This window comes from Lipophrys pholis, assembly GCF_963383615.2.
Source record: "Lipophrys pholis genome assembly, chromosome: 20".
NCBI classification, from domain to species: Eukaryota; Metazoa; Chordata; class Actinopteri; order Blenniiformes; family Blenniidae; genus Lipophrys; species Lipophrys pholis.
In genome coordinates, this window is record NC_137648.1 from 23794284 (window position 1) to 23866372 (window position 72089).

The 72089-nt window shown below is 45.1% G+C and overlaps 1 protein-coding gene across 2 annotated transcripts; it reads left to right on the forward strand.

Annotated features, from left to right (window-relative positions):
* The first annotated feature begins 10375 nt into the window (after positions 1-10375).
* snx7 (sorting nexin 7) lies at positions 10376-57930 on the forward strand. 2 transcript variants are annotated; one of them, XM_080489769.1, is made up of 9 exons: positions 10376-10591; positions 18581-18769; positions 19329-19439; positions 28727-28885; positions 29183-29381; positions 32682-32881; positions 36533-36619; positions 41152-41304; positions 56583-57930. In XM_080489769.1, exons 1-9 carry the CDS (start codon positions 10508-10510, stop codon positions 56661-56663), a joined length of 1263 nt encoding a protein of 420 aa, XP_080345895.1. In that variant the 5' UTR covers positions 10376-10507; the 3' UTR covers positions 56664-57930. The 2 variants fall into 2 exon arrangements, 1 of the variants encoding a protein (XP_080345895.1); XR_013936398.1 differs by having other exon boundaries at positions 10398-10591; positions 41152-41421.
* The last annotated feature ends 14159 nt before the right edge of the window (positions 57931-72089 follow it).

Consider the following 72089-nt stretch of genomic DNA (forward strand, 5'->3'; position numbering starts at 1 on the left):
GTCCAGGTTCTGTCCTCATGGTCACAGAGAGGATCGGTGGTGTGTCCGTCCAATCAGGTTCACCTGGACAGATGAGCGCTCTATCACAAGACAAACACACACCATTCTGCCTGGAACACGTGTTTGTTGATTGTTGTATAAAAGCAAAGCAGAACAGCAGCACAGCTGGAAAACAACAACTCCAGACAGAAAAGCCCTGCTTGGACTCAAACACACTTCACTGTGATCCCGACTGGCTCCGAGGCTCTGTGATGTTGAGTGTCTGATTTACATGAGGTGAATTCTGTTCTTCATTACAAAGGGATGTATTCACTACTGGAATAGCAACCATGAAGCCAGAATACAGATTTCTATGAGACAAGCTCTGCTTCACTATGAAATGTGAATGTTGAGAATCAGCTGAAGGAGAGAGACGCACCGATACCAAAATCAGGATCGGGTTTGGGTCCGATACTGCACAGAGTACTCGTTCTCTGGCAAATATCCCAGATACAACCTAGTGCGATCATGCACCAGCAATACATAGATAAGAGAACACGAGAAATGTCCACAGTTTGTAGACAGACTGTAAATGATGTTCTGATCAAATATGAAGAGGAGGAGGAAGATAGTTGGTAAAACACCAGCAACATCATCACCAGAGACATTTGGACCAGCAGAGTTTGACTTGTATGAATTAGGCTTTTTGGCTTTTATTAAGTGCTGGTATTGGTAGTCAGTATGCATGAGTAACTAAAGGTTAGTACTTGTACTTTTAGTAGTATCCCTAAACAACAGTTTTTTCTTCAAATTTGACGCAGTATGGAAAGTTCAGACGCTCAGATATGACTTCCTGCAGCTCCTCTGGTTCGACCCTGGCACTGAGAGGGAAAGTGTCTGGACCCACGTCTGGACCCACGTCTGGACCCACGTCTGGACCCACGTCTGGACCCATGTCTGGACCCACGTCTAGACCCACGTCTAGACCCACGTCTGGACCCACGTCTGGACCCACGTCTGGACCAACGTCTAGACCCACGTCTGGACCCACGTCTGGACCCACGTCTGGACCAACGTCTAGACCAACGTTCGCCGCCGTGTGTGGTTTCTCACAGGGGATTGTTCGCCATCAGTGGAACACGGGTCGGCACGGGGAACATCTTAATCTGGATATGCGCAAGTGCAGAACTACCTCCATGTCAAAAAGGCACATCTAATTACCGTATTGTTTCCAATAGACACGCACCCCAAGGCGTGCACTGTGCGTCTATGGAAAGCAGTACGGTATTTATTTTACGACAATCAGACCTTTAAGCCCTCGCCATTTGGCCCGCCTGCCTTGAGTTTGACACATGTGGTCTAGACCAACGTCTGGACCAACATCAAGATCAACATCTAGACCAACGTCTGGACCAACATCAAGATCAACATCTAGACCAACGTCTGGACCAACATCAAGATCAACATCTAGACCAACGTCTGGACCAACATCAAGATCAACATCTAGACCAACGTCTGGACAAACATCTAGACCAACGTCTGGACCAACATCAAGATCAACATCTAGACCAACGTCTGGACTAACATCTAGACCAATGTCTAGACCAACATCTGGACCAACGTCTGGACCAACGTCTGGACCTCCTGCAGACTGAAGAGGCTTCCTGATCAGATGAAGCAGCTCAGTGGCTCCTGTCACGACGTCTTATTGTAGATAAAATGTTCTCAGTCTTCCTCAGTGGGCATGAAAAGAAACTGTTGTCATTATATTGATCATATTTTGAGGAACACATGACTCCACTCCAATATCATCACTGTGAAGATATGTGATCAACAAGTGAAGATGCAAATGATTCATCCACTCACAATGAGCTGACAGCCAACACCTTGACTGCTGTGGACATTAGTGGGATGGATGATGAAGATGGGATGATGAAGAGCACCAACACACACCAGCACAATCTGCACACACTGTAGGCAAAAGGTCGGAGTTACTGACCACCAGTGTTGCCACAGTTACCTTATAAAAAATCTGATTATTGATTACTCTTTTAAAATGTAACTTAGATACTTTACTGATTACTTGTTTTTAAAAGTAACTACGTTAGATTTCAAGTTACTTCTTTTAATTAATTTCAGCAGCTGCCGACAACACCCCCCATAGTCTCAACATGAACATAATGAAAACTCTGCTTTTCACTGCCTCCTGCACCAGATTTATAACATATTTAACCTTTGACCTTCATTCTTTGTTGTATTTCTATCTGACTCATGGTTTTCTTGTTTACTACTACTGGTATTTATTTACCCTGTGATGGAGTTGAAGTCTGTTGTTGCACTTTTTATCTATTTATTTATTTGCACTACCTGCTGTAAGCTACCGTTTAATTGCCCCCTGGGGACAAATTAAGTATTTGATTGATTGATTGATTGATTGATTGATTGATTGATTGATTGATTGACGTCCAGCCAATATATCTTTAAACTCAGGAAAATTACTAAAATAGTGTAACATCTCTGCAGTTGTGTTCTTGTTTCAATGTTAAGGTTTATTGATGATGTTTGTGAGTTCTGATTCTCTTGTGTCGCCTGAACGCACCGTTGGAGCGAATTGACCTGTGATTGGCTGAGAGCGGAGAAGGGGGCGGGTCAGGTGAGTTTGCGGAGCACGGTAGGGAAACTGCCTGTGTGTGTGTGTGTGTGTGTGTGTGTGTGTGTGTGTGTGTGTGTGTGTGTGTGTGTGTGTGTGTGTGTGTGTGTGTGTGTGTGTGTGTGCGTGTGTGTGTGTGTTTGGAGGAGAACAAGGCGGCTGGTTCAGTTTAATAATAAAGCGTCTTTACAGAGAAGAAACTGGTCCTGCTGGACGCTGTAACAGAAAAGCTCAGTGACTTGGAGAAGTAACTTTAATCCGATTACTGGTTCAGAAATAGTAACGCGTTGGATTACTCGTCACTGAAAAAAGTGGTTAATGAGAGTAACGTGTTACTAAATATTACCGGCATCACTGCTGACCACATGTTTCTGAGGATTTCATTAAAATAACATGTTTTTGTTGCTTCTAATAAAATATTCAATCTGATATGTGTGTTCATAAACGTGTATCCAGCCACGCTATTTTAGAGTACTATACATACGGAGGATTCCTGTACTGACAGAATTAAATTACCATTCCAAAGCTGATGGATTAGCTGTGATGTTTTTCCCAATATTTCTCTTTGTACGCACCTCTATGCACCGACAATGGTTTGCTGTACATGTGTTTATTCATGCCCGTTTTTCCGTTCTCCACAAGGAATCATCTCAATAATTGCTGTGTGTTGTGATACTTGTTGCAGCCTCACATTGTGTCAAAAGAACGTGAAAAGGTAAAAACATTCACGTCTCACAAAGACACTGTTGTGAAGACATACGCAGGAATATGTGTGAGTGGAGCACAGCGAGGCGGTGCAGTGGATGGAGGTCCACCATGCGTCTGTCAGCTCCGTCACACACATGCCTTGTACAACAGTGACATCTTTTGGCTGCTGCTCGTCTGCTGAGGCGTCTCCGTGCAGCTGCAGGCTGAGCCTCACCACAGTAAATAAAGATTATGATCGCATTATGCAGATGACTGCTCCGTCGGTACACGGCTCCCTCGTGTCAGTCCGCGCTGGCGCTTTGTGCTCTGACACTGGAGTCGTGGAGGCGACAGACAGTTTGACTGTGCAGCCGCGTGTTGACAAGCTGACGGTGATACCAAGCGTTGCTGCAGGACTTCAGTCAGGATAGTTTCAGGTGCCGGGTGGTGGCTGAGCAAGAACTGCAGCAGCACAGTCACGCCGGGACACGTACAGATTCCTTTATTTTTACTACACATGTGAACGCATGTTTTCTCATTAATGAACACATACAAATAGGAACAGTTGTCGTTTTATGAAGAACTGCTGTGACTTTGTGGGATGGGCGGAGCTTGTCCTGGATGGTGTTCTGCTCTCTGTTTCCCCTTTGTCTTAATATATTTATATTGAAAGGACTTATTTAGAAAAGGATGAATGTATCCTCCTCCCACAGTGAGCACTGCTCCCTCAGCAGCAGTGTTGCCACAGTTACCATGAAAATGTAATCTGATTACTGATTACTAGTTACTCTTTACAAAAGTAACTTCGATACTTGACTAATTACTTGTTTAGAGTTAGATTAGAAGTTTTTTTTTTTTTTTTTGTTAATTTCAGCAGCTGCTGACAACACCCCCATCGTCTCAACATGAAAATGAAAAATCTTTGACCTTCATTCTTTGTTGTATTTCTATCTGACTCATGGTTTTATTGTTTACTACTACTGGTATTTATTTACCCTGTGATGGAGTTGAAGTCTGTTGTTGCACTTTTTATCTATTTGCACTTCCTGCTGTAAGCTACCATTTAATTGCCCCCTGGGGACAAATTAATTATTTCATTGATTGATTGAGTGATTGATTGATTGAGTGATTGATTGATTGAGTGATTGATTGAGTGATTGATTGATTGAGTGATTGAACAAACGGGGGACGTCCAGCCAATATATCTTTATACTCAGGAAAATTACTAAAATAGTGTAACATCTCTGCAGTTGTGTTCTTGTTTCAATGTTAAGGTTTATTGATGATGTTTGTGAGTTCTGATTCTCTTGTGTCGCCTGAACGCACCGTTAGAGCGAATTGACCTGTGATTGGCTGACAGCGGAGAAGGGGGCGGGTCAGGTGAGTTTGCGGAGCACGGTGGGGAAACTGCCTGTGTGTGTGTGTGTGTGTGTGTGTGTGTGTGTGTGTGTGTGTGTGTGTGTTTGGAGGAGAACAAGGCGGCTGGTTCAGTTTAATAATAAAGCGTCAGGCAGGGCGGAGCCAGACGGGGCAGGGTGGAGCCGGGCAGGGCGGAGAAGGGAAGACCCAACTCTTTCGTGCGTACATAAGATAAGATTTAAGACTATTTAAAGTTTAAACATGATACGGTTCCAGTTGAATTGGATTTGGTGGAAACTGACAAACATGTCTATTTTTGGTGAAAGTGATCCTAGACCCCTGCCCAAATAGAATTTCTCCCACCCTCTGGTGAAGATATCCAGAGGTGAGCAGTAGAATTCTATTCCTTACATGGTTCATAACATGAGTGATAACAGGTCAAAGAGTCTCCTACCATTCAGAGCTTCAGGTCCACAGTTCTGACAGTTCAGACTGAAGCTCCTCCAAAGCTCTGATTATTGCATGAAAGTGTAGGTCTTATCATCTTTCATCCCATTTCCCTGTTTAACAGTGTGAAACCTGCGGCTGCTCGACAGGAAGAAGAAAAACCCTGATTGGTCATTTAAAAGTCACCGTGTGCAGCTCCTCAGCCACAAACTGACTTCATTGAAGGTGATGAGACAAGAAGGCAAGAAAAGAGCGTTCACACACACACACACACACACACACACACACACACACACACACAGAATCTCTCTCACACACACACACACACACACACGCACACACACACACACACACACACACACACACACACACACACACACACACACACACACACACACACACACACACACACACACAGAATCTCTCTCACACACACACACACACACTCTCTCACACACACACACGCACACACACACACACTCTCTCACACATACACGCACGCACACACACACACACACACACACACACACACACAGAATCTCTCTCACACACACACACACACACACTCTCTCACACACACACACGCACACACACACACACTCTCTCACACATACACACACGCACACACACACACACACGCGAACACACGCACACACACACACACACACACACACACACACACTCTCTCACACATACACACACGCACACACACACACACACATGCAAACACAAACACACACACACACACACACACACACACACACACACACACACACACACACACACACACACACACACACACACACACACACACACACACACACACACACACACACACACACACAGTAGGGATTCTTACCTCATAATAATCACTTGCTACCATTCATGTTGTGTTTTGGCAGTTTGGTTATCAATAATGATTAATATTGATCAAAGACAGTTATTTATTATTTTATTGAAAATGTAATCTGATCTGTATCAGATACCTCGGGAGCACCACCTGGTTAACAGGAAATGATAGCCAGTTCAGTTCCATCAGTCTCATAAGATTTACTAAACAGTTCATTTGGAATTTGAATTAATAATTAAATTAATTACAGTCACCAGAATTAACAGTAAAGCTTGAAGGAATTTGGAGTTCTGGACACAGAAGAGTCGACATTTCATTCACCTTTGTGCAAATTAATAGAACAGCAAGTATGATTCAAAAAATTATGTTCATTTACAATGAAAACTAATAAACACAGATTCTAACTGCCTGTATACAGCGTGGTGTGTGTGTGTGTGTGTGTGTGTGTGTGTGTGTGTGTGTGTGTGTGTGTGTGTGTGTGTGTGTGTGTGTGTGTGTGTGTGTGTGTGTGTGTGTGTGCGTGTGTGTGTGTGTGTGTGTGTGTGGGGCCATTTTCCAGTTCTTAGAGCACCAGTGTGTACTCGCATACATCATGAGTACACTTGCAGGGCGTCCTCAGAAGTGCTGATCTCCTCTGGGATCTCTTGCCAAATGCATTATGGGTAATTTGCCTTCCCAGGCCTACACAGGTCTGTGTCGATGCGTCCTCGATAAAGTGGGCGGAGCGAGGACACATCCGGGTACTCCATGTGTGAGAAACGGCCTCAGAATTGGGTCAGTACTTGGTCTCCCACTGATGACGTTTCACCGGTACACGAGTACACGGGTACACGGGTATGGACAGTATGGGTACTGGAGAACGGCCTGTGTGTGACCTGGGACGGAACTACAAGACAAGATGGCGGATCACAATAAACTCCATTCAGAATGGAGGTTACCAGAGAGGCTGTCCTCGGTCTCCACCAGGTGATGGAGAACAACAGAACATGTCTTTAGCCTCCACTTCCTGTGTGTCTCTGTTAAAGGAACATTTCTAACATGAGTTGATGTGAAGGTGATTTACAAGATTAGCATGCAGGTCCTGTGTGTGTGTGTGGCAGAGCTAAGGTTGGTTTACAGGTTGATAACTACTAATATCATTACCAATAGAACTCAGTTACTCGTACTAGAACTAACACAGTTAAAAGTTAAGCAGGTGTGTGCAGAGCATCATGTTTAACTAACTGTCATGCCCAGTTGTTGCCACGTTCTTTATGTAATGAAGGAGTTTGGTTGGTGGAAGCTGCTGGCCTCTGTGGCAGTGAGCACCTCCGCCAGGTCATCTGCAGTCGTCCCCTGTTCCACTTACCTCCACGACGACTCCACCTCATCTGGGTGCTGGCTGGCCGGCGTTCTGGGAGGCGCAGGATGTCACCTGCCAGAGAAAGCCTCCCTGATGATAGTTCCTATCAGTGGCAGCTGGCCAGTAGAGGGCGCCAGGGCGCCACCCTCCCTGGACCCACAAGGAGAGAAACAAAATATGAAATGAGTTGATAAACTGTAATAATGTCCAAAGTGCCGATGCCAACAAACGAGAGATGGGCCCTCGAGTGTATTCGCTTCATTTTCTACAGATAATCTTCAATAAAAGAGGATTTCTTCATTCCTCTCTTGTGTGCGGGGCAGCCTGGGCGATGTGAAGAGCGCCCAGAGGAGGCGGGGCTTATTAGTGCTTTTAAAGATTACTGATTATCACTACAAGTCAATGACATGAAATTCAACCAATCAACATCATTTCATGTCTGAGACTTGGCCAGACCTGCTCAGTGATTGGCCTAAAGTCTGTTCTCATTTGTTCTGGCTTGTTTCTAGGAGATGTTGAGATGAAGACAAGCAGTGGGTCTCTGATTATTAACTCTCTTCTATTGTCACTTCTCTTCCAATCCACCAGTTGGAAAGAGAAATGTGTCTGAAACGCTGCATGAATTGTTGGTGAGAATCTACCTGAAGTTGTCTTGTTTCACTAAACTCAGACTAACTGTCATTTCCAGTAAACCAGCAACAAAACATTCATTTTCTAAAAGGGATTAATGAAGCTTCTGCTTGTATTTATTTACAGGTATGTTAATAAAGAGGTCTTAGTAAACGCTCTCTATTCACTATAGCTGTTTAAAAGAACTAAACATTTCATCACTGGGGGCCTCTCCATATAAAGAAAGCAGGATTGTTGTGATGTGGTTAGTAAACGTACTGTATTGACATGCAGTTAACTTTGGCTGAAACTAAAGAATAAGAGTCAACCTCAGAACTTCACCAGCAGCCGCCACAGGTTCAGATATTCCCAGTTCTGACTGTGGTTCCAGTTTTGGCTCTCGGGGCCAGAACCTCCCTGTGGCTTTGACAAGATTTGGATGTCAATGCAGCTTTTATAGCAAATGAACCTGAAACAATGATTCATTTAGTTTGGTTTAGCCTGACTGTACGATGGTTTAGAGTTCCTTCTGATTAATATTGGAAATCCTTTGACCGTTTATGGGACAATGTCTTCTTCTGACTGTTTGATTCGACTTAGCTGATTAATATTTTATTCCTCCTGTCACTGTGTTTCATTCATTGTTGAAAAAAAAGTTTTTTAGTGTTTTTCATGACAACTTCAAACATTACATTGCGTCGGTGAAAACAGTAGAAACCTAAACTTCACTAAATGTTTTGAATTATCAGGAGATGTCATTTATTGTCTTTCTTATTCTCTTTCTGCACTGAAGGCCCTTTGTGCTGTTCACAATTTGTTATCAATAAAGTTTGGCTGCGCCGTGAGCCGTCCCGCAAATGACGTCATTTCGTAAAGCTGATGTCACTCCCTGAGCCGCCGCTAGAATACACGCACCATCCTCCACAATAAAAGACTGAGTGAGAAAATGAACTTTGTTTTTTCCGTTTACAATTTAAAGGTGACGTGTAGATGTTTGTTGTGAACATCCTCGTGCTTCACTGAAGAAGAAAAATTGTTGCGATGATGATTAATTTGTTTAAAAAAACAAAACATAGTTACCTTTATAATTAGAGTAAAGTTAGATTAAAGTTACAATAAAGTTGCAATATAGTTTGAATAAAGTTTGAATAATGTTAGATTAAAATGTTTAGTTACATTTAAAGTTAGAGTAAAACTTAATAAAGTTAAAATAAAGTTAAAATAAAGTTAAAGTTAGAGTAAAGTGTGTAGTTCAATTAAACATCAGAGTAAAGGTTGAAAATATTAGAGTAAAGTTAGAGTAAAGTTAGAATATAGTTACAGTAAAGTTCATGTTAGATTAAAGTTACACTAAAGTTAGAGTAAAGTTAGAGTAAAGTTAATGTTTGAGTAAAGTTAGAGTAAAGTGTGCAGTTCAATTAAACATCAGAGTAAAGGTTGAAAATATTAGAGTAAAGTTAGAGTAAAGTTAGAATACAGTTAGAATGAAATTAGAGTAAAGTTTGACTAAAGTTACAATAAAGTTCATGTTGGATTAAAGTTACTCTAAAGTTAGAGTAAAGTTTGACTAAAGTTACAATAAAGTTCATGTTGGATTAAAGTTACTCTAAAGTTAGAGTAAAGTTAGAGTAAAGTTAATGTTTGAGTAAAGTCAGACTAAAGTTGATGTTAGAGTAAAGTTAGAGTGAAGTTGGAATAAAGTTAGAGTAAAGTTAGAGTAAAGTTAATGTTAGAGTAAAGTTAGAGTAATGTTAGAGTAAAGTTAATGTTAGAGTAAGGTCAGAATAAAGTTAGCGTTTAGTCAGAATAAAGTTAGAGTAAAGTTAGAGTAAAGTCAGAATAAAGTTAGAATAAAGTTAGAGTAAAGTTAATGTTAGAGTAAAGTTAGAGTAAAGTTAGAATAAAGTTAGAGTAAAGTTAATGTTAGAGTAAAGTCAGAATAAAGTTAGAGTAAAGTAAGAGTAAAGTTAATGTTAGAGTAAAGTCAGAATAAAGTTAGAGTAAAGTAAGAGTAAAGTTAATGTTAGAGTAAAGTTAGAATAAAGTTAGAGTAAAGTCAATGTTAGAGTAAAGTTAGAGTAAAGTTAGAGTAAAGTCAATGTTAGAGTAAAGTTAGAGTAAAGTTAGAGTAAAGTCAATGTTAGAGTAAAGTTAGAGTAAAGTTAGAGTAAAGTTAGAGTAAAGTCAATGTTAGAGTAAAGTTAGAGTAAAGTTAGAATAAAGTTAGAGTAAAGTCAAAGTTAGAGTAAAGTTAGAATAAAGTTAGAGTAAAGTTAGAGTAAAGTCAAAGTTAGAGTAAAGTTAGAGTAAAGTTAGAGTAAATTTAGAGTAAAGTTAGAGTAAAGTTAGAGTAAAGTTAGAGTAAAGTTAGAGTAAAGTTAGAATAAAGTTAGAATAAAGTGTACACGGTGGCTCCAGAGCTCTTACTGTGGCCTCTGGAGGAAGTGCAGCGGTTGATCCTGACTGTCAGTTCAGTGGTTCGTGCCGTCCGACTCGGTGCAGTGGTTTCTGTCCTCGATCGGTGCAGTGGACCTTTAACCGGTGCCGCGGACTCGGACCCGGTGACCAGGTGTTGGACGGAGCTATGAGCGGACAGTCGGTCCCGGCGGACTTCTCGGGACACATGTTGGACCTGGACGAGGACGACGACCTGGAGGTTTTCTCCAAGGTAACGCAGATCATAGCGGCCGCGGACAGCCGCCTGTTTCCGGGGTACGTGGAGCCGCCCAGCCGCGGCCGGCGGCCGGTGGACTGTGGTCGGGGCTCGGTTCCCCGGCGGCCGTTGGCTTGCTCCACGCTACTCGGTGTTCGGTGGCCCTTGGCTGCCGGCTGGTTCCCGGTGGCCGCTGCTCGGTGCTCTCTCTCCCCGCTGCTCGGTGCTCTCTCTCCCCGCTGCTCGGTGCTCTCTCCCCGGGCTCACATTGCGCCCTGACCCGCTGACAGGAGCCCGGGTCAGTCTGTAATCTTTAACTTTGAGAGCAGTGAAATTCTTCTGACCTTTTCTACTTTCTGAACGTATTACGGCAACAAACGTCTTTCTCACAACTTTGATATATATATTGTGTGTGTGTGTGTGTGTGTGTGTGTGTGTGTGTGTGTGTGTGTGTGTGTGTGTGTGTGTGTGTGTGTGTGTGTGTGTGTAAATATGTGTGTATGTATATATATATATATAGGTCAAGTGGAAAGACAACGATTCATGGTTTTCAAATGTTTCTACAAATAGTAACCCCCCCCAGTCAATACTCTGTAGGTCCTCCTTTCACTGCAATCCCAAGTTTGTGAGGTTTGTCTCTCCCAGCTTTTACACACTGAACCTGTTTGTGATCCTCAGTCCGACTGGATGGAGAGGAGTTCAGCTGGATGAAGGTCTGGACTTGGACTGGTCCATTCTAGCACATGAACATACTTCATACTTTGTTTCCATTGCAGCTCTGCTGGTTGTGTCTGGTCATTGAAAAGCATCCCTACAGCATGATGCTGCCTCCACCATGCTTTAGGGTGGGGATGGTGTGTTCAAGGTCATGTGCAGTGCTGATTTTTTTTTTTTAAGAACGACGGAGAGAAAACGGGTCGTGTGGACGGCGTCTTAGTCCAAACAAATTCAGTTCCTTCCTCCATGTTTACTGTCTCTCCAACATGACTTCTGTCAAACTGTAGACAGGACTCCTTCTGTCTTTCTTCTTGTGTGATCGGAAGATTGCAGGCTCAATTCCCATCTCCACCTTTCCGCATGCTGAAGAGTCCTTGAGCAAGACACTGCACCCCAAATTGCTCCCTCGGGTGTGACGGCGCCTTGCATTGCTGCAGCCTCCATTGTTGTGTGAATGTGAAGTGCTTTGGGACTGCTCACACCTTCTTAAAGTGCCATATAAGTGAAGTCCATTCACCATCGGGTTCGTAGAGTTCAGACTGTCCTGTGGACAGATACTGGATCTCTGCAGCTCCTCCAGAGTGACCAGGAGCTGATGGATGCTCTCCTGACTGGCCCTGGTTTAGGTGGACGGCCATGTCTTGGTAGGGTTGCAGTTCAGCCAGCCTCTCTTCATTTTGGGATGATGGGTCGCTTGGTGCTCCCTGACATATTTGTTTATAACTTAACCTGTTTTAAACTTCACCACAACATTCTCCCTGAGCGGTCTGCTGCGTTCCTCCGTCTCCATGATTGTTGGTGTCTGATGAACGTGTGAGGCCTTCACTGAGCAACTGAGATTAGAATGCACTCAGCCGGACTCTATTTACGGAGTAGAGACTTCTCGAGGGTCTTGGTTGTACTAAATTTGATTTAGGCGTGTCGGAGTGGAGGAGGATGAACGCTTTTGGAAGACAGTGTTGGTTTTTATGGGGTTTTGTTGTGATTCATGACTGTCAAAGTTATTGTCTGTTAATCTGTGGTGAGGTGCGATCAAACCTGGAGTCTGACCAATGGAGGCAGGAGGATGTTTCACAGCTCCAGAGAGAAAATAGTTCACAAAGTAACCGAAAGATATCTGGTCTTCATCCGTCCTGCTCTGAAATGTTCATTTTCCTTACACCAAATAAAATTCACCTTTACATCAAGATTGCTTTTGGAGAACTTGAGGAATTGGAAACTGGCTGTAATCTGACTTCCTCCTGGTCTCGCTGTCAGTTTGTGTCAGAGACACCAAGCGAACACGAGCAGTGACGAACTAGATGCCGGGACACCGTGTGTCCAGCCCAGAGGAACAACAGACAAACAAGAGTCAAACCGCAGCGCTCGTCCTCTCACACTTTCCACTGACAAACACGCCTGCTTCCTCCTCTCAGCCTGTTGCTATGGCAACCAACGGACAATCACAAACTGCTTTTCACCAGAGGTCACGTGTGTGTGTGTGTGTGTGTGTGTGTGTGTGTGTGTGTGTGTGTGTGTGTGTGTGTGTGTGTGTGTGTGTGTGTGTGTGTGTGTGTGTGTGTGTGTGTGTGTGTGTGTGTGTGTGTGTGTGTGTGTGTGTGTGTGTGTGTGTGTGTGTGTGTGTGTGTGTGTGTGTGTGTGTGGATCTCTTCATCATCGTTACGTAGTTTTTGTGACCACCTTGAGCTTCATGGAGCCACAACAGCTGACTTCTAATTTCTTCTCGACATACTTTTAGAGGCTTCATGAAGTCCTCAATCTTTATATGGTGCTCAAGTTTCTGGGTGTTTACTTTTAAAACATTCATCTCCATTCAATATGTTTCCTGACAACAGCCAAGTTCTGACTCGCTGAAAACTGGAGAAACGTGTTTGAACTAAATCAATACTTTTATTAACTGAGAACAAATGTGAAACCAACCTAAACAGTGCGTCTGTGGTGGGTTTACTCCAGATGTGTGTCTGATAAGTTAAATAATGACTGAGGTGTTTGTCTTTGTGTGGGGAGATCGATGACTGGACGTCCCACGTTTGTAGTCGATTATTAATGCAGTCACTGGACAGAGGAGGCTTTATTGTTTTGGTGAATTGACCAAATATGAAGGAGGTACTAGGAGTTAATCAGCCAAGTAACAAGACTGGAGACCAGGGACATTCTCCTGGTCCTCCAGGATGCCCTGGAACAAGTTACAGAGGACAAGTGTCTCTGGAAATCAAAAGTTTGGAGCAAGACGTGCTTTTAAGTACTTCTACAAACCATCTCTGCACAGCCGAAGAATTGAACCCTTTTAAATATTTAAGACATGAACAAAAGGGAACACGGCGTCAAATTCATTCCGGAAGCACTTTTAAAAACAACTGATGTCGGCCAAAGCGCTGATCGGTTGAAAAACCAAAGATTTAAATCCCTGCTCCTGCCGGTTTCCACTGGGAACTCCTCTCTGGTCTCACGCTGGATCAAACTGCAGTTCAGCTCCACATTCATTAAAGAAATGAATGTAAAACTTTAAAGAAGTCTGGGCCCCCAGCTACAGCAGAAATCCTGAAAACTTCACCGTCACACATGATTCTAGCTTGTGGCCTCATTTAAAAACCTGCTTTTGATATTCCTCCGTCCATCCTGATCATCCCACCGTACATTATCTTGTTTAAATAAAGTGAATGAAAGTGTAAGAGATAAAATGATGTGAATAAAACCCTTCACATTGACCTGCTGGGATTATAAAACAGGCAATGTGGAGGCCAGCCTGAGAGATGAAGTCCTTTCCAAAGCTCTGGGGCAACGACAGCTGAAGATCCTTGACCCTTGAGTTTGAGTCTGGATTTTGATAAAACCACAGGAAGCTGGTCAGCAGACCTGAAACGTGATCAGGTCAAACGGATACGATGGAACGAGCTTGTTCAACATTTGAAAACAACCAAACATTTAGGATCAACTCCTGAAGATTAAACTCATTTAGGACCATGCAAGTCCAGCATAGCTGGGGAGGTTGGAGCTTCTCCTTTAAAAGCAAATGGATTTATGGAACATCTGCATACAAGAGGTCAGAGATGACATATTTTGGAAGAACCAACCCTAAATCAAAGTATGGAAAGTGTGAATAAAAGTGGGCTAAGAACAGATCCATGAGACTCCACAGTGCAGAGGCTGGAGACGAGACAGTCGTCTGTTCGACACGGGAAACTTGAGCAAGGGAAACAAAGAGAAGACAGAAATGGATTTGAACCTGGAGCTTGAAGGAGTTCAGGAGAGTTGCTTTGCTGCTTGGTACAGCCAGGTATACCGCGGGTGTATTTCAGCAAAAACACAGATATATTCGCTGGATTGGTAGAGCAGTCGTCTCCCAATCAGAAGGTTGCAGGTTTGAGTCCCATCTTTACAGCTATAACGCAGGTATAGTGCAGCTACTTGTTTAAATGATGTCCTGTAGTTGTTTAAATGAGCATATAGATCAGCTAGAACACATGTATACCGCAGGTGAAACACGGTATAACCTCTCCTTCTTCCTCCTCTGAGAACCATAAACTCCACCACAGTTTATTTAACAAGAATCTCCAGACAGACTTATTACAGGCAGACTTGTACTTTGTCTTCTTCAGAATTTACAACATAAAAGACACTTTTTCCTCACTGTAGTAAAAAGAACTGAAGCAAATTCAACGCTAAAGTATTTTCAGAGAAGTGCTTCTTAATGAGAGACTATGAAAGCCAGCGCACCACCTTCCTTATTTTCCCTGCTCATGATAACACGAGGAATGGTGATGTAGAAGCTGGAAGAACGTCAGGATTGAGCTTCGGTGTTGTTGTGGAGGCTGCAGGGCTGAAACGCCAGCATTGTGTGTGGGCGCCCTGCTGCGTTTAGAGCTCATGACCTGAGTTCAGTCCTGAAGTGGGACTGACTCAGGACTTTACTGTTTGTTCTCTGTACTTTCAGGGTGGTGGTGCTGACGCTGCTTCTCTCTGATTGTTTAACTGTCAGCTTCCTGGATCAGCTGATCCTCCCGACCTCGCTGCTCCGAGTTAAAGAGCCCAGGATGATTCTCAGTGAATTCGCCGTTCAGGCTGTGAGAGAGAGGAGGAGCCTCGAGGGTTAATCCTGTCCAGTGTTTTTCACTGAGCATATTTAGCCTCCATCAAGTCTTTGCCCTGTGCTCCACAGGGTCATATGACGTGCTACCGGCAACACTGCGTACCCGTACACACATTTTTCAGCAAATGATATTTTTTTAGGTCACAAAGTTTGCGTGGGAAGTGGCGTATGCATCTTTCAGGACCTATTTTGTGCGTAAGCAACCTTTATATATCACCTCTTCTCAGGTTTTGACGGCCGTCCAGCAGCTGGTGTTTGATTCTTTCAGTTTTAAAAGCAGATAGGTTCATTTATCATCTGCATGGAAGGAGATCCCATCGTCTGCAAGAAGCAAACCTGAGGAAACCATAATAAATATAAATATATCTGCTCTGAGGAGAGACTCCAGATAGAAGCTGTTGGGGAAACGGCATTACGAGTAGAGGTGAGCAGGTACATGTTGGTAACCGTGCTTCAGACACAATTGAAACACTCCTTTTTTTCTTTTTCCCCCCTTGTCCTGTTCAGCAGCTTGGGAAAACAATATGATGTGATCTAGAACCTTCTGGAGTCAGAACAGTTTTTGCTCTTGAACAGGAAGAGACCTGGAGTCTTCTCCTGCTGCTTTATTAGAAGATGGTATGGCTGCTGTACACGACCGGGGGGGAACGCTCAAAGAGAGAGAGAAGAGAGGAGAGGGAAGAGAAGAGGGAGAGGGGGAGGATTACATACAATACCCTTGTTGTACTACATATATTATTTACAGTTATCACACTGATCAAAATACTTTCCAACTGTTATTAGATTAAACCAGCCTGAGCAGCTCTATCTAGACAGTAACATGATTTTCTAGATCAACCAGCCTGAGCAGCTCTATCTAGACAGTAACATGATTTTCTAGATCAACCAGCCTGAGCAGCTCTATCTAGACAGTAACATGAAACAGGAACATGAATTTACAAAGAGGTGACAACAAAAGAGGAACATGATTTTGAGAGTTTGAGCAAATGATGATAGAGAACAAGCAACTAAAGCAACACCTTTCGTGAGGAGTGGAAGTGTGTGTGTGCGTGCGTGCGTGCGTGCGTGCGTGCGTGCGTGCGTGCGTGGTTTGTCCACTGTTTGTGGCCAGAACTGTTGTGGGGGGACCCGTAGCGACACCCCGGGGCCCGAGGCCATCGGGCCCGGACAGCGACACCCCGGCGGACAGCAGCCCCCCAGACCCGGATTGAAACACTCATTAATTAGTTTTCCTGGTATGGATTACTGAGGGATGCTTAGCTGAGTCTGTGTGTCCATACTTGGAATACACTGGGCCCATGTACGAGGTCTGTGCTGCAGCTGTCATGTTCTTCACATCATTTCTTGGATTTTTGCTTGTAATCTGTGTTTTGCTCCTCCTAAACTTTCTGTATTCCTCTGAAACTGTGATTTTCCTCCAGATTAGGATGTGAGCAAAAGTTTTGCTTTGTCCTCATGAATATTAGCCACAAAATGAAGTATTCATGTATCAGAAGCAGAATTTATCCCACTGTGCAGCAAATTACCTTTTTTTCAAACAGGTCACGGTTTTCAAACCTCAAAACAGTCGATTGTCCAGACATGTGGAACCTTACTGCTGAATCAGCAGATCCATGTTCATATGTTCATCTTCAAATGATCCAGAGAGGATAGAACTGATGGATTATTAGTGATACAGAGGATAGAACTGATGGATTATTAGTGATACAGAGGATAGAACTGATTGATTATCAATTGTGACAAAGTGAGTAACAATCAGTTTAATTCCAGAGTGAACACATAAATAGTGAGGTGACAGTCACAGTGAGTAGAGCTGCAGTGTGGATGTTCCAGTGTTAAAACTGATTCCCGTCCTCTGGAGGACACTGACTGTCTGTCTCCAGTCTCTGGGGACGTCTGTTCTGTTCCAGCTGCTTTTATTAGGATTTACAGTTATAAAGTACAAATATACTGAAGTGTATGAACACAGTAACAAAGTGAGTCTCTGGGAAAGTCTCATGTACAAAACAAACTGCAATTGAGATGATTTACCAAAGTTTACATGTAAAATAAAGAACTTATAGATTTTATATTGCTGATTTTATTATCATACATACGTAATACAGTTTAGTATATTTATACGTTGTGGCTGTAAATCCTGATAAAAGCCGCTCGCAGTACGGTCATGCGCTCAGCAACCACTGCTGCTGGAGACAGACGACCACCTCCACCCTCCTCCACCCTCCTCCTCCACCTCTAGTGACTGAGGATAAAACCCAAAGTCCACTGAGTCTTTTCACCGTCCCTCTTCAAATATTTAATTTAGATATTTAATAAACAGATAAAACTTTATCGTTCTGCTGTGTCTCCAACAAAATGTCTCCTTCCTCTACGACACTCTGACACACGGTGGCGTCACTACCATGAGGCTGTTATGGTGTCCAGCGGTGGGCTGGGGTGCTGCCCCCAGGGACGTCACTCTCCTCTGGCCTCCATGATGTCACTCTCCGCTGGCCTTCATGATGTCACTCTCCTCCATGATGTCACTCTCATCTGACCTCCATGATGTCACTCTCCTACATGATGTCACTCTCCTCTGGTCTCCATGATGTCACTCTCCTCCATGATGTCACTCTCCTCTGGTCTCCATGATGTCACTCTCCTCCATGATGTCACTCTCCTCCATGATGTCACTCTCCTCCATGATGTCACTCTCCTCTGCTCTCTACCTGCAGAACAGACTCTTCTCCTCCACCTCTACAGTCTCTGATCTCTCGGTGACTCTCTCACTATTTCCAGCGATGACGACGCGCTGTAGTGATTGCACTACTGTGACACCAGATAATATCATCCCCTGACCTCCACCTCCTCCATCACTATTTCGGTCTACTTCGTCTTTTCTGTCAGGATTTAGCATCAAATGCCGGCGATCAACAGGCTGATTGAGATGTAAAAATATTGACGAGGCCCTTTGCTTTGACCATTTATGGTAGAAAGTGGACGTGTTGGGGGCGGGGCCTGAAGTGTCCACCTTCCAGGTGGACTGGATCTAGAAAAAAAAAATACTGTGCAGATGTGAGATGTGCGTATGCACGTTTTTATAGATCTCAGTTTTTTGGGGTGCTCACCATTTTCAGCTTTTGGGCGCACAAATATTTTTAGTAGGAATCCTACGAATGTTTTATAAGTGAGGCCCCTGTTCTTTCTCTGTGGTCCAGAACACCTCGCTGGCAGACGGAAGCCCGATGCCCAACTCTCCCAGCTCCATGGTCAACCAGTACCGACTGGAGGAAGATGAGGAGGAGCAACAGGATGCCATCGCCAAAGACATCTTCATCACTGTGGACAACCCAGAGAGCCACGTCACCGCCATCGAGACCTTCATCGTGTACAGAGTCGTGACCAGGGTGAGCAGGTCCACGATTTACTTTCTTCTGTGGAGACACAAAGTCAGAGCGATCCAGAGCAACATCAGGCATCGAGAGAACAGATAGTCCTGTAAGATAATGTTTTAGAAGCAGAAAGAGAGGAGAAGCAGCTGAGAGTTTGAGAAGTACCAGCCTGAGATGGAGAGATGACTCCAAAACGGATCTTCTTGTGTAGCGATGCTGGTCTTTCAAAACAAAGCAGACTAGAACCTGGTAGAAAGCAGACTTTCGCCAACGCCACATCTGTTTGTGGAACCAAGTCAGCATCACTAACATGTTAGCTGTTAGCTCATATCGATGCCAACATCACTAATAGCAACATCACTGTTGGAAACACTGAGCGGAGGAACACAGACGAACCACGACCACGTCCATGCACTCTCACTGGTGTTTCTAGATACTTGCCGAACCGAGAGGTTAGCTGCGAGCTAATGGATGCTCTGTGATGAAGATGATCTGTGATGATGTGATGAAGATGATCTGTTCTGAAGCTGCTCTGTGACGATGTGATGATTCTGATCTGAACCTTCTCCTCCAGACCACACGCAGTGAGTTTGATTCCTGTGAGTACGAAGTGCGTCGCCGCTACCAGGACTTCATTTGGCTCCGCAGCAAACTGGAGGAAAGCCACCCGACACTCATCGTCCACGTATGTATGGTCACAGCATCCAACCCACAGCATGGTGTTCCTGCTCAGTAAACACTGCACATCTCACTGAGGACATGAGCTCCACATCCAGCAATCCTTTGGTTCCATTCAGCCCAAGTCCTCCAGGTTTGATCTGTTTAGAACCAGAAGCACTCAGATATCAGATCACATAGAAGAAACACACTCACTGATGTTCATCCATTAAAGAAGGTCATTGAATTAACTTTGTTTTTAGGGTTGGGGGTGGCATCATTTCTACTCTGCTGTCTTCTTTCTGGCTTTATATCGATATATTTAATGTTTCCACTTTCACGTCAGTAATTCACAGCTTTCTTATTTTCCACTGAAACAAATTTAAGATCCGTTTTAATCCCTGACTTATGAACATTTCAGTCTTCAGCATCTTAGGCTCCGGTTACACGACAAGGTTGAACGTGACAACACCTAATCCGTTAAAAAAAGCAGTGCGTATCCACTGCAGCAGCAGACACACTGACAACTATGTAGTTAGTAAGCCGGGCCACAGGAGGGCGCTGTTGCTGGATTTTCTAATGAAACCACACAGACATTTGTGCAGAGAGCAATACGCCATAAACGTGGAGAGGCTGCCAGTGGGGAATCCAAGATGGCCGACAATATGGCCATTTCTAGTGATCCCCGCCATTTTGTTCTGCCATTTTGTTCCGAAGCACCATCCCAGCGCCACTGTCAGTGGGGGGCAGGAGTACATGATCCGCAGCGCGACCGTACTTCTCTAAAATTGAAACCCCACCAGTGCGGTATCAAGATGGAGGCTTACGGGCGCTGACATACTTGTTTGTGGTCCCAACATACTTCTACATGGTCGCCGCCATATTTAAAAGGAAAGATGATGTCAGTGTCTTCAGTTACATCATGGCTTCATGGATCATGTTCAGTTCTCCGAAGCACAAGTACTGGAAGGTACATCCAGGTAGATTTTATCTGAATAAAGCTCAGAGAGTATTTATAAGGTCCAGAGCCAAGTGGATTGAAGAGGGAGAACAAAAAACCTCATCATGATCCCCAAAAATATAAAAACAGACAAGAAAGAAGTAAATTCCACGCTGTCATGATGAATGGGGGAAAATGCTTAGAACCAAAAAGTATAGCCAAGGAGATCTTCAATTCCTTTAGCAAACTGTATTCATCTTCTTATTCTAAATTCAATGAGATGAAGAATCTGATTCCTGTAAATGATGAAATGTTTGTGCGAAGGAGGATTTGAACAATTGAAAATTCAACGTTTCATCCAAACACAGCCTCTGACTGATGGAATAACTACAAACATGTTATTTGAGGCAATAATGTATGGAAAGGAATTATTGATGACAATAATTCAAGGCAGAATTAAATGAATACCCAAATAAGGAAAAGGCAAATGATTATTGAGCAAACAAAGACCTATTACATTCTCGAATACAGCTTATAAAATACTTATATACCTCTGTATTGGCAGCAAGGCTAAATGTAGGTAGGTAGGTATAGCCAATATCATTAGTCTTATACTCAATCAGGATTCCTTAAAGGAAGATCGATACACAATAATCCATGACTGTTCTCACCTTTCTCTGTATTATTATATCCCTGTCAAAAAGGAAAACCAATATCCTGGAATCTGGATCTCTAAAGGTTTAGACCCGAGTGAAAGAAATAATGTTCATAAAACTCTTTAACTGCAAAAACATGTAGGATAGATCAGCTTAGATATAACGTTAGTGTTTGTCAGCAGTGTTCTTCCAAACGCTGTCATATCTCTTTGGAACCAGTTAATCAACATGATTTTAGTTTCCTCAATACATCTTTAACTTTCTTTGAAAAAATAAGCACCATTACATAAAGAAGAGCGACTCGGTCAAGAGATCTGAAGATAGAATAAAAGCAATAGATGAAGAAATGATGAATCTCTCCAGGACTACTGTCCTTCTCTGCAGTGTGACTGTACATCACTGCTGGTAAAGTTGTGTATATTTTGTCTGGTTATCCTGTACATATAGTCAATGTATATATTCTGTGTTACATTTACATTTCATATCACTGCACCTTTTTGTCTTTTTTTATCCTAAACTGTTGCTGAGCCATGAAAAGTCCCTTATGTGTACACTTGCTGTGTACATGAAGGATAATGAAGTTATTTCAGCAAGACACTGCAGCTGTAACCACAGTGAAGCTTTAGGGTCAGAGGTCAGAGGTCAGCTGTAACCACAGTGAAGCTTTAGGGTCAGAGGTCAGCTGTAACCACAGTGAAGCTTTAGGGTCAGAGGTCAGAGGTCAGCTGTAACCACAGTGAAGCTTTAGGGTCAGAGGTCAGCTGTAACCACAGTGAAGCTTTAGGGTCAGAGGTCATCTGTTACCACAGTGAAGCTTTAGGGTCAGAGGTCATCTGTAACCACAGTGAAGCTTTAGGGTCAGAGGTCATCTGTTACCACAGTGAAGCTTTAGGGTCAGAGGTCATCTGTAACCACAGTGAAGCTTTAGGGTCAGAGGTCATCTGTAACCACAGTGAAGCTTTAGGGTCAGAGGTCAGAGGTCAGCTGTAACCACAGTGAAGCTCAGGGTCAGAGGTCATCTGTAACCACAGTGAAGCTTTAGGGTCAGAGGTCAGAGGTCAGCTACTAAACTGATCTGCCTACACTTCGTTCATCCAGTGACAATGTGGCTGCATGAAGCAAAACAAATGACAAGAATGGAGAGTAACTAGTTACTTCAGCATGAAGGGAGTAAATGTCCATCACAAGCCTTCCACATTTACCCATGACAACTTTAAAAGAAGAAAAACACCCATAAATCATGTGAGTGTACTTTATTTTACATACAAGCAGAATTCTATGCAGAAGCCAGGATGTGAGGTGGGTCGGCCTGTGGCAGCGTGTGAGAACGTTCTCCCTCTGGCCATGATGACCTCTGACCCCGGCTGCTTGATCCTTCAGACATCAGGATGTCGATGATCTAAAAAACAGTGACATGATGCGTATTGATAGTTTAGCCAACCCGTCAACAAATCCAGCTTTTGTTGTGTAAATACTGTCCCACTGACTGAGATGTTTTCTTACCTGCTGCTCACTGAAAGGAAACATCCTCAGTTTGAGCTGCTGCTTCAGGGAAAGTGATGCTGACGACATCTTCCAGAGGTTTATTCTGTCTGAACAGACCCTCGACTCCATGACATCATCATGGAAGATCTGAAGACAAAGAGCAAAGAGAGAACATATAGCAGCTCTAGAGAATAGAACCACTAACAGCACAGTTAGTTTCCCTCACCTTGATCAGCTCTCTGGAGAATACAGTCAGGATCTCCACCCTTCTACACCTCAATCATCCTGCAGATTATAATCTGTTGTTAATCCAATAAAAGATGCAGCAGCAGCAAAGTTACTTTGATTAAAGTCAAAACTGTCTGGGAATTATTGTTCGTGTCATTTAACAAGATTAATCAGCCAACTGCAGACAAGATGTAGAATCAGTTGATGTTTTACTTTGACAATGTGATCAAACAACGGTTGATGGTTCAAACCCCTTTAGGAATGTAGTGATGTCATTTAAAGACACAGCGTCCAACACAAAGAGTCCAGAATAAATATCTCAGCCAAGTGCTTCAGTCCTTTCTGCCATACGACACACATCTATTGAATAATTGATAACTTGTTGTAGTACCTGGTGCTCTCACTCGTGGTGTTACAGCCACAGCTGGATGACTCATCCAGATGTTGGTGGGATTTTAACAAGCAACCAACATGCAGCCAGACTTTACAACGTTTACTCTGCTTCCATTCCAGCATTTCTGTGTCTGGAGAAAGAATCCTGCAAAACAAAAAATGTATTGACATTATTTTTGTTTATTTAATTTAAAATATATTAAATGAAGATATGGACAAAAAACGACTTAATGTGAAAGGATGAAAAGGAGAGAAGAACAATCTTATAGTGATCTGCCTCCTACACACACACTCATTATGAACCAATGGCTGCAGACAAAGCACTACTCTACCATCATCTCACCTGGCAGAGGCTGAAGAACCAGGTGTGATATAACTACTGGTACTCTCATTAATACTGATATAACTACTGCTCCTCTCATTAATACTGATATAACTACTGCTCCTCTCATTAATACTGATATAACTACTGGTACTCTCATTAATACTGATATAACTACTGGTACTCTCATTAATACTGATATAACTACTGCTCCTCTCATTAATACTGATATAACTACTGCTGCTCTCATTAATACTGATATAACTACTGGTACTCTCATTAATACTGATATAACTACTGCTCCTCTCATTAATACTGATATAACTACTGCTCCTCTCATTAATACTGATATAACTACTGGTACTCTCATTAATACTGATATAACTACTGCTCCTCTCATTAATACTGACATAACTACTGGTACTCTCATTAATACTGATATAACTACTGCTCCTCTCATTAATACTGATATAACTACTGCTCCTCTCATTAATACTGATATAACTACTGGTACTCTCATTAATACTGATATAACTACTGCTGCTCTCATTAATACTGATATAACTACTCCTACTCTCATTAATACTGATATAACTACTGGTCCTCTCATTAATACTGATATAACTACTGCTCCTCTCATTAATACTGATATAACTACTGCTGCTCTCATTAATACTGATATAACTACTGCTCCTCTCATTAATACTGATATAACTACTGCTCCTCTCATTAATACTGATATAACTACTGGTACTCTCATTAATACTGATATAACTACTGGTACTCTCATTAATACTGACATAACTACTGCTCCTCTCATTAATACTGATATAACTACTGCTCCTCTCATTAATACTGATATAACTACTGGTACTCTCATTAATACTGATATAACTACTGCTCCTCTCATTAATACTGACATAACTACTGGTACTCTCATTAATACTGATATAACTACTGCTCCTCTCATTAATACTGATATAACTACTGCTCCTCTCATTAATACTGATATAACTACTGGTACTCTCATTAATACTGATATAACTACTGCTGCTCTCATTAATACTGATATAACTACTCCTACTCTCATTAATACTGATATAACTACTGGTCCTCTCATTAATACTGATATAACTACTGCTCCTCTCATTAATACTGATATAACTACTGCTGCTCTCATTAATACTGATATAACTACTGGTACTCTCATTAATACTGATATAACTACGCCTACTGATGGAGAGAACCCGACCCCCGTATGGATTAATGACACATCGGATGCTATCAGGGGAGAGTCTCAACTACAAAACTACTGATCTGGACGATAAAACTAGAATCTTACCACTGCAGGTCCGCTGTCTTTGTTTACAAATGCATGAGCAGAAGGAAGAGGAGGGAGGCGGAGAGATATGTGCAGTAACAGCGCTCCATCACCTCCATCACCTCCATCAGTCTCAGCAGGAGGGAATAGTGACCGTGAAAGAATTTTTCCACTTTGGGAGCCGAGATAAAAACTTTGCCGATACAGTGGATCAGAACACTGGTGTCGTGTAAACGGACCCCCCAAAAGTGAAGAAAGTTTTGCGGATACACTCGTATTTGTTGTCGTGTAAACGGGGCCTTAAATGAACTCATCACAAAGTTTTGTTAAGTTACGGATCTCAATATTCATGTTTTCATTAGAAATATCAATAAAAATGGTACAATAATCTGCTCAACATACCTATAAAAGGGACAAACGTATGTATGTACATCATGTTTAAGTCATTTAAACATAATTACAGGACTGTCTCAGAAAATTAGAATATTGTGTTAAAGTCCTTTATTTTCTGTAATGCAACTAAAAACATGAAAATGTCATACATTCTGGATTCATTACACAGCAACTGAACTATTGCAAGCCTTTTGTCGTTTTAATATTGCTGATTATGGCATACAGCTTAAGAAAACTCAAATATCCTATCTCAAAATATTAGAATATCATGAAAAAGTATACTAGCAGGCTATTTAATCACTTGAATCGTCTAATTAACTCGAAACACCAGCAAGGGTTTCCCTGAGCCTTTAAAAACACTCAGCTTGGTTCAGTAAACTAAATCACAAGTATGGGGACGACTGCTGACCTGACTGCTGTCCAGAGGACCATCATTGACACCCTCCATCAGGAGGGTAAGACACAAAAAGAAATTTCTAAAAGAGCAGGCTGTTCACAGAGTGCAGTTTCAAAGCACATTCACAAAAAGTCTGTTGGAAGGAGGAAATGTGGCAGGAAACGCTGCACAACCAAGAGAGAGGACCGCAGCCTTAACAGCATTGTGAAGAAGAGCCGCTTCCAGAATTTGGGGGAGCTTCACAGACAGTGGACTGAAGCTGGAGTCCAGGTATCAAAAGCCACCGTTCACAGACGTGTCCGGGAAATGGGCGACAATAGCCGTATTCCCATGGTCAAGCCACTCCTGAACTCAAGACAACGGAAGAAGCGTCTGACTTGGGCTATGGAAAAGAAGCACTGGACAGTTGCAGAGTGGTCCAGAGTCCTGTTTTCAGACGAAAGCAAGTTTTGTATTTCATTTGGAAGTCAAGGCGCTAGAGTCTGGAGGAAGGCTGGAGAGGAGCACAATCCAAGTTGCTTGAAATCCAGTGTGAAGTTCCCACAGTCAGCAATGGTTTGGGGAGCCATGTCAGCTGCTGGTGTTGGTCCACTGTGTTTCATCAAGTCCAGAGTCAATGCAGCTGTGTACTGTACCAAGAGATTTTAGAGCACTACATGCTTCCATCTGTTGAAAAGCTCTATGGAGATGATGATTTCATTTTCCAGCATGATCTGGCACCTGCCCACAGTGCCAAAACCACCAGTAACTGGTGTACTGACCATGGCATTACTGTCCTCGATTGGCCTGCCAACTCCCCTGACCTGAACCCCAGAGAGAATTTGTGGGGTATTGTGAAGAAGAAGCTGAAAGACACCAGACCCAATAATGCAAATGAGCTAAAGGCCGCTATGGAAGCATCCTGGGCCTCCATAACACCTCAGCAATGCCACAGGCTGATTGCTTCCATGCCACGCCGCATTGATGCAGTAATCCGTGCAAAAGGGTTCCCAACCAAGTACTGAGTGCATTAATTGACATTTTCAAAAGTTTGATTTTGTTTTGCTGTTATAAATCTTTTTTTTTTTTACTTGGTCTGAGGAAATATTCTAATTTTTTGAGATAGGATATTTGAGTTTTCTTAAGCTGTATGCCATAATCAGCAATATTAAAATAATAAAAGGCTTGCAATATTTCAGTTGATGTGTAATGAATCCAGAATGTATGACATTTTAGTTTTTTTAATTGCATTACAGAAAATAAAGACCTTTATCACAATATTCAAATTTTCTGAGACAGTCCTGTACATGATTCTCTGTACTGTTAGTGGTGTTTTACTTTAGCCTGTTAGCCTAGCATAGCAGGTTTCTAAAGTTTCCGTTTCAACACTTTTAACACGTCATCAGAATGTCTGTGTGTTTCTGGAGTCAATATTTGGTTTGGAAGTTGGTTTACTCAGAAGGAAGCTGAAGAACAACTATCCTGGAGACGTTTGTCTCCTGGGAACATGAAACCTTTGTTCAGTTGGACGAATTTAAAGCTCTTGTCTCTCCCAGGTCTCATACAGACTCGGTTCCTCTCTATTAAAGATCACGATAATAAACTATAATGACTCTTCCTGAAGATTTCCTTTGTTTTGGTGGAGAAGAGTGATGAATACCTGATTACAACATTTACATTTAATCCAGGATCTTTCTACAAGAACCTGGAGCTGCACAACAGATCACAAATACAATATCAACATGTACAGTACACATAACCTGCGACTGATCTCTGATCAGAGATGAGTTTATGCACCGTGCAGGATTTAAATTTGAAAGAAAAATGTTGATGGAATTGTGTATGTTTTGATGAGCTTGTTGTGTGTGTGCTCCTAACTCTGCAAGGCGAGTTACGCCTCAACAATCTGGCGGCAGAAAAAGGAAATTAAACGGGCGTCTAGGATAGTGATCGTTGAGCCGCTCCTCTTAAACTGGCAGGCACAAGCAATATGCATAATTCACGGTAATTGTGAAGGACAAATCTGGAAGCACAAAGACATCATCACCATTGGCTTCAGTGTGTTGATTGTAACTCGTGTTCACCTGATGATTCACCTCGTCGGTGAGCTGAGTGTCTCCATGTGGACGGAGGTTGTAGTGTGTGTGTGCTCCTGATACTAACACGCTGCCTGATGCTCAGTAAACACATTATACACACCACTATGTTCTCTTTGTAGTATTTACACTATAGAAGCTCGTCTTCTGGTCCGATTGGACCCTTCAATGGGCCGTTTGTTTAACAGCCGTCTTATTTAGTCGAGGCTTTTTTCAACATTCCGACTTCAAATTTAAAAGATTTATGAATTAAGATCTTGTTTCCAGTCATCAGATCATTTGTGAAGTGAAAACTTTTGCTGTGTCCCGCTGACATGTCCACATACTCCTGTGTTGTTTCTGTGTGTCCCTGTGTGTGTGTCCCTGTGTGTCTCTGTTTCTCTGTGTGTGTCTGTATCCCTGTCTCTGTGTGTGTGTGTGTCTCTGTGTGTCCATGTGTGTGTGTCCTTGTGTGTCTCTGTGTGTCTCCGTTTGTCCCTGTGTGTGCGTGTCTCTGTGTGTCCATGTGTGTGTGTGTGTCCCTGTGTGTGTCTCTGTGTGTCCATGTGTGTGTGTGTCCCTGTCCCTGTGTGTCCCTGTCTGTGTGTCCCTGTGTGTCCCTGTCTCTGTGTGTCCCTGTGTGTGTCGCTGTGTGTCCCTGTGTGTGTCCCTGTGTGTCCCTGTGTGTCTCTGTGTGTCCCTGTGTGTGTCGCTGTGTGTCCCTGTGTGTCCCTGTGTGTCTCTGTGTGTCCCTGTGTGTGTCCCTGTGTGTGTCTCTGTGTGTCCATGTGTGTGTGTGTCCCTGTCCCTGTGTGTCCCTGTGTGTCCCTGTCTGTGTGTCCCTGTGTGTCCCTGTCTCTGTGTGTCCCTGTGTGTCCCTGTCTGTGTGTCACTGTGTGTCCCTGTCTCTGTGTGTCCCTGTGTGTGTCGCTGTGTGTCCCTGTGTGTGTCCCTGTGTGTCCCTGTGTGTCCGTGTCCCTGTGTGTCCCTGTGTGTCGCTGTGTGTCCCTGTCCCTGTGTGTCCCTGTCTCTGTGTGTCCCTGTGTGTCTCTGTGTGTCCCTGTGTGTCGCTGTGTGTCCCTGTCCCTGTGTGTCCCTGTCTCTGTGTGTCCCTGTGTGTCTGCAGCCTCTTCCAGAGAAGTTTGTGATGAAGGGGATGGTGGAACGGTTCAACAACGACTTCATTGAGACTCGGAGGAAAGCGCTGCACCGCTTCCTGAACCGGATCTCTGAGCACCCGGTCCTGTCCTATAGCCAGACCTTCAAGGTCTTCCTCACCGCACAGGTGATGATGATGATGATGATGATGATGATGATGATGATGATGATGAAAATCATCAGGACTCACACTGAGTTGAAGAGAAGAGAGAAATCATCTGTGTGTGTGTGTGTGTGTGTGTGTGTGTGTGTGTGTGTGTGTGTGTGTGTGTGTGTGTGTGTGTGTGTGTGTGTGTGTGTGTGTGTGTGTGTGTGTGTGTGTGTGTGTGTGTGTGTGTGTGTGTGTGTGTGTGTGTGTGTGTGTGTGTGTGTGTGTGTGTGTGTGTGTGTGTGTGTGTGTGTGTGTGTGGTCCTTCCCCTCCAGGATCTGGCCTCTCACAGGAAGCAGGGTCCTGGCTTCCTGAGCAGGATGGGGGAGACGGTCCGGGCCGTGGCCCAGTCGGTACGAGGCGTCAGGAGCCGTCCCGAGGAGTTCACCGTCATGCAGGAGTATGTGGAGGACTTTGGGAACAAGATGGGGTCCGTGGACAAAGTCACCCAGAGGATCATCAAGGAGCAGAGAGGTACGGAGCGGCTGACCGCTCACCTTTCTCACTCTCGTTCGCTCACCTTTCTCACTCTCGTTCGCTCACCTTTCTCACTCTCGTTGGCTCACCTTTCTCACTCTCGTTCGCTCACCTTTCTCACTCTCGTTGGCTCACCTTTCTCACTCTCGTTCGCTCACCTTTCTCACTCTCGTCCGCTCACCTTCAGCTGGTTGTTCTGAGTCCTCTCCTGCGGACTTCTCCACCTTTCAGCCTCGTCAATGCAGTACAGTACAGTACAGTACAGTACAGTACAGTACAGTACAGTAGAAATCCCTTCTTAATTCCAGAGGGAAGTTCTTTAAATAATGAGGACGTAATCTTCTGCTTCTCTGTCGAGGCTGTTTGTGAGATCTACAGTTTTCTCTTTCATCTGTACACACAAACTAAAGAAAACAGAAAATGAAAGTGTACTCAGTGTCCAAGTCTACCTTGAAGTACAAATCATTTTCTGCTTTAACTATGAATGAAATGGGGCGGCTGTGTTTGGGTTGGGAGAGGCAGGTCGCAGTGATGTGACGTCCAGTGTGGAACAGGTTTGTTCTGCTCAGGCGTCCGAGCTGCAGCTGTTCTCTGTGACACTGCGGAGAACGTTCTCATTGCTCCTGCTGAATCTCCTCCTCCTGTTATGTGCAGGAGCGTCTTCGCTTCGTCTGAACACCGGAGGGCAGTGTAGCGCCGACATTTCAATAAACCCAGTTAACAAGACAACCAGTGTGTACAGAGCAGTGTATGCGAATAACGGGAGGATTTATACTGCAGGTGAGCTCTAAAAACACTGCGGGCTTGTCGAGAGTGACGATCGTCACTGACCAATCAGCAGACCGCTGCGTTGTAGTGAGGCCTGTCACCATAACACATTTTGCTGGACGACAAATTGTCCCAGAAATGATTGCGATAAACGATAATATTGCCGTTTTGATACCATTTTTCCACTAATATAGTAAGTAAACCCTTTTAAAGATAAATACACTTTTATTTCTTAAGAATATTTAAAATTGGAATTGTATTATGAAAAAAGAGATTGTAAATATCAAAAATAAAGAATCAAAACAACCTCTCTCTCCCTCTCCTCCTCACGGGGTCTCATGCTGCTCTCAGGTGTGCCAGGTGCCCCCCCCCCACCCCCCCCCCCCCCCCCACACACACACACACACACACTAGAGTGATTGACAGGCAGTGTTGGGAAAGTTCCGTTTCTACATGAACCAGTTCAAAGTTCAGTTCACATATTTGAATTTGAACCAGTTCAGTTCATAGTTCTAAATTCAGAGTTCCAACAATGAACTAGTTCATAATAATTTTTTTTTCACTATGTTGCTGTGAGCTTTGGAGTTACGTGATGCACCTGAACGCATCACCCAGTATCAGCAGCATGAAGCTTGTTAACCCTTAAAAAGCTGAGTCGTCCTCCACAGGGTTCAAAGCTTGTAAAAAAAAAAAAAAGTAGCGGCTTGTCGTCCGGAAAGTACTGTAACCATACTAAGATGAAGTATTAATGGTGGAGACAGAGTCTGAGGTAGAGCTGCTGTCTTCTATTTGTTTTTGTCGTGATGCTTCACACGTTGATGACGCAGGAGGCGGAGCCACTCTGGGGGCTGCTGTTGCCAGATTGGCTGTTTTCCTCCTACATGTTAAGGCCCGTTTACAGTGAGCCTTACTGGGTTTTCACTGGAAGGATCAGGAGTCTGGCAACTCTCTGAAACAACATTAAACTGTGAGCGCCGCTCACTAACACCAGAGTGAGAGCCGCTCACTGACACCAGAGTGAGCGCCGCTCACTGACACCAGAGTGAGCGCCGCTCACTGACACCAGAGTGAGCGCCGCTCACTGACACCAGAGTGAGCGCCGCTCACTGACACCAGAGTGAGCGCCGCTCACTGACACCAGAGTGAGCGGCGCTCACTGACACCAGAGTGAGCGGCGCTCACTGACACCAGAGTGAGCGGCGCTCACTGACACCAGAGTGAGCGGCGCTCACAGTGACGTCTTTGGTAAAGGAAAAATTATCCAGCCTGGCAAACTTATCAAGCTCATTTTTAATTATCGTGCAATTAATTGATTTATTGATTATCATGACAGGCCTAATTGTAGCTCCTCCTTCTGGAACCGTACCCATTCGCTAGTTATTTCAATGGATGGGATATGAAAAGTGGTAATGGTTGGGTACGGTACTTTTAGTACTTTCCACAACTGCTGTCAGAGGAAACACACGAAAACTCGTATTGTAGCATGCTGTGCCGGCATGTACTGCGCACTGGAAACAAGACTCGGGAGTGATCTCTAGTGTCCCGGTGGAGATTAGTGACCTCTGCTGTCAGGGTGCAACAGTGACCTCTGGTGTCAGGTTGGAGCAGTGACCTCCGGTGGTGTCAGGGTGGAGCGGTGACCTCTGATGGTGTCAGGGTGGAGCAGTGACCTCTGGTGGTGTCAGGGTGGAGCGGTGACCTCTAGTGTCAGGTTGAAACAGTGACCTCTGGTGTCAGGTTGGAGCAGTGACCTCTAGTGTCAGGTTGGAGCAGTAACCTCTGGTGGTGTCAGGGTGGAGCGGTGACCTTTCGTGTGAGGTTGGAGTAGTGACCTCTGGTGGTGTCAGGGTGGAGCGGTGACCTTTCGTGTGAGGTTGGAGTAGTGACCTCTGGTGGTGTCAGGGTGGAGCGGTGACCTCTGGTGTCAGGTTGGAACAGTGACCTCTGGTGGTGTCAGGGTGGAGCGGTGACCTCTGGTGTCAAGTTGGAACTGTGACCTCTGGTGTCAGGTTAGAGCAGTGACCTCTGGTGGTTTCAGGGTGGAGCAGTGACTGGTGGTTTCAGGGTGGAGCAGTGACCTCTGATGTCAGGTTGGAACAGTGACCTCTGGTGGTGTCAGGGTGGAACAGTGACCTCTGGTGGTGTCAGGGTGGAGCAGTGACCTCTGGTGGTGTCAGGGTGGAGCAACGACCTCTGGTGTCAGGTTGGAGCAGTGACCTCTGGTGGTTTCAGGGTGGAGCAGTAACCTCTGGTGGTTTCAGGGTGGAGCGGTGACCTCTGGTGTTGTCAGGGTGGAGCGGTAACTTATGGTGTCAGGGTGGAGCAGTGACCTCTGGTGGTTTCAGGGTGGAGCGGTGACCTCTGGTTTTGTCAGGGTGGAGCGGTAACTTATGGTGTCAGGGTGGAGCAGTGACCTCTGGTGGTGTCAGGGTGGAGCGGTGACCTCTGGTTTCAGGGTGGAGCAGTGACCTGTGGTGTTGTTTATCTCAGTAATTTCTCAGGGGTTAACAGGGTCGTTGATGTTTCCAGAGTACCTGGATGAGCTGAAGCAGTACGGTCCCACCTACACTCAGTGGGCGGAGTCAGAGGATCACCTGCGTGAGCCCCTGGGGGGCGTGGCCGGCTGTGTGGAGCGCTGCAGCAAGGAGACGGACGATCAGATCCAGCACCTGTCCGACGTTCTGGTCCCGGCTCTGCATGAGTACGTGCTGTGTGCTGAGACGCTGAAGGTGAGTCTGGACACCCAACCCAGCTTCTACACCGCTAATACCCCCTACAACCCAGCTTCTACCCTGCTGATACCCCCTACAACCCAGCTTCTACCCTGCTGATACCCCCTACAACCCAGCTACTACCCCGCTGATACCCCCTACAACCCAGCTACTACCCCGCTGATACCCCCTACAACCCAGCTTCTACCCCGCTGATACCCCCTACAACCCAGCTACTACCCCACTGATACCCCCTACAACCCAGCTACTACCCTGCTGATACCCCCTACAACCCAGCTACTGCCCCACTGATACCCCCTACAACCCAGCTACTACCCCACTGATACCCCCTACAACCCAGCTACTACCTGACTTCCCCGCTGATACCCCCTACAACCCAGCTGCTACCAGACTACCCTGCTGATACCCCCTACAACCCAGCTTCTACCCCGCTGATACCCCCTACAATCCAGCTGCTACCCGACTACCCCGCTGATACCCCCTACATTCCAGCTGCTACCCGACTACCCCGCTGATACCCCCTACAATCCAGCTACTACCCCGCTGATACCCCCTACAACCCAGCTGCTACCAAACTACCCCGCTGATACCCCCTACAACCCAGCTACTACCCCGCTGATACCCCCTACAACCCAGCTACTACCCCGCTGATACACCCTACAACCCAGCTACTACCAAACTACCCCGCTGATACCCCCTACAACCCAGCTACTACCCCGCTGATACACCCTACAACCCAGCTACTACCAAACTACCCCGCTGATACCCTCTATAATCCTGCAGATGCCCCCACTTTGCTGTTGCCCCCCACCATCAGACCATGACATAGTTAGGGCTTTTCCACCAACAAGAACCAGGTTCTAGTCCAGGGCCGGTTCTTAAATGAGCTCCACCAAAGAACCGGTTCTTTTTCCACCGTTAACGGAGCCAGTAGAGCCACGTCACTGCGTCACTCTAAAACGTGATACGTCACTGATTTCACCAACGTAGCACTCAGACAGGAACCAGGAGACGGACTGTATTCAATGGTTTGGTCCGGGTCGCTCCATCTAGTCTGACCTGAACCTCGGATGCACCAAAGAGCCAGAAAACATTGAGTCTCCTCGTCGCTCTGTTGGTGTTTTATCACCTCCGTCTTGTTTTAGTCCGGAGCCCCGGAGTGGACATAGAGGAACTAATAATAATAATAATAATAATAATAATAATAATAACATGAATGAGTTTGGGTCTTATTTTTCACTATTCCAGCTCCATAGTGACTTTCTGCTCCTTTCACTTTATTTCTGGACGTGTCTGAATCAAAAGCTTCAACATGGAGGAATGGAGGTGTAGAATGATAGAACGCTGCTCTACAGCCGTTTCCATGGTAACCTAGGTAACCACTCTGATTAAAGTTCTCTTTCACATGAAGCCATTAAAAGGCTCATTTTAGCTCTAAAAACTCCAAGTTTCATTTCCAGTAGTTTGTAGTTTGTTTAGTAGTTCCTGAGGAACCAGAAGTCTGGCTTCATTAGAAAGAAGTTCTGTGGAGCGTCTCATAGCGGAGCGCCCCCTGCTGCCTCATGCAGACCTCAGCCTGCGGTCAGAACGCCAAACAAGACCTGGAAGTGAAGTTAGTTACAATGATGTCACCATGAAAAGCCTGAAAGAACTGATTCGAGATTCTAGATCTACATAGCTGACTGACAGCAGACAAGTCTCGAGAGCAGATTAAATTATATCGTTCCTACACGTTATATTTTATTTCCCTCTATAACCACTCCGGGGCTCAGTGTTCGCTGTAGAGTTCAGAAAGCCGGTTCAACCTCTCTTCCACCTTGTAGGGAGTGATAACTCCGCCCCCAGCTGATGACATGTCAGACCCCGCTCTGGCCCCACTCTGGCCCCACTCTAGCCCCACTCTAGCCCCGCTCTGGCCCCACTCTAGCCCCTCTCTGGCCCCTCTCTGGCCCCGCTCTGGCCCCACTCTAGCCCCTCTCTGGCCCCGCTCTGGCCCCACTCTGGCCCCACTCTGGCCCACACTCTGGCCCACACTCTGGCCCCACTCTGGCCCCGCTCTGGCCCACACTCTTGCCCCGCTCTGGCCCACACTCTGGCCCTCACTCTGGCCCACACTCTGGCCCTCACTCTAGCCCCTCTCTGGCCCCACTCTGGCCCCTCTCTGGCCCCGCTCTGGCCCCTCTCTGGCCCCGCTCTGGCCCCACTCTAGCCCCACTCTGGCCCCTCTCTGGCTCCTCTCTGGCCCCGCTCTGGCCCCAATCTGGCCCCACTCTGGCCCCGCTCTGGCCCCTCTCTGGCCCCGCTCTGGCCCCTCTCTGGCCCCGCTCTGGCCCTCACTCTGGCCCTCACTCTGGCCCCACTCTAGCCCCTCTCTGGCCCCACTCTGGCCCCTCTCTGGCCCCGCTCTGGCCCCTCTCTAGCCCCTCTCTGGCCCCGCTCTGGCCCCGCTCTGGCCCCAATCTGGCCCACACTCTGGCCCACACTCTGGCCCCGCTCTGGCCCACACTCTTGCCCCGCTCTGGCCCTCACTCTGGCCCCGCTCTGGCCCCGCTGTGGCCCCACTCTGGCCCTCACTCTGGCCCCGCTCTGGTCCCACTCTGGCCCTACTCTGGCCTAGAGCGATGTGGGGTCAGCTTATGCCTGGTTCATACGGCAGGATTTTAAAATTGTCGGCAGATTTGCCAAACCTAAGAGACCACACACACACACACACACACACACACACACACACACACACACACACACACACACACACACACACACACACACACACAAGGCGATAAATAATCCCTGGTTTCACAGTTCTAGTGGTACAGTGTGTGGTGTGCAGCCACTCTGCAACATCAACACACTGAACATGAACCCATTTCACTGGTGAACGTTCTGGTGAACGTCCCGGTGAACGTCTCCACATCAGATGGGAAATCTCGCTAAACCTCTCAAGATCAAACGTGATTCCAGAGTCAACAAACATGGCGGACGAAGAGGCTGTATCGGCGGTCTTTGTGGGGTTTTTATCCCAAGAAACACGTTTTAGAAAGAAGAGGCGTTGGTCAAAGGAGTGGAGACAACAGGAGCATGGTTGTCGGTCCGGTCCGGCGTTTCCTCGCCACTACGTCACCTCGCCACTACGTCACCTCGCCACTACGTCACCTTGCCACTACGTCACCTTGCCACTACGTCACCTGGCTTTCTGATTGGCTCCACGTCACAGTCAACAGGCTCGTGCTGGTTGTCCCCTCGGGGGACACCACACACCTCGAGAACTCGGCCAAAACAATCCAACATGTTGAATATCCCCGATTTGAGATGGGAGCGGTCCCGACATCCTGAGCAGACGAGAGCAGTCTGAACACCCCACACACTGCAGGATTATCTGATGAGATTATCTTATGATGATCTGAGCGTCCCTAAGATTGTTGGAAGAGAGAATCAGGGCCTAAATCGGCCTCATTATCCTGCCGTGTGAACCGGGCATTAGCCCCTGTTTAGCCCCTGACAGGCCGGGGCTTTGGTGGTGGAAAGACAAAGAACTGGTGCTCAGTCTGGCCCTGGACCAGAACCAGAACCTGGTTCTTTCAGGCGATGTTTGGAGAAATGCTGCACAGCTCAGCGTTTCAACAGAAAGTAACTGTTGGTTTGTTTCAGGCCGTCATGAAGCGACGAGACAACATCCAGGCCGAGCTCGATGCCAAGAGTGAGGCCCTGGTGACCAGGAAGGCGGAGCAAGAAGCAGTGAGTGTACACACACACACACACACACACACACACACACACACACACTCCCACTCGGTGTCTGTGCCTGTGGATGTGCAGAGATTAGGTGTAATAAAGCGACGGTGCGGTGGAGCTGGGGGAAGAAGGGCTCTCTGGGAGGATTATCTAAATCCAGGCTTCTCGGCTCCAAGTGAGTCCTCAGCTCAGTGGGAGTTGGAGCCCTCAATATTATTTCACTCTGTAAGCCTGGCAGCTAATCGCGCCATAATGAAAATTCCCACAATGCTTCTCAGAGGATAAGTCGCCTCGCGGTGTTGGGAGACACAACCGACCGGAAGTGACAGCAGAAAAGGACAGAGCTGTCACCAGCTCGTGTGTGTGTGTGTGTGTGTGTGTGTGTGTGTGTGTGTGTGTGTGTGTGTGTGTGTGTGTGTGTGTGTGTGTGTGTGTGTGTGTGTGTGTGTGTGTGTGTGTGTGTGTGTGTGTGTGTGTGTGTGTGTGTGTGTGTGTGTGTGTGTGTGTGTGTGTGTGTGTGTGTGTGTGTGTGTGTGGACCCATACTAAAATGATGTGAACTGAAAACATGACAACAATCTTTCAGATTTGTAAAACGCACTCCTGCACACACTTTCCTTTTATAGCTCACCTCCTCCTGGAAGGTTGTGCAGTACAGCGCGGCCACATTGTACCAGGAATGATCAAGTCAAACGACCTCATGAATATTCTTGCATCTCAATCAGCCTCCCGATCGCCTGTGTTTGACACTAAATCCAGAAAAAGAAACTTCATTGATGATCACGTGGCTCAGTAAGTCTGACGTGAAGATATTAAACGTATGAGATGAATCTGGATCAATTCTCCACCTCACCGTCTTCGCTGCGGTTCCCCGTCTCTAAACTTTACGTGTGCAAGGTTCAAAGTTTGCGTACCGGTGCGCACGTTCTCACGCAAAGTTCATTTTTTTTAGATCACCAACTTTGCGTAGGGAGTGGCGTAGGCATCTTTCAGGACCCGTTTTGTGCTTAAGCAACCTTTAGAGATGAGACCCAGGACCTTTATCCCAGAGCGTTGCCCCATGTTCTCTCTCTGTGGGCCTGTGCTGCCTGCAGTAGCCAGCAGGGGGAGCTGTCGCTCTAATCTACACCAGTCTGGAGCTCTGTAACCTTGAAGACTGAGACGTCACATTTTACCTCTAAAACAAGATAATCTTGCTGAAAAGCCTTCATACGTACTTTATTTAGACACATATAACAAACTTTAACTGTTATATCAGTTTCACAGGATTCATTTATGTTGAAAACGAGGACACTTTAGCTGTTTGACATCATGATGGAGGATGAAAACACTAATCTTAATCTGAAAGGTCAAAGACATCAACACTTTCCTTCAGGGATTATGCTATGGTATGGTATATATAGCTTTATTTCGAACATTTAAAAAAAAAGAAAGAAAATGATAATAATAATAAGATTAAAAGAAAATTATATGATATGTTAATAATAACAATGAGCATAGAGAAGAAAGAATAAATGGTAAATTGATACAATATTAATAGTATTAATACTCAGTACAGTATTCATAACAACAATAATAATAAAAAAGGATAATAATATTCTAATAATCAGTAATTACTCAGCAATCATAATAATAGTGTATAATTAGCTGTTAGAAAAGGAATAGGAAGAATCAACTTGCTCATCACGCTCTCCTCTGATTCTATCCTAATTATCTGTTTTAGGTAATAAAACTAATTCACACTCATGAGTTTTGAATTCTTCCAGAACAAATATGGTTTAGGTCAAGATGATTTCTATAGATACTTACAGATTAGCCATTGTTTTTATCAAAATATAAAAAACATTTGAAAAATGCAGCTTGGTTTTCCTACAGACTTTCTTAACATTAATTAAATCATTTTCTCCAAATAAATACATTTCTAAGTTACACTAATCCATTCAGCAAAACAAACAACCGAACACAGAGTACATCAAGAGGAGATGGGACATGGAAGGTAAGGATTGGGAGAATATATGCAGATTACAATGGAGCACGACTGGTTCTAACACCTGGTGAGTTTTGTTGGAAGAATATATTCAGGTTTTTAATTACAGCTATTCAAAAGAGGCACCAGGGTAGTGGAGACTGATGCTGGACGCTCTGCGGACCCTCAGGAGACAATCATTTTCACATTTTCTGGGATTGCCCACTGTTAAACTCTTATTGGTCACAAATAAGTGAACATAGTAATCATGTATTTGGCAGTAAAATACCTTGCAATTTTTAAAACGTGTATTTGGGCAATGCGGATGTTACCAACTGGAGAAATTAGGACAAGGGATTGCTTTGGATACTACTACTGGCAGCAAGTAAGAAAACCTTGACCAGGAAGTGACTAAACCCAGACCCTCTGTCCATCGAAGAGTGGATCAATACAACTCAGGAAATATACTCAGGAAAAACTCTTCTTCACTCTCAGGATTCAAAGGGACACGTTTTATAAGACCTGGTCAAACTGAGTATGTCAAACCCATAAGGTCAGACTTTGTATAAATGTTACTGTTTTAAGTGAATGAAAAACATTCCTGTACAGGTACTCTTCCCATAACTGTTCATATTAACAAATGCTAAAAATAAAAATTACAAAAACAAATATATATATATATATATATATATATATATATATATATCAGCCCTGAAACTAAACTCCTCCTCCACCACTGTATCATTGCACTTAATACCCCCCCTCACTGTGCTTTACATTCATCTTTAGAAGTGCTGAATATTTGCTCTGTGTTTGACTTCCTCACTCACTGATTCCACAAAGTCAGACACACATTGACACACATCATGTTGGATTCTGCTGTCAGAATTTTAATTTTTAAATTTAAATTTTTAAATTTATTTAAATTTTTAAATTTATTTAAATTTTTAAATTTAAATTTTTAAATTTTTAAATTTAAATTTTTAAATTTATTTAAATTAATTTTTATTTTTTTTTTTTAATTTAATTTATTTTTACTTTTTATCGATCCTGTCACAGTGCTTCATGTTGTTCTCATCCAGAGCTTTGAATCAGTAAATATTTGCCTGAAGACAACCTCCAGCATGAATAAACTCTTTGATTCCTCTGACTGGATTCACCATCTATACTTCACTTAAATACACTTTATTTACTCTGGAAAACTCCAAGAAAACAGCAGACTATCAAATGAAGACGGAAGGTTCGTGAAGTGGCCACGGGTGTGAAGAAAGACTGATGGACTGATGGACTGTGACAACACACTGTGACACAGTTGTGATGGACTGTGACGTGGTTGTGATGGACTGAGATGTGGTTGTGATGGGTGGTGACGTGGTTGTGATGGACTGTGATGTGGTTGTGATGGACTGTGACGTGATTGTAATGGACTGTGACGTGGTTGTGATGGACTGTAACATGGTTGTGATGGACTGTGACGTGGTTGTGATGGACTGTGACGTGGTTGTGATGGACTGTAACATGGTTGTGATGGACTGTGACGTGGTTGTGATGGACTGTGACGTGATTGTGATGGACTGTGACGTGGTTGTGATGGACTGTGACGTGGTTGTAATGGACTGTGACGTGGTTGTGATGGACTGTGACGTGATTGTAATGGACTGTGACGTGGTTGTGATGGACTGTAACATGGTTGTGATGGACTGTAACATGGTTGTGATGGACTGTGACGTGGTTGTGATGGACTGTGACGTGGTTGTGATGGACTGTAACATGGTTGTGATGGACTGTGACGTGGTTGTGATGGACTGTGACGTGGTTGTGATGGACTGTGACGTGGTGGTAACGGATGGTAACATGGTTGTGATGGGCAGTGACGTGGTTGTGATGGGTGATGAGGTGATTGTGATTGACTGACATGGCTGTGATTGACTGTGACGTGGTTGTGATGGGTGGTGACGTGGTTGTGATGGACTGTGACGTGGTTGTGATGGGTGGTGACGTGGTTGTGATGGACTGTGACGTGGTTGTGATGGACTGTGACGTGGTTGTGATGGACTGTGACTAACCAATCAGAATCCAGTTGAACAAGGGCCTCATCTCTAAAACATTGGGGAGCATCCATTCTTAAAGTGCTCATGCTCAGTGGACTTTGGCTCGTGTCCTCAGTCACTTTAGCGATGTCAGATTGACGAGGAGCTTTTCTATCTGCTGCACCACTGCACCAGTCCTGAGCACATGCTGGTTCCAGCGCATCCACAGTGCACCACAATTAATAATCAATCATTTCTATCTGCTCTGTATCATTTGAAGATGAAACCATGACATATGCTCATGGAGCTCCTGGTTCAGCTGTAACGTCTCACTAAAGAAACATCTAGAACCCTGCAGCTTGGCTGCTCGTGGATCAAGAAGTCTGATGTGTGAAGACGTTATGTTGGCGTACCGGAGCGCACATTCTCACAAAGTCTGTGTGGGAAGTGGCGAACGCATCTTTCAGCACCTGCTTGGTGCTTCAGCAGCTTTATAGACGAGACCCCAGGTCATCATGTCTTTGTGGTTCTGTCCCTCAGCTGCAGGATGAGGTGGACGGTCTGGCTGACCGGGTGGAGGCGGCGAACAACGCTCTGCGGGGCGACTGGAGCCGCTGGCAGGATGGCATGAGAACTGACCTCAGATCAGCTTTCATCTCCACCGCTGAGAAGAACGTGGAGTACTACGAGAAGGTGAGAAGATGAAGATCTTCAGCTCAACGTGCAGACAGCTGCTGAAAGGCTTGTTTGAAGGAAGATGCTCCAAATCGACTCCAACCAACATGAGCAGGAACTCATCTGAGTCTGCAGGTAGTTACTGACAAGATCAGACACGAGCAAAGAGGTGAAAACACAATGAAATATAAGGTTAAAGTCCACACACACACACACACACACACACACACACACACACACACAGTGGGATGGTCACTAAAATGCGAAGAAGAAAAGACCCACACTGCAGGTCTGGAGGCTCAGACCAGATTAGCTTCCTAAATCAGAGTTTTTATTTGGACCTTGTGGTTCCACGTATTTCATCAAGTGACTCGTATCTGATTCTCCTGATTTCACTTTCCTACAACGTCACCAACATGTGTACTTGCAGTGTTTTTCAAGCTCCAGGCTCCTCCTGAGCCCAGTGGAACTGTGAAGCCCCGGATGATGACGTATGTTTGATGCTGATGTCGCGGTGCCTGAGAAGTTCACCAAACATCGGCAGGGTTTTTAGTCAGCGAAGCAGGAAAAGGCTCAGAATTCCTTCTTCTGCATTTGCCGCAATGATTTCCTCCAGAAGTCATGTGACCTGGTCAGCTGACCACGGTGCTGGACTCTCCTCCTGTCGGTCGCCTCCATGCTTCTCATTTCTTCACTGCGTGTTCACTATGAGACTCAATGAGCTCCATGGTCGCAGGTTTGATGACGTCAGAGACACGATGTTGAGAGACTCTGATCAGCCTGGTTCTGCTGACACGGCGGTCACATGGGCACAGATCTGATTTATATCCACATGAGGAATGAGGCCTGGACCTGTAAATTTATGACTGATGCATCTTTTTCCTGTTTACGTTGCCAGAAGATCTGATCCGTGACGAGAGCAAAACCTCAGAACTGGGTCACTGACGGTGGAAGTGCGGCCTGATTCAATCACACTGAGCTTTTCCTGAGGTTTTGTTTAATTCTTGTATTTCTGGTGCTTATGACTCAAATTGAAATCCTGTCGTCTACAAATGAACCACCTTCAAATGAAAGAAGAGTGCTGAGACTCTGCATCAGGCTGGATTTGGGCTGTGAGAAGGTTTCAGCTCTGCTGCTCCACACAGTGACGACGGGGAAGGTCTGACCTACATAGGCGAAGTAAATCTTCCTTCAGAAAGGAAACACATCATCAGTTCTCAGTGGGTCAGGGACAGAACGGAGTAGCCTGGTATTATTCCAGTCGGAAAACCTCCATCTGATTTCCATAAAGAGAGTGAGTTCCAGTGGATTAGTGAGCGGGCAGAGATGCTGGAGGAAGAGCTCCAGAGCAGCAGGATGAAATCTCCTCCTGGCTCCAGTGTCTTCTGAGCTCTGCTTCCTCCCGCAGCGCCAGCCTGGAGCTCTGCCAGCAGAGGGCAGCACAGCTTTGCATTTATTTTCCTCACCCTCACTTCTGGAAACAGAAATCCCATTTACACATTGGAGAAAAGCTCAGACGCCACGAAAAGATATGTTCTCACTGGCTGTGTAACGGGACTGGAGAACTCCATCTGGAGAGGCACACATCGCATGATGTTTTTATCTAATGCTTTTATTTGAAAGAAATGTTTTTTTTTAAGTGGGATTTATGAAATATGAGAACAATGAGAACTATTTCTGTTTCATTCCAGATTTGTTCTTGTTGTTTTAAAGGTTTTAATGGCCTCAGTTCTTTATGTGGTTCTTTGCTGTTTCTCCTCTTGAATATTTCACAAATAAAATCTTCATGAATCTTAAAGGTTCTTACGTTGAGCAGTCATGAGCAGATGAGTGTGTTGGTGTTACATGAAGAAGCAAGTGTGTTTGTATGCAGGTGTGTGAATTTGAAACTACTGAGCTGGTAAAGTGAGGAAATCGGTGAAATGAGCTCTCAACACAACAGCAGATATTGATGGTCATTGATGGAGCACAACTCCTAGTCAATGTGTCTGGAGAGTCGGTCAGTATCTCAGTCTGTGTGTCTGAAGGGAGATTTTCTCAACGTGTAAAAGAATCTGTAAACTAGAAATGGGATTTCTGACTCTTTGAAGGGAGCCGGATTTTGAGGAGCTGTTCCTTTCAAAGAGCCGTTCCAAAGACTGGCTCGTTCAGTAACGTCTGAATGTGTCGTTAGTTTTGGTCGTATGCGTTGTTACGGTTACTACCAAGGAGCTTCACTACCAGAGGCATGATGTCATGAAGGGAAAATCTACCAATCTCCTGTTTGAGCACACATTCACTAAGTAGTGAAGGAGGTGAAGGACTTTCTTCACTTTCACTTTCAAACACAGACTGTGGACACACCTTACTGGTAGAAAACCAGTAGAATGTCAATTTGGCATAATATGGGACCTTGAAAGGAAGTATATTTTGGAATATGTTCTTGTTTCTCTGGGCGAAATGTTTATTTGACTTGTCTACACCCGGCCCCACAATGTTGTGTACGTGCAGACTCTGGGGCGTAGCGCCGCCTGATGGCCTGCAGATGGCGTAACTGCCAACGTACAGAGCAACACTCAGCTCTGGCTGTGAGGGAGAGATGGAGGAGGAGGAGGAGGAGGAGACTCGCCTTCGGTCCAGTTTGCCTGGACTCAGTCTGTCCAGCAACTTAAAGAAGTTAAAGCATGTTCAGTTATTCTCTCAAAGCTTAAAGTGTGTGTGCGTCAGGGATTGTGAAATCCATAGTCATAAAAGGCTGTTTGATTTCTGCCCTTCATTCCTTCCCTCGCTGCTCAGGAAGGAAGATCCTCTTGTCGGAGCTCCTCTGGGACTAATTCAGGTGTTTGTCATCTGCACCACGAACGTCTGAGCTCAATGACTCTTCACCCACAGACTGTTGAGAACCAGCCTGGCGCAGACCTCTGATCAATGCTTCCTTAACAACAACGAAAAAGAAACTGAGTGTATTGACGGCAGATAAATCCCCTCGCCCTCTTGTTTCCGTTGCTCGTGTCTCTGATGAAACGGCTCTGAAAGGCAAGTTTGTCTTCAAGCGAACAAAATGAGGTCTGATGTGAGAGCCGGTTGACGAAGCGCCGATCAATCGTTTGCTGAATGTTGGATGACGTCGGCTCTGCCAAACGTTGCACCTCAGCTCCAGTTGTCCTGTTACCGAGTTCTGGACCCACTGCGTGTCAAACTAACTACTGCAACATGTGTCAAGGAGTTTTGTCCCGATCTCTTATTACATATACATTTTACAATAATCTGTCATTCACCGTGTCGTTGATTCATGTTGAGCCAGTTTCTGTTGCTCCTCACTGACCAGCTGTAAAGTCCTGCATGGATCAGGAGGAACTGGGACGTATCAAAGTGGAGCCGTGACTCCTGAACCTTCCCCGATGTCGTCTCTTCCTTCTCATTGCTGCTCTCGTCATACCGACAGGACTGAGGTGGAAAAGCAATTAAAAAAATACAAACGGGCTCTGGGAGGCAGTTTTTACATTATAACTCCACATTTCTGAGTTTGAGTAAATTCAGTGGATGAGTCTCTTTCTTTGTGGTTTTGAAGAATCTTGAGGAGAAAATCTTCTTCCTGATTATGAAATTGTTCATTGAGGGGATTTGATTTGTTGGTTGAAATGATTCTTATCATACATATTCAGAGATTGTTCCTCCCGTCCACACGGCATTGTTTGCAGAATCTTTCTCCTCCTTCACCAGAATTAATTATAGCTCCAAATACCTGCTGCTTTCTGGCACACTTTGAGTCCTGGGAGAGTTGATTCCTTCTGGATCAGCAGCTCATGTTTCCAAATGTATTCAGGAGGTTTTCATCTGAGGAACTCGCTGGAGTTTTAATGGCTTCATACTCGACTGTGTGCTCTCAGACTCCTGCACATGTTTAAAAAGACATCATCCTTTACATTACGTCATTGGATTTATGACAGTCGGAGATCTTCTGGCTGCGATGATATTCCCTCTACAATGTAGTTCATCAGTGAACAGAACACACTCCACTGATCCAGGGTTTGGCTCGTTAGTCGTTTCCCATATCCCAGAAGGTTTTGTAGATGTTATTGAAGTAACGTTCTACCCAGCACTCTGAAATGTTCAGGTTTACCTCCGTGTTGCTCACATGCTCTCTATGGTTCTACACAGTTTAACGAGCAGAACAGCTTCTTCTAGTTGAGTTTTCTTCTCCTTGTTTATTTTTGTATTATCTTCTGGAAAACGATCTCTTAAGTCCTCTTCAGTCTGAGGTGTGGAGTGCTGGTGCTGCTTACTCCGTCCATTGGGGATGGGGGTTAACTGGAGCTGATACATCCTCATCATCTCTTCAGGTCAGCGGCTGCCTTCTGATCAGTCGGGGCTAATTACAGCAAATTAATTTCAGGAGCTCATTTGGCTGAACTCCGCAGTGAAACGCTGCCCAGCAGAGCAGCTTTCAATAAATGTGAATTACAGTCCCTGCAAACAATAACTCTCTTAGTGTCCTACTGGGAGTGACCTGGAACCGGCAGCTCGCTCTTCGCCCCACGTTGGCTTTGTTATTCTGGAGCAGCAGTGGGCTGGCGGGGCCACGGGGCCCCTGAATGATTTATTGGTGCATCGCAGAGTCGGCCGATAAGAATCTAATAAGACACCTGCACCTGGGAGGGATTCAGGAAGAGACGGAGAAACCGAGGGAAGGATGAAGAGGGATGCTGGAGTGGGTGAGGGGAACTTTGTATGAAAGGAAGAGACTTAAAGAACCGAGAGGGAGACTCAGAAATCAGATAAAACCAGGTCAATCTATCCTCTTACTGTAGGACACCTTCAGTACTCCTCAGGAGGTTTTTATCAGTGACACACACAGAAGAAACAACCTGCTATGTTTGACGATTCATGTCCCGGAACGTCTCTAATATGAGGATCTGAATTCATAAAAACTGTATAGAGGTTTCTGGAATATTGGTGCAGATAAACGTCTGACAGAATCTCAGGTTGCATCAGGAATGAACTGTTTTTAATGTCCAGACACGATTGTTGAGTTGAGGAGTGTCCTTCAGATGCTCACCTGGGGCCTCATTTATTAAACTTTACCTAGGATTCCTACTAAAATGTCCGTCCGCCCAAACAAATTGGGAACTATTAAAAATGTGCGTTCACACATTTGCACGCACTTTCCTTTTCTAGATCCAGTCCACCTGGAAGGTGGACACTTCAGGCCCCGCCCCCAACACGCCCACTTTCTACCATTAATGGTCAAAGCAAAGGGCCTCGTCAATATTTTTACATCTCAATCAGCCTGTTGATCGCCGGCATTTGATGCTAAATCCTGACAGAAAAGACCAAGAAAAGGAATTTTACGGAGAGAGAAATAGTGATGGAGGAGGTGGAGGTCAGGGGATGATATTATTTGGTGTCACAGTAGTGGAAGACAAACAAACCATCGGCAGCTCGTCGTCACTGATGGAAATAGTGAGAGAGTCAGAGAGATCAGAGACTGTAGAGGTGGAGGAGAAGAGTCTGATCTGAAGGTGGAGGCCGGAGGAGAGTGACATCATGGAGAGAGTGACGTCGTGGAGGAGAGTGACATCATGGAGAGAGTGACATCATGGAGGAGGGTGACATCATGGAGGAGAGTGACGTCGTGGAGGAGAGTGACATCATGGAGGAGAGTGACATCATGGAGGAGAGTGAGATCATGGAGGCCAGAGGAGAGTGACATCATGGAGGAGAGTGACATCATAGGGGCCAGAGGACAGTGACATCATGGAGGAGAGTGACATCATGGGGGCCAGAGGAGAGTGACATCATGGGGGCCAGAGGAGAGTGACATCATGGAGGCCAGAGGAGAGTGACATCATGGAGGCCAGAGGAGAGTGACGTCCCTGGGGGCAGCACCCCAGCCCACCGCTGGACACCATAACAGCCTCATGGTAGTGACGCCACCGTGTGTCAGAGTGTCGTAGAGGAAGGAGACATTTTGTTGGAGACACAGCAGAACGATAAAGTTTTATCTGTTTATTAAATGTCTAAATTAAATATTTGAACAGGGACGGTGAAAAGACTCAGTGGACTTTGTGTTTTATCCTCAGTCACTAGAGGTGGAGGAGGAGGGTGGAGGAGGTCGTCTGTTCCCACCCTGCAGTCTCAATATTCCAGAAACGTCTGTGCAGCTCCTCCACCGTCCTGGTGGAGATCTGAAGTCTGTTTCCTCTCAAGAGAGTGAAGATCCTTCTCACATTCAACCAACCGTTTCTTTTTCTTTTGATGACATCGTTTGTTTCTGGGCTTTATTTTTGTTCTCTTTTTCATCTGTAAATTCAAATGGATTTCTCTGACTTCAGGTAACCACGTCAGCAGTCTCTCCATGCTTCACCGTGAGCTACGTCCACTCATTCCTGCTCACGCGCAGCTTCGGGTTCAGCTGCTCCATAATTATTCTATTTGCACAATAATTGCCTGTCAGGTTGTGTTTGTGAACCCTGAAGTCACCTGTGGTCACGCGACGTGTTTCCAGCCGACTGAAAATCGAATCCCAGCAACAAATCGGAATTGAGCATCAAGACCTGCGGTGTGAGCGGAGTCTAACGGCGTCATTTGGAAGCTCAGAGCTGATTGGCTGACGTCAATGTAGACACTGCTTGACAGAAACGGAGCGAGTCGTAACAAATGCCAGCTTCTGCGCAGCTGCAGCTCACAGATCAGGATCCAAATGAATCAGGTTGATCACTTACTGGATCACAAGTTTGAAACTCTTCCTGTAGAAGAGGAACTGGAGGGAAAACTCCTGAATGCACACCGGCTTCGGGATTTATCCAGTCGCCGCAGGCTCTGTGCACTCCTGCATTACAGGCCCAGCTCATTCTTGTACGCGCCTTTGGCAAGGCGCAGAGATTACTATTACCAGGGTCCAGTTTATTTTTAATCTGCTGAATCTTCTTCTTCTTCCGTCTGGATTTTTACGCAGAACTAGTTCTGCCCAGTTGGGAGCACGTAAACACAAAGCACATCAAAACGTGCGGAAAATTCGGGGATGGTGTGCTATTATTTTTATGAGCAATGTGGCTAAGCGTTTCCAAAAAAATTCAATATAAAAAATATTTTCTATTCAAAGCGGATGGGAGCCAAGTGTAAAACAAAAACATTCCTCAGCTTCAATGCCAGCTGGCGTCGCCATACTTTCAGCCAGAGACTTGATTTTCATTTCAAAACGTTGCTGCGTCTCGCCTCTATACAGATGTGAAAACATCTTTTTCATTTCTTACACCAGTTTTATTCTGTGAGCCTTTAAGTTGGATAAAGTTCTCAGCCGTTTTTAGAATTTGATAACTAAGAAAAATTTCTTTTTCTCGTCTTCATGGCAACATTTCCTCCTCAATATCATCAAATTATACATCAAAACGTTGCTGCAGGTTTTGTGTTTCTAATGAAGGTTTATATTTGTCTGTAAATAAACAGTTCTCTCTCTAAAAAAGCCTTAGTTTGCAGCACGCGTGTTACGTTAGCAGGCTAACATGCTAACTCGTGCTATATGAACATGCTAACTTAATGCTTTTTAATGTTAATGCTAGGCTAGTTAGCTTAGCAGATTAGCATTTGAGATAAGACCAGATTCCAGGTCGGGTACACCTGGGGAGTAACATGTAGGATTTTCAGGTAGACAGTAGGTACTAGCCTAGCATGCTAGTTAGCATGCTAATAAAGTTTGTTCAATTGAGCTGATATTTGGGGGATGGCCTAAAGGGGCCCACTTTCAACCCCACCCGAGGGTTAGGGTTACGTGTGTTATGTTAGCAAGCTAACATGCTATCTTGTGCTATATGAATATATATGTGCTGTAACGTATACTACATATAGTAGCGGCAGTATTTAGGGGGTATCAGTCGGCAGCAGGAGGCAGGCACAAAAAAAATCTTTAAGAATCTGATTATTAAATATGACTCCAACAATTAAAGCAGCCAATGGAAAACCGGATATTTGTCAAAAGCATGGCTGTTTGTCTCATTTCAGTCTTTGTGACGAATAGACAGTCAGATAAGCACATCGCTGCAGAATGAAGGCAGCCATTGGTGCCATTTCACTCGAGACGTTTGGTGATGACATCTCGAAGGATTTAAACATTTTTCTTCGCTTGAACGCCAGTGACTCGTCACTGCAGCTGTCAGGTCCTTGTGACAGTTCCTGCTTTGTGAACGTCGTCCTCTTTTAACACAGAGCGACAGACAAACCAGGCCGCAGCTTCACTCCCAGGTTTCCCTCTGCCACGGCGTTATGCCGAACACTGGACTGCGCACAGGAAATGATTGAAAAGAAAAAGAAGAAAGCAGAGTGAGAAATGTTCCAATGAGGCTGAGTTTATTAACAACATACATATTTATACTGTAGCTGTCTAATTATGATGTGAAGCAGCAGAGGATCATGGGAGTGGAAGACCCTGCTGTCTACTAAAAGGTTAATGAAGCCTTTTAATACACAGAGATTTTTTTTCCCCTGAAAATAAAAATGAAAAATGGCTTTAAAACATTGGAGCTGTTTGGGAAAAGATTGCTTGAGCTTATAAAGCATTCTTAACATTCAAACACAGAAGAAACTGATTTAAAAATCTGATTAAAAATAATACAATATGGAAACGGACCGACTGTTCCGTTCATGTTGTGCATGTCAACATTGAATGTTTGTGTTAAAAGACAAATATGAGACAAAAATATCAACATCTCATTTCCTTTTCTCTGTGGATCTGCAGACGGCAGCTTGTAGATGAACCCGGTTCGTCTCCAGCAGAGATTCAATTCAATTCAACTTTATTTATAGAGCACCAAATACAACACAGTCATGTCTCGGTGCTTTTAACAGAGAAAAGAGAAAAACCCAACAAATCCACATGAGCAGCAGATTTATTTACAACTGTGGAAAGAAAAACTCCTCCAACAGGAAGAAACCTGTAGAAACCAGAGTCAGAGGTGGAGGCTTCCTGCTGACTGGTTGGGGGGGAGGGGATAGAGGAGAGGATAGACAGAGAGGTAGATTGAGGGGGAAGATAGGGGAGGGAGAGGTGGGGGGGGGGGGGGGGGCTCTGCTGCTCTGCTGCTCTGCTGCTCTACTCTGCTGCTCTGCTGCTCTACTCTCAAGGCAGTGGATCCTGGTGATCCTGATGACGGATGATCAGACCCACTCGTCAATACTCTGGCATTCGAGTGGATTCCACCAATCAGAGACCTCATCTAACCACATCTAACATGGCCAATTCATAGTTTACGTGTCCGTGTTGGTCTGTGTGGCGTAAATATCATCATCCAACCACATGCGCCAGAGCACGGACAATCTAGATTGCTGGATTGTTGTTACGGTGACGGTGAGAAGGCCATCGTTCTTATGGTCTATCTACTCACACGTGCAGCACCAGTAGTGGTGCTTCTGCCATCTACACCCTGACGGAGCCAAAGCCATTTCAAAAAGTTCCACCTTTGGAGTCTTTTGCAAACAGTTGTGTTTTCAGTGGCTCACCACCGTTGTGGTGTAAACAGACAACCACCCGTAACAACAGCTTTACCTTTTCACTTGAAATGGTTACAGATGAAGGTCAAACTAAGTCCAACGGCTCAACGCTGTGTTCACGTCTCCTGGTTCACTTCATACTGGGCAGTAATCAGATTACAGTGTGTTGTATCAGTGGATCCACAGCTTCCTCAAAGTGTTTCTCCTGCACGTCTATCGTGGCCGAGACCTTGAAGGACACAGACAGAGCAGATCCTTTCTGGATTAGCTCAGGTGGACCTGAATGATAGAGGTGTAACTCTTGTGCTCTGCCTCCGCTGTCATTGCCACTGCATCGGTTACCATGGTTACCAGCTTCTTATTATTGACACTGTCTTCTCAGAACTGAAGTAAATCTCAGCTAGTATTTTTAGACCGATTCCACAAAATGGGAATCCTCACGCCAGAAGGAAAATCCCTGAAAAGCAAAGAGCTGCTGGATTAAAACGCTCGATTCTCTGAAGGTTCCCTCGGCGAGCTGCTGCAGTATCATCTATTGTTCCCTGTTTATCCTCCACCGTGCGCTCTGTCAACTGTACCAGCAGAACTCCGCCACAGTTAACATGTATTAACTGTTCTACATATAATGCTGAGCTCACTGTTTGTTATTACAGCTTGTAAATACAGAACATTACTGATAAACACATAAAAAGAGTTACAATAGGATCTGACAGCACAACAATACTGCTTCCTATTATGAAAAGTAACTAGTTACTAGGTAAGGCAGTGTCAGTATTCACAATCAGTGTGAAACATGTGTTTACAGGTACAACTCAAAAAATGAGAATATCATGAAAATGTTCAACATCTGTTGTCACTCATGTCAGAAAGTCAAACTCATATGATCTAGACTCATGACACACAGAGTGAAATATGTTTGATGATGACTTACAGAGTGAAAACCCAAAATTCAGTTTCTCAGAAAATGAGAATCTTGATGAAAAGTTGAGTTTTGTAAAGTCCTGGTGTCTCACCCTCACCAGCTGATGAAGTCCAAACCCCTACAAAGGTTCCCTGAGCCTTTAAATGGTCTCAGTCTGGGTCAGGAGGGGACACAATCATGGAGAAGACTGCTGACTGGACAGATGTCCAGAGGACAGTCATTGACACCGTCCACAAGGAGGCTCAGCCACTAAAGGTCACTGCTAAAGAAGACTGGGTGCGCTTTGCCATACCGTCCCGTACCCTCTCGCCCGGGGCTTCCAGCTTTAATTCTTAGAATTCTTATTTTACTGTCTGGTACTGCGCGACCTGCTTCCTTTTTTATGGCCTAAATGTGCTCAAACCTTCGTGAAAATGTACACACACATCAGATGTGGCGAACTGTTTGAAATTGTATTCTTACTGCTCATGTGTCTGGCAAAATGGCTCCATAGCGCCCCCTACATTGTTTTAGATTTGTAACATCTACTAAGAGCAACACGATCAACACGTTTCACCTATGTCGAAGACATTTGGTGGACATATGTTGAACCAGAACAAAACAGGCCTTCCTCATGAACACATATCAAAATGTAACTATAGTATCACTGGGCGTGGCCGCGGCGCTCCACTGAATATCTGATGGTTCGCCATGAAACAGGAAGTGATGTGTAACTCTGCTCTATATGCTGCAATCTGCCTGAAACTTTACATGCTTGATCAAACACCTCCCCGATCAAATCCATATGCAAACATCCATTCACAGATGAAGCGCCCCCTGCTGGCAATAGTAACGTTTTTTTCGTACAATTTTATGTGTCATTATTAATGATGGCCTTATTAACCTTAGATGTGGTGTTGTGAATGTAAAATATGTTGGTGATGGTTCACAGTGACAATTGTGACTTATGTGAAAGGGCGAGTCCGTGGCGGCCGCCTGAACTTGGACGTGTCTGACAGACACATGTCCACATGTCCACATGTCCACATTGTTTGCCCACATTTCCAGACTGTGACGTGCACAAAGCCTCACCATGCACCACGGTCCAACGTGCAGGTGTGCGAGGACTCCTTGAACGCTGCATGCAGCTTTAATCTATTTTGTCCTTTTTGTCTTTTTTCCCGTCTTTCTTTGTTTTTCCTCTCCTCAAAGCTGTGGCTGTTTTAGCTGCTTTACCTTATTCAACTGCTTTTAAAGACCGTTTAAATTTAAACTCCCTTTATTTTCCTCCCATTTCTTTTCCTTTTTCACTTTTTAATCTCTTTTTTCTTGTTATCATCTTTTTCTTCTTAAGAAACCACACTAGCAGTTTTAATTTAAATGTTGACCATTTCTCCTGCAATATTTTTTCAGTAGTTTTTCCTATTTTATCCACTTTTAGCAGTCCTCAGCTGTTTTTGCTGTTTTAGTTGTTTTACATAATTTAGCTTCTGTTCATCCTGGAGATTAGACCCGTTTTGAAAATGAGTGTGGAATGCAAATAAGATTAAGATGAAAACCAGTTGACCTCCTCTAAGCAGTTTTCTCCAAGTCCATTCATGACGGACTGACTCCTCCCTCTCGTGCCTCTTTAAGATATCTACAGACTGAGTATTAAAATAAAGACACGTAAACTCGGAGTATGAATGAGTGTAGTTTTAACTCAGGCTGTCAGAAATAATGAACGACATGACGAGAAGGTTCCTATAACCTGGAGCAAACTCTCAGTCACAGCTGTTAGCTCCAGAATAAACTGGAATAAATTAGAGGAATGTGAGCTTTTCATGTTAACAGTAATTAGTGTGTATAAACACACACACACACACACACACACACACACACGAGCAGCTCTGCACTCCTCACAGATTCGTGCCTCCACACTCGGTTTTAGGTCACAACACAGCAGCTGCTAGAAGATGAAGCTCTCACTTTATTATGTTCATTCAGCTGAGAACAGCAGCAATATGTCACTCTAAATGTAATCAGAGTACTCTGCTCAGACCTGATGCGAGGGTTGAGCGATGAAGTGAGTCTCTCATGGTCTGTTAAAGTGTGAGGTGTACGGATCCGGTGAACTATTAGTTCAGTGGGATGCTTTGAGCTTCCTGTGGCCGTCAATAGGTTGTTCACGAGGAAAGAGTCTGAGAATGTGACCATGAAGTGAGCAGAGGAGGTTCTGTGTGAACCAGATGAACCTCTGACTGGACTGGGAACGTCCATGTGGTCCGACGGAGCCTCGCACAGTCAGAGCAACACAATGTGGCGTCTGTTCCGGTGCAGTGGAGAGTGAATGGATTCACCTGAGGGAGGTGGGCTCAGTGAAGGATCCACCCAGGAGCTGCTGACCTGCTGTGGATCATCAGACGTCTTCATTGTGACCAACAATCTGGTTCATCCTGCCGACAACCCGGATCCTCTGTGCGTGCGTGCGTGCGTGCGTGCGTGTCTGTCAGTCATCATCATTTTTCATTTTCAGTGTCTGGCTGCGTGGCTTCAGCCTCTCCTGTCATCTAGATAACTGCTTTTATGCCATAAAAGTGAGATTCACTTTGTCAAGGCCTGTGCAACACACACACACACACACACACACACACACACACACACACACAGACACACTCTGAGTTCTCCTGTCAGAGTAATAACGTGAACTCACTGACGAGGAGGAGGAGGTTGGTTCCAGAGAAATGTAGTGTGAGACATTTGAAAAAGCTCCACAGACACTGAGAACGTTTCCTTTGATGCGATCTTCAGGTGGTTTTGTGTTCTTTAGCAGAGCTCTTAACCCTCACGTCATCACACAGACCACAGCTCAGCCCAGTGGGACACGGTCTCATCTTACGAATGAAAGGCTAAAGATGAAATGGGTAAAATGACTCAAAAACCGAAGAAGAGAAAAATAAACAACTTCAAGACTCAAAATTTGTCAAACTGCTCAGTCCAAATCACTAAAAACAAATAAAACCGTGACAAACAGAGGAAATGTATTTAATTATAAAACACAATTGTTTTGGTAAATAAAACAAAAAGTGTTTTTAGCACACCGGCACCTTGAGCCATGTCTTATTTTGTCCAACCCTCGGCGGGCCGGCTCCTCGGCGGCGGCCGCACTCCGCCGGCTGGTTGGGCTCCTGCCTGGGGGTCCTGGTTCGCTGCCTCAGGTCGTGGGGTCCCTCTCGCTCTCCAGGGGTTGAGGTTTGGGGTGAGGGTTGTGAGCGGGCGGGGTGGGTGTTGGTCGGGAGCGGGGGCTGTCCCCCTGCCTCACTCCCTCTGGGTGTACGTCGGGGGCCTTGGGGGTGGCGGCTGCTGTACTCTGGGTCTCCGGGCTTGCGGCCGTTCTCTGCGGTCCTTCGGGTGTCTGGGCGTCGCGTTCTGTGGCCCGTGTCCTGGGGTGGTGACGATCTGGGGGGCTCCGCTACGCCTGGACCAGATCTCAGGGCTCTTTTGGTAGCCCCACCTGCAGGGTGAAAATCACTCTGACTTGACAAGACCCACGAACGTGGAGAATCCCCCCAGAACTCACTGGGCAGAGCTGGAAAACACTGGTTAGTTATATCTGTCATCCTGGTGGAGATCTAGACCACTGGTGACATTGTAGACCTAACACTTAGTGTACACACACACACACACACACACACACACACACACACACGAACACACGACTAAGGGAATAATGCAGTTCCCTGTGATGATTACAGGTGACACCTTTTTAAGTCGAACTGGAAATCCTTCAACCTCGTTTAAAACTCACCTGCACACCTTAATTTGATTTTGTTATGGTCTAACATCAAGGATGAAAAAAAAAATCAAAATAAGGTAAAACGGCAAGAATAGTAGAGAATTGATTTTAAAAAAAAATAATGCAGGAGAAATGATCAAAATATATTTAGTAAAATTACTAGTTTAGCTTTTTTAAGGAAAAGACAAAGGAAAGAAAGAATATGAGATGAAGATAAAAAGAAACTGGTAAAAGAGAAACAAAGGAAAAGGAAGAAAGATTTTGGAATAAAAATAGAAAGAGAAAAGAAATAAGCACATTATAATTTAAGAAAAGGTACAAAGGAATAGAAAAAAGAAAGAAAGGAAAAAGGGAGAAAAATGAAGAAAAAGGGAAATAATTGCTACGATAACTAAAACTGCTGTAACCATTGGGAAACAGAGCGGCTCCAAATAGCTAAAATGCTAAGATGCATAAAGTAAGACAGGAAGAGCCATGACAAGGAAGTCCCTAAAAAGGGCCACAAATGCAAGATATGTTTAATTATATCTAAATTGCTTCTGTGATGCTTCATGAATGAAATCTCAGTTTTTGTAAAATAAACATAAATCTTTTATTTTTTCTTGACATGATTTCCATGTTTTGTGGCTCCAGGCAGACCTGGTTTGGTGTGACATGCTGAAAGTGGCTCTTTTGGTCATGAAGGCTACAGACTCTGTTCTAGTCCTCCTCCATGGTATTCTCAGTGTCTGTATGAAGAAAAGTCCTCCCTGTATGCAGATGACGATGTGGTGTATGGCAGGAAATGTTCACTTTGAGGAAGAAGAGCTGCTAAATCCTGAAGAGTGAGCAGCACAAACACTGACTGAACATCTGCTGCAGTGAAAGTTTTTACTACGACTGTTGTGGTCATGAGTCTTCAGAAAAGTTTCCCAAAAGTTGCACTCTGGAAGCCGCGTTCCATAGTTCCAAATACTTTTCTTGTGTAAACCAGCAGCCAAAGTTTTTTCAAGATTCTCAAACTTTGCCTTTAAGATGCTGGAGTCTTTCTTTAAAGCATGGAGAAGATTGCTGTTTGTGAAATGGCGTCCAGACTTCAGTTTTCTTCACATTATTTGAGTGTCGGGTTTTCTTCGTCTGTCCTGATGTCTTGTCCCGTGTCCTTCTGTCTTTCAGTGCCTGGCTGTGTGGGAGTCCTTCCTTCTGTCTCAGAGAGTACAAACCACTGAGATGAAGGACGAGGACTACGCCTCCTGAAGCAGTCCCTGTGCCATCAACCAAAAACCACCAAATGAAGACTTGAACCACTGTCCACGAACAGAACAAGCACACTTTATCTCTTTCTCTACAAATCTCTTTTTCTGTCTCTCTTGCCAAAATGTTTTCCAGTTCTTCTCCATTCCAGTGATAATTGAAATCACTAAAATGAAAACTTGACCAGAGCAAGACGACTGTTTACGTTCATCCTGCATGAAGCCAAAGCTTCTTCTGCTAACTGGGTAGACCACATTTCCCACAATTCCAAGAGAAGAAGCCAAACTACCGGGACTGGGTCCAGTGCTGCAGCTCATCGGAGCAGTAAAGTCATCCACAGTGTATGAAGCTCTGTGATTGAAGTTAGTTTTCAGGTTAAATGACTGAAATTAACTGTAAGAAGACTTAAAAGGACGTTCCATGAAATGGGACAGAACCTCTGATGCCAACGTTGTCACCAATGTGCCATTGTCCAAGTGTCCACAGAGATTTGAAACGGTAGTTTATCAGTCACATTATGAACCCAAAGCTTCACCTTTCTAACAAGCCGTAACAACCTTTAACAAAGTTCAGGGACACCAAAGTTCTCACAGAGTGGCAGCACGTCTCCTGCAGAACGTTTAGTCAGGACGGAGATCTAGAGCCAAAGTTCTCGCAAACGACCAAAAACTGTGTGTACCTTCGCGACCATTTGGGACCTGGGAAGTTTTGTTGGTACTTTTGTCTTCCCAACTTATTTCATTTCATCTGCTGCGTTCTCGTCACCTGTAAACTGAACGGACGTCCAGCCTGGGACTTTTTTACATCAACTTTCGACTCTTTGTACGGAACAAAACATTTTCTGGGATAACGCCACAGAACCCCTTGAAGGTTTGTGTCTTTCTGGAAAGTTGATTTCTTGCTGGATGTTTGGCCTGATGAACACCTGAACCATGTTCGTACTTTGAACTAATGTCCACCTTCACTTCCTGTTTGTCCACCTTCACTTCCTGTTTGATCAGTGACATGAGAGAATGAATGAAGGTGTTCCATGTTTTTTGGCAACATTGCTTTCAACTCATTTTTAATCTGCCTTTAAATATTCAACGGAGCAGCTTTAAATGTTTGTTGACAGAGATTTCAAGTTTACAATATGATGAAGACGAGTTTTCTAACTGATCACTACAAAAATCATTTATACTGAAATGATCATCTCTCTTTATTTCTTTTGTCCTTATGATCTGAAAGGATTTTGAGGTGTTGTACTAATAATAAAGACCTGAGACTATGAGCTGCCGTGTCTTCTTTGCAGTGACAGATGTTGAACGCTCTCACAGAACAGAGACTCGTTTTCTTTCCTGTGTTCATCCACAACAGCCACATTTCCTCTTCAGAGTGTCACATCCAACACTTTGACATCCAGATCCTGTCAGGAAGCAGAAATAATGAACGGCAGTGTGTTTCTGGTGGAGCACACACACACTGATCACGGCTCGGCAGGCAAATGAAAAGCTTAAAGGAAAAGGATTGAAACAAATGGCTGAGCAGTGGAAGGGTTCATGCTTATCTACAATACAGAGGAAGTGAGAAACAACTTCTACAACTACAGTTTGTGTCGGCAGCTTTCCTCCTTTGGATTCAGAAGATAAACTTTTCTGCAAAAGCTTGGAGGCCAACTGATTTGAAGTCTGACCAGACGGACAACCTCTGTCCAGAGTGCAGGATTCAAGAACAAACCACAAGAGACGGAAGTGGTCGTAACTGGAGAGGAGATAGAAGGGATTTCTGCAGCTCCAAAAGACAAAACACAAGAGACGCTCATTCAGAGGGCCGCTTCCCAGTCTGGTCCAGGACCAGGACCAGGACCAGGACCAAGACCAAGACTGCATGGGAGGCCTGCTAAAGCTTTGTCTGCTCCGAGGTGGTCAGGAGTCGAAGTTACATGTCAAACAAAACCATAATCACTTTTTTCCAAATGCTCTTAACCAAACAGGAATGTTCAGAGTCGGTTGTTGAAATAAAATGTGCTCCTTGGTCTTAAACGGTACAAACCGACCACCAGAACACACTGAAGACGTCCTCCCATATAAATCAAAGCCATCAGGTGCAGACAATCACACACGAGGAGGGGATGTCAGGAGGAGCCTGAAACCAGAGACCGTTCGACCCCATTGACACAGAAATGTTTTCAAGTGAAAATGCTGAAAAAAATGTACGTTTTGGGTTTCCGTTTACACGACTAAGGTCTTCAGAGCCACTGAAGACAAAACTACGAAAACGCTCCAGCTCTATCGGCATGTAAACCGGCGAAGACATGACTCTCTGGAAGCGCTCAGTCTGTCTCCTTGTTGATGACAAACACTGCTACTGCACATGTGCACCAGCGCCATGGTCGAGAGTTCTTCTGCACATGCTCAGTAGGTGTAAATGGAGCCTTAAACTCTCACCAAAAGAAAAGAAAAAACACGAGACAAAGCATGAACTATTTAATGTGAAATTAATAAAAAAATGTTTTTTGTTTTTTTTTCACATCAGGATCAATCCGAATGCAGACATCTGGTTTCAGAGAAAAATATTGATCTGCACATCACAAATGTATGGAAGATAAACATTAGAAATCATGAAGAGATGCTGGTACAAAGAAAGAAGCAGCCTATTAGCCGAGATTTATTCTTATGAGTCACTTTTTAAAGCTTTAAGCCGGAGCCAACACAAAGTTGCATCAATAACATGAACATTAGCTTCCACTGTCGCAGTACAACATTGTACATTCCATCTCAAAGACTCACGAACAGGATGTGGACAAAGAGCCTGATCAATGACATCTTGTGTGGGATTACTGAGACGGGCTCCTCAGGATGAAGGCAGCACCTGAGAACAAGAACATACTTGTATAAATATAAAGCATGAAAATACCCTGTCTTCATCTTACTGTTTGTGAAAACAATCATTCAAGACCAAAATACATTCAGTGACATGAACTGGTACCGGGTGGTGATAGTATTCATAGCTACAAATATACAAAGTGACTCTCATCCTCCTGGTTGATGCATGTGAAGCAGCTGTAAGATGACGGTGCAGAATCCCAGAGATACTGAGGCTTTACCAAAGGCCAATGTCCCGTCAGTCTCTACTGTGCTGCAGAAAGTTATCAGCTCATCGATGGTTGTGTCGACTAGGAAAAGCTCCGGCAAAAGTTCAGAGGACGTGATTGAGAAACAGAAGACGGCTTGAAGAAACTTTGGGCTCAAAACTGAAGTTTCTGTCACAGTCAACAAGAAATTCAAAAGAACAGAAGAGAACGAAGAGCACCACAATCAGAACCAATGAAAAATACTTGCCATCCTGTTACCACCCCTGTTACCATCCTGTCACCATCCTGTTACCATCCTGTTACCATCCTGTTACCATCCTGTTACCATCCTGTTACCATCCTGTTACCATCCTGTTACCATCCTGTTACCATCCTGTTACCATCCTGTTACCATCCTATTACCATCCTGTTACCATCCTATTACCATCCTGTTACCATTCTGTTACGATCCTGTTACCATCCTATTATCATCCTGTTACCATTCTGTTACGATCCTGTTACCATCCTATTATCATCCTGTTACCATCCTGTTACCATCCTGTTACCACCCCTGTTACCATCCTGTTACCATCCTGTTATCATCCTGTTACCATCCTGTTACCATCCTGTTACCACCCCTGTTACCATCCTGTTACCATCCTGTTACCATCCTATTACCATCCTGTTACCATCCTATTATCATCCTGTTACCATCCTGTTACCATCCTGTTACCACCCCTGTTACCATCCTGTTACCATCCTGTTATCATCCTGTTACCATCCTATTATCATCCTGTTACCATCCTGTCACCATCCTGTTACCATCCTGCTACCATCCTATTATCATCCTGTTACCATTCTGTTACGATCCTGTTACCATCCTATTATCATCCTGTTACCATTCTGTTACGATCCTGTTACCATCCTATTATCATCCTGTTACCATCCTGTTACCACTCCTGTTACCATCCTGTTACCACCCCTGTTACCATCCTGTTACCACCCCTTGTTACCATCATGTTACCATCCTGTTACCATCCTATTATCATCCTGTTACCATCCTGTTACCATCCTGTTATCATCCTGTTACCATTCTGTTACCATCCTGTTACCATCCTGTTACCATTCTGTTACCATCCTGTTACCACTCCTGTTACCGTCCTGTTACCATCCTGTTACCATCCTGTTACCATTCTGTTATCATCCTGTTACCATCCTGTTACCATCCTGTTACCACTCCTGTTACCGTCCTGTTACCATCCTGTTACCATCCTGTTACCACCCCTGTTACCATCCTGTTACCATCCTGTTACCATCCTGTTACCACCCCTGTTACCATCCTGTTACCATCCTGTTACCACCCCTGTTACCACCCCTGTTACCATCCTGTTACCATCCTGTTACCACCCCTGTTACCATCCTGTTACCATCCTGTTACCACCCCTGTTACCATCCTGTTACCATCCTGTTACCATCCTGTTACCACCCCTGTTACCATCCTGTTACCATCCTGTTACCACCCCTGTTACCACCCCTGTTACCATCCTGTTACCATCCTGTTACCACCCCTGTTACCATCCTGTTACCACTCCTGTTACCACCCCTGTTACCATCCTGTTACCACTCCTGTTACCATCCTGTTACCATCCTGTTACCACCCCTGTTACCATCCTGTTACCATCCTGTTATCATCCTGTTACCATCCTATTATCATCCTGTTACCATCCTGTCACCATCCTGTTACCATCCTGCTACCATCCTATTATCATCCTGTTACCATTCTGTTACGATCCTGTTACCATCCTATTATCATCCTGTTACCATTCTGTTACGATCCTGTTACCATCCTATTATCATCCTGTTACCATCCTGTTACCACTCCTGTTACCATCCTGTTACCACCCCTGTTACCATCCTGTTACCACCCCTGTTACCATCATGTTACCATCCTGTTACCATCCTATTATCATCCTGTTACCATCCTGTTACCATCCTGTTATCATCCTGTTACCATTCTGTTACCATCCTGTTACCATCCTGTTACCATTCTGTTACCATCCTGTTACCACTCCTGTTACCGTCCTGTTACCATCCTGTTACCATCCTGTTACCATTCTGTTATCATCCTGTTACCATCCTGTTACCATCCTGTTACCACTCCTGTTACCGTCCTGTTACCATCCTGTTACCATCCTGTTACCACCCCTGTTACCATCCTGTTACCATCCTGTTACCATCCTGTTACCACCCCTGTTACCATCCTGTTACCATCCTGTTACCACCCCTGTTACCATCCTGTTACCATCCTGTTACCACCCCTGTTACCATCCTGTTACCATCCTGTTACCACCCCTGTTACCATCCTGTTACCATCCTGTTACCACCCCTGTTACCATCCTGTTACCATCCTGTTACCACCCCTGTTACCACCCCTGTTACCATCCTGTTACCATCCTGTTACCACTCCTGTTACCACCCCTGTTACCATCCTGTTACCACTCCTGTTACCATCCTGTTACCATCCTGTTACCACCCCTGTTACCACCCCTGTTACCATCCTGTTACCATCCTATTATCATCCTGTTACCATCCTGTTACCACTCCTGTTATCATCCTGTTACCATCCTGTTACCACTCCTGTTACCACCCCTGTTACCATCCTGTTACCATCCTGTTACCATCCTGTTACCACCCCTGTTACCATCCTGTTACCACTCCTGTTACCACTCCTGTTACCATCCTGTTACCACCCCTGTTACCACCCCTGTTACCATCCTGTTACCACCCCTGTTGCCATCCTGTTACCATCCTGTTACCACCCCTGTTACCATCCTGTTACCACCCCTGTTACCATCCTATTATCATCCTGTTACCATCCTGTTACCATCCTGTTACCATCCTGTTACCACCCCTGTTACCATCCTGTTACCATCCTGTTACCACCCCTGTTACCATCATGTTACCATCCTGTTACCATCCTATTATCATCCTGTTACCATCCTGTTACCATCCTGTTATCATCCTGTTACCATTCTGTTACCATCCTGTTACCATCCTGTTACCATTCTGTTACCATCCTGTTACCACTCCTGTTACCGTCCTGTTACCATCCTGTTACCATCCTGTTACCATTCTGTTATCATCCTGTTACCACTCCTGTTACCGTCCTGTTACCATCCTGTTACCATCCTGTTACCACCCCTGTTACCATCCTGTTACCATCCTGTTACCATCCTGTTACCACCCCTGTTACCATCCTGTTACCATCCTGTTACCACCCCTGTTACCACCCCTGTTACCATCCTGTTACCATCCTGTTACCACCCCTGTTACCATCCTGTTACCATCCTGTTACCACCCCTGTTACCATCCTGTTACCATCCTGTTACCACCCCTGTTACCACCCCTGTTACCATCCTGTTACCATCCTGTTACCACCCCTGTTACCATCCTGTTACCACTCCTGTTACCACCCCTGTTACCATCCTGTTACCACTCCTGTTACCATCCTGTTACCATCCTGTTACCACCCCTGTTACCACCCCTGTTACCATCCTGTTACCATCCTATTATCATCCTGTTACCATCCTGTTACCATCCTATTATCATCCTGTTACCATCCTGTTACCACTCCTGTTATCATCCTGTTACCATCCTGTTACCACTCCTGTTACCACCCCTGTTCCCATCCTGTTACCATCCTGTTACCACCCCTGTTACCATCCTGTTACCACTCCTGTTACCATCCTGTTACCATCCCTGTTACCACCCCTGTTACCATCCTGTTACCACCCCTGTTGCCATCCTGTTACCATCCTGTTACCACCCCTGTTACCATCCTGTTACCACCCCTGTTACCACCCCTGTTACCATCCTATTATCATCCTGTTACCATCCTGTTACCATCCTGTTACCACCCCTGTTACCATCCTGTTACCATCCTGTTACCACCCCTGTTACCACCCCTGTTACCATCCTGTTACCACCCCTGTTGCCATCCTGTTACCATCCTGTTACCACCCCTGTTACCATCCTGTTACCACCCCTGTTACCACCCCTGTTACCATCCTATTATCATCCTGTTACCATCCTGTTACCATCCTGTTACCACCCCTGTTACCATCCTGTTACCATCCTGTTACCATCCTGTTACCACCCCTGTTACCATCCTGTTACCATCCTGTTACCACCCCTGTTACCACCCCTGTTACCATCCTGTTACCATCCTGTTACCACCCCTGTTACCATCCTGTTACCATCCTGTTACCATCCTGTTACCATCCTGTTACTACCCCGGCTACCATTCTTGTTATGATTTCTGTAATGATTCTGTGTTCAGATCAGTTCAGTTGTACTTTTCTCACTATGTTAAGCAGTATTGTGATGTGCTCCCGTGATGGTTGTTGAGAGTAGTAATAAATACAGTAAACACACTTGTCCTCTCTTACATACAGAATTATTTCACCGATAATTGAGGCTATAATTGTGATAAAAGAGGTAAAAAAAAAAACCTCAGTAAATGGAAAAACTTCGGAATAAAAGCCCAAACTGAATGACTGATGCTCCTTGGCCGTTCTAAGTTGTGTTTGTGTTTTGTTGCCCTCACATGCTTTGGATCAACTGTTCAAATGTTCAAATACTTTATGAATGAAGGTTTACAATTGTTTACAAGGAATAAAAGAGAAATTCACAAGAAAATCTCCTAAATGAACAGATTTTTTTCTTTAGATGTTTGGAGCCATTGTGAATAAACATGTGAAATAAAAAAAACATTTTTAAAATTCCCAAAATGAAGAAAAATAAATGTTTTGTCAGTTTCTAGGCAACCTGAAGGAAAGGAAAATACGAATTCTTGAAAGAATTGATCCAGAAAGAGCAGCGAGTCAGGGAATGTGCGTTAACTCTGCAGGGAGTAACAGCGTTTGTTTATCCATAATTCATACTCACTTCATTCAGATTAGGATTACAGTCTTTGAGTCCAATCCACCTGACAGGAAGCGGAAAACAAATTTCACTTCCAGAAACAAGTCCGAGGGAATCAACCTGCTTCTCAGGTAGAACATGCAGACCGCCAACAGTAAGGTGGTGAGAGCAGTAACCACTTCTCCACCGTGTCGCCAGGGTGTCGTCATATATCACTTCATCTGGTTTGATCCCAGATTAATGACATTAAACAGACAAGCTGAGGCAGTGAAATCTCATGTGAAGTGGTGATGAGAATATCTCATTAAAAGGATCTTAAAGTAGCCACCTTATCTCTCAATGTACAGCTGCTCTGTGAACGAGCGAGCAGCTGTACATAAGTAGGTTATCCTACACACTTAATCACATTAAATATTAACAAGGCTTCTTTAAATAAAAGCAGAGCCTCGGAAACGAGGCCCCTCGTGAGCGTTTTATCAAAGGCGGATTGAAGCCAGGCAGAAGAAAAGGCGTGGGGGGGGGGGGGGGGGGGGGGGGGGGGGGCATGTGTTCATGTATGTTCGTACAGCAGAGCTCTGCATCGAGGTTACATGTGCTGAAGAACACAGCTCGCTTCACTGTTCACCACAAAACACAGAACCGACAAACTGTTGACCTGCGTGTGTGTGTGTGTGTGTGTGTGTGTGTGTGTGTGTGTGTGTGTGTGTGTGTGTGTGTGCGTGCGTGCGCGCAGTGGAACCTTTTACATCTTGTTCATGTTACATTCATATTGTTTTACATTTCTTACCTCATAAAAGAAAAATCCTTACAGCGCTTCTAAAGATCCTGCAAAGTGTTTTACAGATGCCATGAAGCAGCGAGAGATTAGACTATGGAGGATGAAGTTGGACAGAAATAGATCCACAGTGTGAAGGACACAAGAAGACATGCTCAGCTTGAAACAGACTCATTCATTAGGTTGATGACCTGCATCATTAGAGCACAATCGTTTCCTGTAATGCTTGGAAGGTAACCTGCAACAAAGCAGAGACTCGTGGCTCCAATCCTACTTCAACCAGTACAGAGCACCGTAGAGCAGCAAGAGTGTGTGATCGCTCTGGCTCCTGTCCTCCAGCTCCATTCGTCCAACAGTGTTCAACCATACATCACAATACGTCACTCGTCTCCCAATGATTCAAAGGCCCACAAGTACGTTTGGTGACATTTGGCCACACACACACACACACACACACACACACACACACACACACACACACACACACACACACACACACACACACACACACACACACACACACACACACACACACACACACACACACACACACACACGATGGGTGACGCCTGCCATGCAAGAGGTGTTCAACCATCCACTGGGTGGGATTTGGAAGTTCAGTGTTTTGCTCAAGGGCACTTTGACACGGGGGGGTTGGGGATTGAAACCTGTGATTGATTGACAACACGCTGTAACGCCTGAACTTCAGCCGACTTCCAACAGTGTGAGTGTGTGTGATCATGAGCGGCTTAATATTTATCGGCTTGACGCCTTCAGGACGTCTGACAGGAAACAGTTTATATGTTGATCTCTTCAGGTCATGCTTGATTACTTACTACTACGACCAACTACTTCATTAATTACTACTTTATTATTAGCTTGATATTTCTGGGGGGGGTTGGTGGCTGCGTTGTTGGGAGTCATCGGGGGGCATTTCCACCGGAAAGAACCAGGTTCTAGTTTTTGTCCAGGGCCGGACTGAGCACCAGTTCTTTGTCTCTCCACTGCCAAAGCCCCGGCTTGTCAGAGGCTGAACTGCTGCTACGCTGGACCCACATTGCTGGGCCAGAGTGGGGCCAGAGCGGGGCCAGAGTGGGGCCAGAATGAGGCCAGTCAGGGGCCAGAGTGGGGCCAGAGTGGGGCCAGAGCGGGGCCAGTCCGGGGCCAGAACGGGGCCAGAGCGGGGCCAGAGCGGGGCCAGTCCGGGGCCAGAACGGGGCCAGAGTGGGGCCAGTCCGGGGCCAGAGCGGGGCCAGAGTGGGGCCAGAGTGGGGCCAGAGTGGGGCCAGAGTGGGGCCAGTCCGGGGCCAGAGCGGGGCCAGAGTGGGGCCAGAGTGGGGCCAGAGTGGGGCCAGAGCGGGGCCAGAGCGGGGCCAGAGCGGGGCCAGAGTGGGGCCAATAAAAATAAAAATAATGCGTGGGAACGATATAATAAGTCTTTCCCTCTAGTTAATAATACGAGAGAACGAGATAATTTAATCCGTGATGGCGAAGCCGTGGCTCTGAGACTTGTCTGCTGTCAGTCAGCTGGTAGAGATATAATCTAGAACCAGTTCTTTTCAGGCTTTTCATGGTGACATCATTGTAACTAACTTCACCACCAGGTCTTGTCTGGCGTTCTGACCGCAGGCTGAGGTCTGCATGAGGCAGCAGGGGGCGCTCCGCTATGAGACGCTCCACAGAACTTCTTTCTAATGAAGCCAGACTTCTGGTTCCTCAGGAACTACTAAACAAACTACAAACTACTGTAAATGAAACTTGGAGTGTTTAGAGCTAAAATGAGCCTTTTAATGGCTTCATGTGAAAGAGAACTTTAATCAGAGTGGTTACCTAGGTTACCATGGAAACGGCTGTAGAGCAGCGTTCTATCATTCTACACCTCCGTTCCTCCATGTTGAAGCTTTTGATTCAGACACGTCCAGAAATAAAGTGAAAGGAGCAGAAAGTCACTATGGAGCTGGAATAGTGAAAAATAAGACCCAAACTCATTCATGTTATTATTATTATTATTAGTTCCTCTATGGCCACTCTGGGACTCCGGACTAAAGCAAGACGGAGGTGATAAAACACCAACAGAGCGACGAGGAGACTCAATGTTTTCTGGCTCTTTGGTTCAGGTCAGACTAGATGGAGCGACCCGGACCAAACCATTGAATACAGTCCGTCTCCTGGTTCCTGTCTGAGTGCTACGTTGGTGAAATCAGTGACGTATCATGTTTTAGAGTGACGCAGTGACGTAGCTCTACTGGCTCCGTTAACGGTGGAAAAAGAACCGGTTCTTTGGTGGAGCTCATTTAAGAACCGGCCCTGAACTAGAACCTGGTTCTTGTTGGTGGAAAAGCCCTAAGGGTGGTCATAAAGTCCTCTGAGGCAAGAACCCATGACCGGGTGAGTTACGCCTGGACAAGTTAAAAGCCCTGGATGTTGTGAGGCTGTTGGAGTAGCAGACGGGAGCGCTGGTCCAAAAAGAGGCTGGAGGATGTTTGAGGAGGAGGATGGTCTGGGAATCACACCGCTCAGCCTCCCTGGAGGAATCTGAGGAAAGAAGATCGTCAATATGTGGATTCAATCCTGGATGTGGATCAACAGAAATGACTAAACACTCTACAAAATGTAAAAATGAGCAAAACAGACATAAATAGCTAAAAAGGCAAAATCGATGAAAACTGGCTGAAATAAATGAAACATCAACAAACTGTTGTGAACACTAGTCACTGGGACGTACTTCAGGACCTGGCAGAACCACAGACGGCCTGGACTCGTCTCCGGGCTTCAGGTTGGTGGAGAGCAGCGTGTCCCGTGACTCCTGCTCGCCCCAGCTCCACCCCAGCAGCTCCGGGACAGCAACATGCTGCTGGTCTACTCCGCCTCAGCTCTACTTGTCAACAACCCGCTCCACCCTGACTAACAACCTGCTCCACCCTGACTAACAACCTGCTGCACCCTGACCAACAACCTGCTGCACCCTGACCAACAACCTGCTCCACCCTGACTAACAACCTGCTCCACCCTGACCAACAACCTGCTCCACCCTGACCAACAACCTGTTCCACCCTGACTAACAACCTGCTCCACCCTGACTAACAACCTGCTCCACCCTGACTAACAACCTGCTCCACCCTGACCAACAACCTGCTCCACCCTGACTAACAACCTGCTCCACCCTGACCAACAACCTGCTCCACCCTGACTAACAACCTGCTCCACCCTGACCAACAACCTGCTCCACCCTGACTAACAACCCGCTCCACCCTGACTAACAACCTGCTCCACCCTGACTAACAACCTGCTCCACCCTGACTAACAACCTGCTCCACCCTGACTAACAACCTGCTGCACCCTGACTAACAACCTGCTCCACCCTGACTAACAACCTGCTGCACCCTGACCAACAACCTGCTCCACCCTGACCAACAACCTGCTCCACCCTGACTAACAACCTGCTCCACCCTGACTAACAACCTGCTCCACCCTGACTGACAACCTGCTCCACCCTGACTAACAACCTGTTCCACCCTGACTAACAACCTGCTCCACCCTGACTGACAACCTGCTCCACCCTGACTAACAACCTGTTCCACCCTGACTAACAACCTGCTCCACTCTGACTAACAACCTGTTCCACCCTGACCAACAACCTGCTCCACCCTGACCAACAACCTGCTCCACCCTGACTAACAACCTGTTCCACCCTGACCAACAACCTGCTCCACCCTGACTAACAACCTGCTGCACCCTGACTAACAACCTGTTCCACCCTGACTAACAACCTGCTCCACCCTGACTAACAACCTGCTCCACCCTGACTAACAACCTGCTGCACCCTGACCAACAACCTGTTCCACCCTGACCAACAACCTGCTCCACCCTGACTAACAACCTGCTCCACCCTGACCAACAACCTGCTCCACCCTGACTAACAACCTGCTCCACCCTGACCAACAACCTGTTCCACCCTGACTAACAACCTGCTCCACCCTGACCAACAACCTGCTCCACCCTGACTAACAACCTGCTCCACCCTGACCAACAACCTGCTCCACCCTGACTAACAACCTGCTGCACCCTGACCAACAACCTGCTCCACCCTGACCAACAACCTGCTCCACCCTGACTAACAACCTGTTCCACCCTGACCAACAACCTGCTCCACCCTGACTAACAACCTGCTGCACCCTGACTAACAACCTGTTCCACCCTGACTAACAACCTGCTCCACCCTGACTAACAACCTGCTCCACCCTGACCAACAACCTGCTGCACATTGACCAACTGCCTCAGTGAAATAAATACTTTCTACCACTGAACTTTGACAAATCGGACATAATGATAATAGTTATGGGCCCAAATCTCTCACACAAAACCCTGACAGCGTCACTGTGAACCCTCTTCCACGCCTCCATCACATCCTGAATCCACGACTGCAACAGCTTCTCTACGGATCATCTTCAAAAGTCCTCAATAAACTCCAGTACATCCAGAACTCTGCTGCCCCCTTCTTTCCCGCTCCAACTGCCATGATCACATCACCCCTGTCCTCCAGAACCTCCACTGGCTCCCTGTTCCACAACGCATCCAGATCAAAGTCCTCCTCCGGACCCACAAAGCCCTCCATAACCAAGCCCCCCATACCTCAGAGACCTGCTCCACCACCAGACTTCCTCCCGCAGCCTCTGATGGTCTGAAGCAAACCTTTATTCCCTCCTGCTCAGAACCAAACACTGAACCTGGGGTCACAGAACCTTCTCCATATCTGCCCCCCCCCCCCCCCCCCCCCCCCAAACCTCACCTGTTCAGAACTACTTTTTAACACTCAGGCTCAAATCTCTTTCTTTTATTTGGTGTTTTTATGACTGTTTTTTAATGTTTCTCCATTTTATGTTTGATGGTTTCATGATGACATTAAGTGTCTTTGAGTGTTTTTAAAAGTGCTATACAAATACAATGTATTATTATTGTTGTTGTTGTTTATTATTATCTATAGTTCAGGGGTTTGTGCTGCACCATGAGGACAGCTTCATGCTGTCCCCTCGTGTCCCTGCAAGTCCACCCATCCTTTACTTTGTTGTTTTTCATTCTTGTTTGTTTCTCTATGAAACCCTTGTTTCTTCTGCCCACGGATCTTTGGTGGCCTCCTTTCTTTCCTGGCTCTTTGCCTGTTCGATCCTCCCTGCCTCCAGCCATGCCCAAAGCCAACCCCCATCTCTCTAACCTGATCCGTCTGCCACCGCCGTCTTCAAACTCCCCACGCTGATCATGAAATCTGCAAACACAAACTGCAACAGAATCACATGGCAGGTTTTCTATCAATCCTCTCATCTGTTCTAGTATTACTTCAAACTTCTGCCAAACAAAAACTTCACCCACTGTTCTGTCCCAGCAGGTGACATGTCCCAACTACTCCACCAGAGGGCGCTGCTCTAAACCAACATACTGGCCAAATACCAAGAAGAAGAGTACAGTTCTTTGTTCAGAGAGACAGTGGCCGTTTTCCAATTCTTAGAGCGCCAGTGTGTACTCGCCTACGTCACGAGGAACTACTTCCAAGGCGTCCTCGGAAGTGCGGAAATGCAAATTTACGAGGACGCATCGGCGTTAAAGGAGAATTGGAACACGAGTACTTGATGACGCGGTGGCTGTCATGGCTGGATGATGGACCCTGAAGCTGAGGAGGAGGAGGAGGAAGAGGAAGAGGAGGAACCTGTTGCCTCTCTAGTTCAGCAGGAAGGTGATTTGTACATGATATTTTATATGATGATCTAAATTTTAGAACATTATTTTAAAATAGTACCTTTTCCGTCACATACATGCTGTGTATATTGCAGTGTATTGTACCGTGTATAGTACAATGTACAGTACTGTGTTTAGTACCATGTACAGTACTGTATAAAGTACAGTGTATAGTTCTGTGTATAAGACAGTGTTACTATTACTTCTACCTCCTATACAGCCTTTATTTTTTCTCTTCATCTCCTTGAACAATGAAAGCAGCTGATCAGAAATGTTCTACTAATACAAACTAGTATTTTACTGTTTTACTGAAGATCCCTGATGTTTATTAAATGAAGTAACCAGCTTTTCACATACCTGCTGCTTGTTGTCATCCTTCTGGTCATGTCATTAATATGTACTCTATTACATTTGTCTATATACATCCTACAGTTAAGCACTCCAATCATTTCTCTTTAGAATAAATACATAAATGGCTTATACTGTGTGAGAGTAAATACATAAATACACACATCACTTACACTGTCGAGGAAAGAAAGATATCAAGCAGAAGATAAAGGAAATTTTATTTAATAAACTTCAGCAGAACCTACAACAGTAAAAACACAAGTTAGAAACATTATGTACATAGAATAATGACATTGTTTTGTAAAATTCTAAAGTTCTTTCTAACCTCATATATTATAGAGTATTTTTTAACGACAGGTAGATGCAGGAAAGATTCTACCTTGCTGACATGTTTCAGCTTCATCTGTAGTCTTCCTCAGAGCCTCATCTGGCCGGTCACCTGATAAAGACCAACACGTCATCACAACCAGATGACGCTCTGAGGAAGACTACAGATGAAGCTGAAACATGTCAGCAAGGTAGAATCTTTCCTGCATCTACCTGTCGTTAAGAAATACTCTATAATATATGAGGCTTATTGATGTGTACATTGACAACTGGG

What these genes read in the sequence shown, in the direction of transcription:
- snx7 (XM_080489769.1), top strand. Translation starts at nt 10,508, where the DNA reads ATGAGCGGACAGTCGGTCCCGGCGGACTTCTCGGGACACATGTTGGAC. An exon ending in ACCTGGAGGTTTTCTCCAAG is followed by an intron (nt 10,592 to 18,580) that starts GTAACGCAGATC and finishes TCTGTGGTCCAG; the next exon opens with AACACCTCGCTGGCAGACGG. An exon ending in AGGTCTTCCTCACCGCACAG is followed by an intron (nt 28,886 to 29,182) that starts GTGATGATGATG and finishes CTTCCCCTCCAG; the next exon opens with GATCTGGCCTCTCACAGGAA.